Raw genomic sequence first — 72089 nt, 5'->3', positions numbered from 1 at the left:
TACAATGCCTGGCACATATTAGAGCCTTTTACGAATATTAAATGTTGAGGATTAGGTCAACCTTTGATGAGCGAATGCCAGCACTCTGCTTAAGCCCCAGAACTCCCATTTGAACCCCCAGTCATTTAAAATAGGGGCAGCCACTTGTGGTTCCTTCCAGTTGTTTTGGACAACAACTCCCATCATCCCCAACCATTGGACATGCCAGCTGGGAATGGTGGGATTTTGGAGCACACTGACATCGGGAGGACTCCATGTTGGCAATTCCTGGAAGGATTGAGCAGAAGCCACTTATACCCCTCTACAAATGTGGCTGAAGGCTAGACACAAGCTCCTAGGCTCCATATTCCAATTTGGCATTAGAAGCCATTGTCAGCATGCCATGTTATGAACATTGCTCCAGAGAGTTTTCTAAATTATCTGACGCTGAAATTCACTGCTGCGCTGGCTGTGCAGAATGGGAAATCATAACCATTTGTCTCTGTTTGCACCTCTAGATGTGATGTGAGGCTCTTCATATTCCTCAAATGAGGATGTGGGTGGCGCTGTGATCTAAACCACTGAGCCTCTTGGGCTTGCCCATCAGAAGGTTGGCGGTTCGAATCCCCGTGACGGGTTGAGCTCCCGTTGCTCTGTCCTAGCTCCTGCCAACCTAGCAGTTCAAAAGCATGCCAATGCAAGTAGATAAATAGGTACCGCTGCGGCAGGAAGGCAAACGGCATTTCTGTACACTCTGGTTTCCGTCATGGTGTTCCGTTGCACCAGAAGCAGTTTAGTCCTGCTGGCCACATGACCTGGAAAGCTGTCTGTGGGCAAACGACGGCTCCCTCGGCCTGAAAGTGAGATGAGCGCCACAACCCCATAGTCGCCTTTGACTGGACTTAACCGTCCAGGGGTCCTTTACCTTTACCTTATTCCTCAAATTCTTCGCAACTTCCATTTTCCAAGTCTGCAAATCTCAGACAGGAAGGGGAAACTGCTATCGTATTATCATGTCCTCCCCTCCATTGGTCGTTTTCCCCATGACTATTCAATCAGGTGCAATGTGACCAGTGTTTGGATTCATATTCCAGCAGTTATTTGGGGCCAAGCGTAGGTCCTTAAAGCAAGCTGATGAAGAGGCTGCTACAAAGCACTCTGTTCATTCTCTGTTCAAAACCAACAGCATCCCTCTTTAATTACAAGCCTCATCCTAACCTCAGTAATACAGATGGACCTCTTATACCACTGCGGACAAATGATTTCAAATAATAAACCCAAAAATGTGGGGAGGGGGCAGGCAGCCACAATCCATACAAGGTCATTGGCAAAGGAAGAGTGACAACGGCACTTGGCCGGTAGCATGGGGGGGGGGGGCCCACACCATAAATACAAATTTAATTCAAGGTTTTTGCCACTACCAGTCTTTCTTAGGGCAGGGTGAGGCTTGGCGGCGAATGTCTAATTGCCGGCCAGCTGCCTCTGGGGTGCCCATGATGGATGGATCAGAAGCACAGGTGCAAAAGGTGGCGTCACTAAGCCATTCCCTTTTTTGCATGCCCCGCTCATCTAAATCCCCAAGCCCACTGGGCCTTCCCGTCTCGGCTTCTGAAAAGAAGAGCCCTCCCCCCCTTTTCCGCCCCCATCCAGAGATGTGGGAATTGCTAGTCGTAAGATGGGCTTGTGACAGTAAGGTCCACGTCTGAGAGGGGGAGGGCTGGTGCGGCAGAGGGGAAAGTCTATGAATTTATTCATGGCCTGCTGCCTGCCCAAACTCAGCTCTGTGGAATGAGAATTCACCAAACTCTCATATTACTGCTTCCTTTCCCCCTGGCATCCTGGAAGGGGCGCAAGGGTCTTATTTTGTGCGTGTGTGTATGTGCATGCGCGCGCACACACACACACACACACACATGGGGGATTATAACTACTGTTGGGATATGAGACCCCCAACTACAGAAGGGCAAAAGAACAAATGAGAAATTGAGATAAACTGCTAACATGCAGAATATTTCATTAATCAATTTCTAGTTCAGCAAAAAATATAAATATATGAAATCGTACCTCTTTTAAGCAACCAACTTCTTAGCTAATTAATAATTACTAATAAAAATAATTATATATATGCTGCCCATCTGACTGGGTTGCCCCCAACCACTCTGGGTGGCTTGATTAATTGGACAAACTTTTATTTATATTTGTTACTGGATAGAGGAGAATATGTCTTAGATGAAAAGTGATTTATTGCAAGGTGCTACTAAATGCCCTGCAATTAGAGGAAAGCAGCAATAATGCGTCCTTTTAATTTTGCAAGCAGCGATCTCATTCAGAAAGAAGAGGTGGAAATCAGAGAATAATTTATTGATCTAGTACTAATAGTAAACACGGATTTCGCTGTGCCATTCCAAAGACAGAAGGCAAGAATGTAAGAAACACGACTCCCCAGGCAAGTATCTTATGACTGTTTCTCTCAGCACAACTGTAATTTACACCTTTATACTTTTGAGGCTAGAAAATGTCAACATGCACTGCATGGGGCTGCTTGGAAGACTTAAGTCTGGGCAAAATAGTGGGCTCTGTCTTCTTAAGATGGCATAGCTGCCGAGTTTTCCCTTTTCTCGCGAGGAAGCCTATTCAGCATAAGGGAAAATCCCTGTAAAAAAGGGATAACTTGCATGGGCGTAGGCAGGGGGGGCAGGAGGGGGCAGCTGCCCCCCCTAGAAGCAAAAAATTATTGTATTTTACAGACCATAACCAGCACTTTTCCCCTCCAAAAACTGAAGTGGAAAGGGCTTTGCTTTAGTGAGAGCAGCTCTCCACTTGCTGGGGGGGGGGGCGGGAACACAGCTGTAACAAAAACACATCAAATAAATAAAGCAAAGTGGCTAGCGGTACTTAAGCAGTTAAGACAATGGAGCAGAAAATCCCTTCAGGCAAGGTTTGATAGCTGACCAATTCACCCTATTGTTCTTCAGTGGTAGTTGTTAATGAGCATTCAGGGATCGCATTAAGAGTTCTATTGGCGATTTAATGAGGGTGCATTGACTAAGGTGGCTCTGCAAGGCTAAAAGGAAATGAATAAGAAAAGGGGGGGGCTGTAGCTTTTGATAGACACAGTGATGTTTATAAAAAGCAGAGGTATTCCAGTCTGCCCCTCCTCCTGCATCTGTATACTGTAAATCAGGGGTGGCCACCTCCCAAGAGACTCTGATCTACTCACAGAGTTAAAAACTGGGAGTGATCTACCCCCTTTTGGGGGGTTCAGGTCAAAGCTGTTGAGTTTTTTTAAGGAAGGGAAGCCCTGTTTTTTTGAGTTTAGGTCAAACCTGTTGAGCTTCTTTTAGGAGGAAGGGAGGCCCATTTTTGTTTAGGGCTTCAGGTCATAGTTCAGCTTTTTTTAGGGAGGAGGAAAATTTTGGGTGAGCTTTTTTTAGGGGTGCCAGTGATCTAGCAGTGATCTACCACAGACATCCAGTGATCTACTGGTAGATCACAGTCTACCTGTTGGACGTGCCTGCTGTAAATCAAGCAGAGAGAAAGCTGCTTACAAGGCTCCTGTACAGGCGTACCAGTATCTTCCTCTTGCTGCAGAGTTCCAGCATCACAGCGTCACCCAGAGGCACCCACAAATGTGAGTTATCCCTCTCTCTATTTCTTCCTTCCTTCCCTCCCTCTTCCGTCCTTAATAAAATACGGGGGGGGCAGATAAGCCCCACATAGAAAGCCCATCAACATGGGGGGGTGACTCTTTAAAATACAGTATTTACCAGTAATTGGGGGGGCGGCACCTAGGCCTCTAGGAGTTGGCTGCTATGCCTAGGACAATTCAAGAAAGCAGATTGATGCATATGCTGTGATAATATATCAATAGAATCATGGAATTGTAGTCGGAAGGGACCACAAGGGTCATCTAGTCCAACCCCCTGCAATGCAGGATCTTTTTCCCAAGGTGGGGCTTGAACCCACGACATGGTTGAAATATTATGCTGATATGCAGCAACACCTCGGAGCTGTCGTGACTGCGGCCGTGCCTTCCCTCACCCTCGTCCGCCCTGCCACCCCCTCTCGCCTGCCCGACCCTCCCGTCCTCTTACTGCATCACAGCATCACCCAGCATCACAGCATCACCCAGAGGCACCCACAAATATGAGTTATCCCTCTCTCTATTTCTTCCTTCCTTCCCTCTTCCATCCTTAATTAAATACGGGGGGGGCAGAAAAGCCCCACATAGAAAGCCCATCAACATGGGGGTGGGTGACTCTTTAAAATACAGTACAGTCGTACCTCGGGTTGCGAACACCTCGGGTTACGAACAACCCGGGTTACGAACTTTGCAAACCTGGAAGTATTTTCGCGGTGCGCGCGTGCGCAGAAGCGCCGCACGCCTTTGCGCATGCGCAAAGTGCAAAAATAGCGGAAATAGCGCTTTGCGCATGCGCAAAGCGGCGGTTCGGGCCCTTTTCGGGTTACGAACTTTTCGGGTTACGAACTGCGACCCGGAACGGATCGCGTTCGTAACCCGAGGTACCACTGTATTTACCAGTAATTGGGGGGGGAGAGATGCACCTAGGCCTCTAGGAGTTGGCTGCTATGCCTAGGAGTAGGACAATTCAAGAAAGCAGAATGATGCATATGCTATGGCTATATATCAATAGAATCATAGAATTGTAGTCGGAAGGGACCACAACGGTCATCTAGTCCAACCCCCTGCAATGCAGGAATTTTTATTCCTAAGGTGGGGCTGGAACCCACAACATGGTTGAAATATTATGCTGATATGCAGCAACGCCTTGGAGCCGTCGTGTCTGCGGCCGTGCCTTGCCTCGCCCTCGCCCGCCCTGTCACCCCCTCTCGCCTGCCCGAGCCTCCCGTCCTCTCCAGCCAAGCAGGGTAGCCGCCGATGCTGCCAGCCCCAGAAGCACAAGGTGGCCGCTGCCGCTGCCGCCGCCACAATATCATCAGGCCAGCTGGCCCTGTAGCCCCGCCCATGTTCCCACTTCGGGGCCCCGCCCCTGAACGACCATGGCTTGCCCCCCCCCTAGTTTTGATCCTGGCTACGCCCCTGATAACTTGGCAGCTATGTTAAGATGGGGAGGTTGGAGCATTGTGTGTCCCATTTGGGGAAAGGCCGTAGCTCCATGGCCTTGTATGCAGAAGGTCTGAGGTTCAATCTCTGGCATCTCCAGGTAGATTTGGGAGAAACAGAAACACATACCCCCCCCCCCCATCTTAAACCTTGGAGAGCTTCTGCCAGTCAGTGTGGATGATGCAGAAAGATGGATCAAGGGGACAGGGGGCGGGCAGGTGTGGAGGACTCCCAGGTCTTGAATGGGGTAACTGTGTCCCTGAAGGACAGGTGAGCAGTCTGGGAGTCATTTTAGACTCACAGCTGTCCATGGAGGTGCAGGTCAATTCTGTGTCCAGGGCAGCTGTCTACCAGCTGTCTTGTATGCAGGCTGAGACCCTACCTGCCTGCAGACTGTCTTGCCAGAGTGGTGCATGCTCTCTGGCTATCGATCTCTTGGACTACTGCAATGCGCTCTATGTGGGGCTACCTTTGAAGGTGACCTGGAAACTACAACTAATCCAGAATGCGGCAGCGAGACTGGTGACTGGGAGTGGCCGCCGAGACCATATAACACTGGTCCTGAAAGACCTACATTGGCTCCTAGTACGTTTCCAAGCACAATTCAAAGTGTTGATGCTGACCTTTAAAGCCCTAAACGGCCTCGTGTGGTGTAGTGGTTAAGAGTGGTGGACTCGTAATCTGGGGAGCCGGGTTCGCGTCTCCACTCCTCCACATGCAGCTGCTGGGTGACCTTGGGCTAGTCACACTTCTCTGAAGTCTCTCAGCCCCACCTACCTCACAGGGTGTCTGTTGTGGGGGAGGAAGGGAAAGGAGAATGTTAGCCGCTTTGAGACTCCTCCTCTTCCTCCTCCTCCTCCTCCTCCTCCTCCTCCTTCTTCTTCTTCTCGGTGCAGTATACCTGAAGGAGTGTCTCCACCCCCATCGTTCAGCCCAGACACTGAGATCCAGCTACAAGAGCCTTCCGCGAGGTTACAGGGAACCAGGCAGAGGGCCTCCTTGTTGGTGGCGCCCACCCTGTGGAACTCCCTCTCACCAGGTGTCAAGGAAATAAACAACTATCTGACTTTATGAAGATATCTGAAGGCAGTCATGTTTAGGGAAGTTTTTAATGTTTGATGCTTTATCGTGTTTTTAATATTCTGTTGGGAGCCGCCCAAAGTGGTCGTGGAAACCCAGCCAGATGGGCGGGGTATAAATAAATAAGTTGTTGTTTTTCTTGTTGTTGTTGTTACTATTGAGGACCGCCATCCCAAAGCCCTAAGTGGCCTGCATCCAACCCTGCACACCTGATAGTCTCCGTCTCATCACAAGCACCAAGATCAACTTGGAATCTCCTCAGCAGGATCTCATGATGGCCCCGAGAGCACACCAAAAGGTGTTATCTGATGTTGTACAAAGCATTCCCTCTGGAGACCCAACTTCAGTGCAGATCACCTGTTATGCTGACTGCAATCCCATTGAAAACACTTGCATGGAAAAGATGCCCACATGGTTCAGGCCAGGTGCAACTAAGGCTTGAGGAGGAAAAGTGGAAGAAATAGAGGGATCCCCAGGTGCAATTCTAATTGGGATGGAACCTCCATATGCGCCTGCTCATACAAGTGGATCACCACCCTGGCAATAATAATAATAATTTATTTATATCCCGTCCATCTGGCTGGGTTTCCATCTGGCAAGCACTCACAGCAGGAGATCTCAATGACAGCCAATCCACCTGCCTCAAGATGTAAATGGAGCCTCAGCATCTTGCAGACGAGAAGTATAATTTTAAAACTGTTGTTAGCTGTTACTGGCCAAGGGCAGATGGAGAGCGGAGACAATTTTAACCTATTGCTTATTCAACAAGCCAAGCCACGGGCAAACGACAGAGACTGGACAGAGGAGGAATGGTGGAGACCGCCTCCCCAGCCTGTCCCTTCCAGAGAAGAGGAAGACAGTATAGATTTACAACAGTGGTTTGCAGGAGGTCACAGCTCAGAGGCAGATGAGGGGGAAAGTTGGGAAATAATGGGGGAGAGGGAGGCAGAGCTGGGGAAGCTGATTAACACGTCATCACTAGAAAGCATTCCAGACCCACCATCTCCCAGAACCCAGTGAGCATTGAAAGTAAGAGAGCAAAGGGCTCGGAGACACATGGCCCTAAGCGGCAACCGTAAGGTGGGTGGTGCTGTTGACGAAGGAGGAAGGAGGCGAGAACGGGGGTGGAGATCTACTCAGAGCAACACCATTACTCCAAAAGGTTGCATTTTTTATATATATAATAATATTTATTACAAGAAGCTGCATTTTTAAGCCACTCTGTGAATATTGAATAAACAATACTGGTAAGAACTTTCCTTGTCTTATCCATTCCTGGCAACCTACCATGGGGGGGTTGGATCCTCAGACGCCTGTCACCAATAGCTTTTGCTGCCCAAAGCAAAGGACAAGATGGTGCCCACTTTCATTCCAAGTACAGAAGTCGTCTAGCCTGGCAGTGTAATTTTACTTCAGCATCCTCCACTGCAGCTGACGGCAACAGCTGGCTAGTTTAGGGCTACACGGCACACACAACTCCAGCACCTCCCTTGTCATGGACTTGCCAAATGCCAAGGCGCGGTGGGAGGCACCAGCTGGGGAACCCCCAGGGGAAGAAGGCTCAGAGCCAGGGGATTGGTGGTGGGATGACAAAGAGTGGTCAGAGGGAGAAGACTGGAAGGAGGAGGTGTCAGAAGCTGAAGAGGTCACAGGGTTTAGTGAGCAGGAAGAGGCTGTGGCAGACAGCAGTCCAGAAGAGGAAGCAGAGGCTGGAGAGGAGAGGGGCCAGGAGGCAGTGTGGAGGCAGGTTGCTGAAGAAGACAGGGAGTCTCCATCTTGTCCTGTGACCTGTTTCCCTCTCCCCTGATCTCTCAGAACACAGAGAGAACTGAAGATGGTGGAGCAAAGAGAGACAAGACAAAGCAGCCTCAGGTTGCTGGGGAGGAGTCTTAGAGAGCGCTGGGAAGTCCTCAAAACTGCTTCACTGGGGCAAGACCTACTGGGAAGTGTTGCTGTGATCACGCAGCTGTTTTAGGTTTCTTTGAATACAGAGTTAACTTCACTGACACACTGCTGAGGTGCTCCTGATTCCAGCTCCTGACATTACTCCTGTTTCCCCTCTCAACCCGACAGCATCCGGTGTCTGAACTGCCTGCCTCAACATGCCTAATGGTAGAGTTGTTCCTTTGTGAAAGAAATGAAAACAAATGGGAATGCCGGAGGCTCCTTACGTCTCTTAAGCAGAACGGAAAATAAGATGGGAGTCCAGCATGAATCGTTTGTCATCGCCATCCTCTGGGATTTCCCTGCCAGAACTCAGCAAGGCCACCCATAAACACACACTTGGCCTTGCAGTTATAATGCCAACACCACATGGCCAACAGTATCAAAGGCCACAGCGAGATCTAATAGGATCAATAAGGTACAATTTCCTCTATTGATCTCTGTGCAGGGGCGGGGGGGGGGACACATCAGTCATGGCCACTTTCTCTGTGCCATATTTTAGGTTACAAGCCAAGGCGGAATGAGTTCAAGAAACTGACAACATGCAGGGGTGCTTGAAGCTGTCTAGTTGCCGCTCAATCAACACTATTCTCCCCCAAATGGAAGGCAGAAAATGGGGGTCCAGAAAAAGGTGTTTTGGAGAGGGAATATTCATCTGTAAGCAGGGGAAGAACAGGAACCAATTGAATTGCTCTCCTCTGGTAAGGCCAGCAGGCAGAGTGGTGACATTTTATTGTATTTTAATCTTTGCTGGAAGCCGCCCAGAGTGAGAGACCCAGCCAGATGGGAGGGATACAAATTATAAATGGTTGTTGTTGTTGTTGTTGTTGTCAGGTATTGTAGTGCAACTGAGCCCAATGCTTCAATAGATGATGATGATAATAATAATAATAATAATAATAATAATAATAATAATAATAATATACCCCGCCCATCTGGCTGGGTTTACCCAGACACTCTGGGCAGTTCCCAACAGATTAAAAACATGATAAAACATCAAACATTAAAAACTTCCCTAAACAGGTCTGCCTTCAGATGTCTTCTAAAAGTAAGATAGTTGTTTATTGCCTTGACATCTGATGGGAGGCGTTCCACAGGGCAGGCACCACTACCAAGAAGGCCCTCTGCCTGGTTCCCTGCAACCTCACTTCTCACAGTGAGGGAACTGCCAGAAGGCCCTCTGAGCTGGACCTCAGTGTCCGGGCTGAACGATGGGGGTGGACATGCTCCTTCAGGTATACTGGGTTGAGGCCATTTAGGACTTTAAAGATCAGCACCAACACTTTGAATTGTGCTTATAAATGTACTGGGAGCCAACGTAGGTCTTTCAGGACCAGTGTTATATGGTCTCGGCAGCCACTCCCAGTCACCAGTCTCGCTGCCGCATTCTGGCTTAGTTGCAGTTTCCGAGTCACCTTCAAAGGTAGCCCCACATAGAGCGCATTGCAGTAGTCCAAGCAGGAGATAACCAGAGCATGCACCACTCTGGCGAGACAGTCTGCAGGCAGGTAGGGTCTCAGCCTGTATACCAGATGGAGCTGGTAGACAGCTGCCCTGGACACAGAATAGAAGCCTTGTGAACACTAATTTTCAACAACTCTCAATCGTTGTCTCTGTTCTTCTATCATTTGTTTGAGCTCCTTCGGGATGGAATTTTCCAATCATGTTTCGGTGTGCTTATTGAGACGGAACCCTCAAAACTGAGCTCCAGAAGCGAAGCTCAAGACTAGGTCTTGTTTCCCCGCACTGCGTGTTCAACAATCCCTCCATAACTACAGTTGATGAACAGAAGGTGGGCGGAATCAAGCAGTGGCAAGCTTTTCAGCAGGACACACTGCAGCTCCCCCAGCTGCCACCTTTCCAAACAACGTAGGAAGCAGGGAAGAGCTTGTGCAATTACAGTTGCCACCACCAAGTGAGGCTGATTCATGTGCTCCAGGTGCGAAGACACTGCCACAGCGGATAAACCCATATTGGCCTACTGCAATTTCCAATCTAGCCCAACAGCGCCCCCTAAAGTGCTTTGGATTTGATAACCCCTGCAATGAGCCCTGATAGACAAGTATGTTAGATTTTAATCCTGAATATACATTCTCAGGGTAATCCTGTTTTCACAATAGTCAACTAGCCTGAACTAGTTACTGTATTTTGTAATGCAAATCCACAACCGTTTAAGGAGGTGGAATTAACCTCTAAATAAATTTATAACTGGATATCTAGGCCACTTGCAACAGAGAGTGTGTGTCTCCCTTGCCATTGGTCTCAATCCACCTCCATTAAGATGGCAGCTTTTACTGGTCTCATGATTCACCATAAAAATGTGAGTCTTTACCCTCAGTTCTGTGCTTCTTTGAAGCATCGAAATCGGGAGTCCAAAAATGCACCTGTGCTCTTTCAAAAACTCCTGCAAGGAACTCTTAACATGCTCTGAAACCCAAGATTCTTCCTTTAAATACATGGACATTTGGCTTTATGGGTTGAAAAGAATTTCTCACCAAATTTTTGCCTACGTTTTAGACTGCACACTTGTGAAGCTGCCTCCTTATACTGTAAGGTTTTGTTAAGCTCTGTGCCTTAAGAGCTCTGACCAAGAAAATCCAAAGCTCCGTAATAATATTTCTAGGGCTGGGTTAAAGAGGAAGGGTCCTTATCAGAAGGAAATTACCCAAATACTGTAGTCAAACAGCCTAGAGGTTTTGTCAGGAGGCTCAGCCTGATTAGTGGCAGCCTAATAGGATTCATTTTGGATTCTCATTTTTTCCAATCCATATCTCCACACCAGTTTGTGGATTATTAGTTTATGGGTCCTCATGAAAATTCACCCGTTTATCTTAGTGTGAATCTCTTCTAATATGCACATTTTTGCAAAACAGTTTTCCTAATTCAGTTAGTTTTTGTATGTTATTTTCTCTAATTTAGGCACTTATGTGCCTCTTTTATCCTAACATATGCTGCACATTGCTTGGCTAGAGAACTCCCTTGCAAAATTTGTAGAAGTGTGAATCTCAAAGGATGGTTGGGTTTGGGTTTTGGTTCACATATTGCATCAGAAAGTGCGAATTAGGTAAGTTCACTTTTAAATGTGAACTGAATCACATTTCTCCCCCATCCCTACTGGTGGCGAGTTCAGTTCCACACTTGATCTTTGATCCCTGGCTCACTGGTGGCATCTAGGAACGTTGTCCCTACCATGACACCTAAGATGGACCAACGAATTGACCCTATGAGGTTGTTCTGGGAATTTGCCACAGTGCTGTCAGACTAGAAATGTCCAGAGAAAGGAATTTACTGTCCAAAATAGACTAATGAGTTAGGAAACGGCATGTCCATCAGTCCCACGTCTCTCAGCTACTCCTAGGTGTGTACCCAATGGGGTAGTTGCAGCAAGAGAGGCCCCGCTCCGAACCTCAGCTTATGTATCTTCCTCACCTGAGCTGTGTGCAAGCAGGCAGAGACTACGCCTGTATGCTACTGCTCCTCTCACTGCAGTCCTCTTCTGGTCCTGGGAGACAATGGAGCAGGAGAGATGCGGGGAAGTGGAGGAGGATTGGAAGCCTATGACTTTCCACCAGCTGGACCAATCTCTTCCTCCTCCTGCACCTATCCTTCATTCTCCAATCCTCCACCCTCCAATCCTGCTGGCTCCTGCCTAGTGTTTGAGGACCAGGACATTCAGAGGGAAACCAGAATGCATGTTTATATAGCTATTGTATGCTTCTGAAACGTGGACCACTTATAAACACCATCTCCAACTCCTCGAAAGATTCCATCAATGATGTCTCCGAAAAAATTTACACATCACCTGGGAAGACAGGTAAACTAATGCCAGTGTACTGGAAGAAGCAAAGATCATCAGTATCGAAGTGATGATTCTCCAACATCAGCTTCGTTGGACTGGTCATGTGCGGATGCCTGATTATCGTCTTCCAAAGCAACTACTCTATTCCAAACTTTAAAATGGTAAATGTAATGTTGGTGGTCAACAAAAGAAGTTCAAAGACACTCTCAAGGCAAATCTCAAAAAATATAGTATAAACACGGACAACTGGGAAACACTGGCCTGTGAGCGCTCCAATTGGAGAACAGCCTTTACCAAAGGTGTCATGAGTTTCGAAGACACTCAAACTCAGGACAAAAGGGAGAAATGCGCTAAGAGGAAGGCACGCTTGGCAAACCCTCACCGTGATCAACTCCTGCCCAGGAACCTGTGTCTGCACTGTGGAAGGACGTGTGGATTCAGAATTGGCCTCCACAGTCACTTATGGACTCACTGTTAAAACCATGTTTATGGAAGGCAATCTTACTTGGCTACAAGTGATTGCCAAAGAAAAAGCAGCCTCTCACCTCCTGGCTGTTGCAGCCCCCCACTGATCTCTTATTCCAAGTCAATCTCTAACCCCACCCCCGCTCCGAGTGCCCACACATCAGTGTCTAGCCACAACTCCTCAATGTCCAGCCATTCTTTGACACACGGAACGGATGTCTTAAACCATGTCCTTGGCCATAATGGGTTAAAAAGTGGGGGTGTTTGCTCTGTGTGCAGGGTCTTGTTGCCCAGCAAACAAAGTCCAAGGAGGCTGGAACTGAGAAAACTCCTTTCCTGAACCTGTAGAGTTCTTTCCTCCTTCTTGGTGAGCTCTTTCAAGATGCGTTCCTTTTTGCTCCTGCATTGGGCTTGCAATGACCCCAGCTGGGTTTTGCTGTCTTTTCTTGTCATGGCTGAGAGATGGATTTTAGCACAGTCTGCGAGGTAGGGAAGGGAGGAGGAGGGGGCGGCCAGGAGAGGCATTTCCCACTCTACTCCCCACCCCAAACTGACTCTTGTAGAAACATGCACGATGCTTTTTTCCTGCACTAGGACCCAGGGGATGAATCTGGCTCCTGAAGTGTGGCAGAATATATTTTTTAAAGTGTGCTTATAGGGAATCCAGTGCACTGAAAGACAGAGAAAATAAAGGCATTTGTTGTTTATGAATCTAGACGAACACAGCAACAACCTCACCACCATCTTCTTACTGGGATGCTTCTCTCCTACAGACACAAAGAAACAGGGCAGGGATGCAGGTGGCGCTGTGGTCTAAACCACTGAGACTCTTGGGCTTGCCAATCGGAAGGTCGGCGGTTCGAATCTGTGTGACGGGGTGAGCTCCCGTTGCTCTGTCCCAGCTCCTGTCAACCTAGCAGTTCAAAAGCACACCAGTGCAAGCAGATAAATCGGTACCACTGCGGAGGGAAGGTCAACGGCGTTTCTGTGTGCTCTGGCACTTGCCACTGTCCTGTTGCACCAGAAGTGGTTTAGTCATGCTGGCCACATGACTCGGAAAGCTGTCTGTGGACAAACGCCGGCTCCCTCAGCCTGAAAGCAAAATGAGCACTGCAGCCCCATAGTCACCTTTGACTGGACCTAACTGTCCTGTCCAGCGGTCCTTTACCTCTTTTCTTTTTTTTAACCTAATGCAGTGCCGGAAGCTGGCGCAGAATGCTGTGCTGTTGGAAAAAGCTCGCCGCCACCACCACTTCCAGGGTGTGTGTGTGGGTGTGTGTTTTAATCATTTTTACTTATAGAATCACAGAATCATAGAATAGAATCATAGAATCATAGAGTTGGAAGAGACCACAAGGGCCATCCACTCCAACCCCCTGCCAAGCAGGAAACACCATCAAAGCATTCTTGACATATGCTTGTCAAGCCTCTGCTTAAAGACCTCCAAAGAAGGAGTCTCCACCACACTCCTTGATTTGACAAATATAAATTTATAACAAAACCAAATACATATCCATATAGAGAGATTTCTTTGAATCTCAAGACTTCCCCCGCATCCCCTCCATGGCTACTATTGGCAATGTTTTCCACTGCATATAATTTCATAGTCTATATTTTGTATCTATCAGTATTGTCCATAGTATTTGTTACATTACAAGTGTTATTAGAATCCTGCTAATGTTTTCACCTGCTTACAGTGGTCTCCTAAACAAATTATATCCCCCCCCATTCTTTCTTAAAGTTTTTGTCTTCTTGGTTTCTGAGCTTTCTGGTCAGTTTTGCCATTTCAGTGTAGTCCATCCGCTTAGTTTGCCGTTCATCTCTGGTAGGGACTCTTTCTTCTTTCCGTCTCAGGGCTAATAACATCCGTGCTGCTGTTGTCACATACATAGTCTTTTCTGCTCCTTTGGAATATTGGTACCTACAATTCCTAATAAGAAGGCTTCTGGGTTTGTTTGTTTGTTTTACAAAAGTTATTTTAAACATTTTTTTCAGTTCATTGTATATCATTTCCCAGAAAGCCTTTATTACCTTACACAAACACCACATATGCCAAAAGGTACCTACTTTTTCCTTACATTTCCAGCAGCTACCATACTTGTACTTGTTCTATAAATTTTTGCTAGTTTACTAAGAGTCAAATACCACCACTACATCATTTTCTTGGTTCCAGGATTTGGTTCATTAAGGATTGGCTAATCTGAACCCCCATGAGCTAGCTACATTGGCCATGATTCTAACTGGTCAGATTTGGGGTAGAAATATCTACCAAAGGACTGCAGTGCTGTGCATCATAGCAGGATTGGACCCAGGTGTCCTGCCTACCAGTGTGATGTCAGTGCAAAGCCAAACAGTTTACCATTACAACTGTGTGTCTCCGTGGGACCAGAGTTGTAGGTCATCTTGTAATTGGCAAGCAGACCGTTTATTGTTTGCTATTTTGGGCGTTTAATGAGCAGCCCTGTAAAATATACCATTTGTCTGAAATCCTAGTGGCTTAAATATCAAAATAATGAAGTCATGAATTACAAATCACAAAGTCATGAATTAAAGAACAACCTAGGATTTTGGTTCTCTGTAGTGCTGATAAGAATTCAGATTTAAGCAGGGACCAAAACAGGGGATACCGTGGGTCAAGGAGAGAAAAGAAGATGAACTCTCAATATATGCACAGCAGCAGCTACCACCTCTCTAGTGGAGACATTTTGCCTTTGTGTTGTTTAATTTCCATTTGTTTTAGCACACATTGCTTAATAGTTGGGGCTGTTGTAGAACTTTCCGGCCAAGGGAGCCGGCGTTTGTCCACAGACAGCTTTCCGGGTCATGTGGCCAGCATGACTAAACCACTTCTCACTGTGACAGAAACCAGAGCGCACAGAAACGTCCCTTCTTTTGCCAATTTTGCCAAAATATGGACAACAGCTTTTCTGTCCGGATTTTCACTGTTTGAAATATTTCAACAGGCAGCCCTGTTTAGGGAAGCTTTTAATGTTTGATGGAATTTTGTATTTTAATATTTTGTTGGAAGCCGCCCAGAGTGGCTGGGGGAACCCGGCCAGATGGGCGGGGTATAAATAAGAAACTCACGAAGAGTCGGACACGACTAAACAACAACAAATTATTATTACTCACCACATAACTAAAAAGGCAATGCTGTGGTCCCATTCAATCCCATAAAGAATTGTACCTTGGGGGCTTGTGTGTGAAAGACTGTATTGGGGTAAGGTCACCTGCCCACCCTCAGTCCAGGGAACATCATGGAGAGGAGCAACATGCCTCCATGTTCAGAGTGATGCCCTGAACACTTCAGGATCCTTGCAATGTACCTGCTCTTTATCTACAAAACACGGACAACCACCCTATCCATCATAATGATGGGCATTTTGCCAGTGTCTTTATAAAGGTTAAAGCTGCTCTTCTGCAGTTTCCCCTCCTCCTCCTCTTGCAGCAGCAGCAGCAGGGAGAAGTATTTTAATCCACATATACCAGGGAGGCTAACTATTATTAACATGCACAAAGAGAAGATACCAGAGGGCACAGGGGAGGGATGTTGGAATTATTGAGCCTATGACGCTGACTTAGAGAGAGTCAGGTTGCATTTCAAGCTAGCCCAGTAGTTCTGCTCTAACTAGCAAGGGCAGCCCCTCAATGGCTTTTCCATCACCTCCTACCTGAGACCCTTTTAACTGGAAAGGGCAAGGACTGAACCTGGGGCCCCCTTTCTTCCACACGCCCTGCATATACCCTAACACTGAGCTCAGCCAAGGGCGTCTTGCCCATAGAGGCAAGTGGAGCGGGGCACCAGGGTGCCAAGTTCGCGCCGAGTTCTGGAGGGTGCCTGGGAAGAGGCGGAGGCTGGACAGTGCCTCCTGGCATCAGCTCACTGCCCTTGTCCGCCGCGCCGAAGCAGCGCCGCACCTGGAACCTCTGCCTCTTCCCCACCGGAGGAGAGGAGCCGCCCTCCAGCCGCTCCCCACCTCCTCCAACCCTGCAAAGCTGCTGGCAGTGCTGTAAAAAGGTCAGCAACTCTGGGAAATTGGGGGGGGGGTGCGCCAGAGGGATCTTTGAACCATGGCGCTGGATAGGCTTAAGACGGCCCTGAGCTCAGCTATGGTCATTTGCCAGTGAGTAACTAAACCATCCAATTAATTGTATTAAAATCCAACACAGTTTCCCGCTTTCCAGAGCATACATCCCAAACATGCAGGTAAAGGTCAAGGACCCCTGGACGGTTAAGTCCAGTCAAAGGTGACTATGGGGTTGCGGCGCTCATCTTGCCTTCAGGCCGAGGGAGCCGGCGCTTGTCCACAGACAGCTTTCTGGGTCACGTGGCCAGCATGACTAACCCGCTTCTGGCGAAACGGGAAAACCGTGACAGAAACCAGAGTGCACAGAAACACTGTTGACCTTCCCATCATGGCGGTACCTATTTATCTACTTTTTGGAACTGCTATGTTGGCAGGAGCTGGGACAGAGCAACAGGAGTTCACCCCATCGCAGCGGTACCTATTTATCTACTTGCACAGGCCTGCTTTTGAACTGCTAGGTTGGCAGGAGCTGGGGCAGAGCAACGGGAGCTCACTCCATTGTGGGGATTTGAACCGTCGGCCGTCCAATCGGCAAGCCCAAGAGGCGCAGTGGTTTAAACCACAGCGCCACCCGCGTCCCTACCGAACGCGCATACATACATTTATTTGCATGCTGCTTTTCCACAGTTCAAATCATGCTCAAGGCAGCTTGCAAAATGAAAAAGAAAAGGAAAACAAATAACTAAATTAGAGCATTAAGAAAGCTGGATAAGAATCTGGCCATGAATGTGGGCCTATGAATATTTGGGTGGTGCTTGCGTTTCTCACATTTCCTGCATGCCCAACTCTGCATGGGATCCAATCAGATTTGCTGTTAGCTCCGTACGCTCTGGTTGTGCGTCAGTCTCCCGTCTGCGATATGGGACTTATAATATGATCCATCCACTGTGAACACTGCAAGCTGTGAGCCTTGGACACGGGCAGAGGATGCTGCGAACTGCACCCCATGTTTGTGGGGAAATGAAAACACTCTCAGAAAAGCCCACCCTCGTCCGCTGCCTCTTCGGTCAAAGGAAAAGATCCCTCTGGGCGGCTAAGCTGGCTCTGGCCTTTCCTTTGGGGTCTCTGGGCACTTGCCACATGTCCCCACAACCCCCAGGCCCTTCCTGCTAATTAACATGGAGGCCTTAACACACACACCCCGCTGCCCCCGCCGCCTTTGTTTCTTTCCCTCTAATTAATTTGCTGTTGCTGCTCATTAGGATCAGCCTGCAGAGGTTGCTTTTGGGATGCAACTCTTCCACTGGCCCCTGGGCTAAGAAGGCAAGGACTGTAGCGGTTGGTCAAACAGGCCTAACCCCCCCCTCTGCCACCCCTCAAGCGCAGCATCAGACCAGAGTGGGGAGGGGAGGAGTGGGGAATAGCACTCGTCTTTAGCCAAGGTGGTGCTGAAGATCAGGGAATCGATCCTGTGACAATCCCCCAGAATATATTCTGCTCAGTTGTTGTGTGGAGGAAAGGGGGGGGCAAGTGTAATTTGCTGCACAAACATTGTTGGGCTGTGTTTCCCCCCCCCTCCCACCGCCTCTTTTAAGAATTGCATTGATCCCAGTGCATAAAACGCCCATAAATCCATCTAATATCCCGGCTTGATTGATTATTGCCCTTTGAAAGGACTGTGGTCCAGGACTGCAAATTTTGAAAATGATATTGGTAAATTACACATGGCGTCGCAAAGGTGTGGGGGGGGGCGCGTGGAATGCAAACAGGGGCAGGGGAACTCGAGCGCATGCGGCGTCCCCCAAAACCAGGGATCAATTCGACACGCGTGCATGGATGCAACCAGAGCGCCTCTGGAAAAAGACATGCAAAAAGGCAGTGCAATTGCAAGCCCAACAGAATATTGTGCCCCAAGTACAGCGTGCAGAAGAAGATATACAGTATAATGTCATCATATACTCTTGGACTCTTTCTTCAACCCGACTCACGAGTAGTTAATGGTACAAGTGAACAGTAGAATTGTTCTGCAATAATCACAAACAGGACAGGTAATATGCACACATCTCGGAAAAAGGGCAAACGGGGAGAATACAAAATGGCCTTACATACAGATTTGCATCTCCCCCAAAACAGTTACCATACGAGTTAATTTCCCCTTACATTTCCCCACAGAAAGGTATCACAGAGACATTAGAAAGGGCAGGCAGAGAAATGTATGCTGGGCAAGAAATAGAAGGGAAAATGATGCATGCTGCTAGATTCGCAGGAAAATGCGGGTTAATGCATGCAAAAATGGATCTTTCGTACTAAAGGGTAACATACAGTTTGATGGACAATGAGAAGTGTACATAAGTTAACACATGCACACAAATAACGCACATGGGCTAAAAGGCACAATTCATACGCACACTGACCTGCACATGCAAAGGTTCAGCCAGGGAAAAGTTGCAGAGTTGTTTCTCCACACAGGCAGAAATGGCACGTGAGCATACAAAGCACGCTTACAAGGAGTTTAGTGTAAGATGCAGGTTCATCTTTCATTTCAGTAAACATTCAGAGCGACGGAATTTATGGCAAATGAGAGAGAGAGAGAGGAAAATATCCCCTTTCCCACCCCAAAACCAGCCTGAACGACTCATCCGAACAACAATTTTGAGGGGAAGGTTGGCGAGGCAGAACGCAGGCTTGCATTCTCCTGCTTGTTCTTTTCTTTTCTTTTAATTGCTCAGAAAATGCAGATTTTAATCCCTTCTGAAGGAAATTCAGACTCCGGTGAACTCTGGGGGGCAAAAGTTAAATTTTGCATAAAGGAGCATTATTCTAGAAAGATTCTTAAAAAACAACACACACACACACACACACACACACACACACACACACACACAAACACCCCTCCCAGTAAAGATTGTAAAATAGCAGCCCATAAATCAAATGGCTCTTTTTGCTCTTCGGCACAGAAGAAAGTGGGAAAGTAAATGACAGATGCTGGGGGGGGGGGCTGATGCGTGTTGCTACTGAGATATATTGGACTCTTTGGGTTGTTAGCTTCTGGGCATAACAGCAGCAAAGGGGACTTCTAAGACGGCTCCGTTTTGTCACAAAGCAGGAACAAATCGGTGTTTAATAAAGTTGTGCACAGAGACATACGTGGACCCCAATATATAGACAAATACAATGTGTGTGAGAGAATGAAAAACACATAAGCACAGACGATCCTGAAAATAACATTGCCATCTTGAGCACCTTCATGAGGAATGGTGGGATCAAATGGAATAAAGAAATGATTGGTGTTCCCCCCCCCCAAAAAAAAAGTTATTGCATTTATATCACACCTTTGTCTGCAAAGAAGCTCCACACAACATACATGGTTCTCCCCATCTTCACTGAATCCCAACAACAACCCTGCGAAGTAGGTTATTTTTATTTTTTAAAAGTTTTTATTTATACTTTTCAAGTTTATACATTTCATTAGTTTTACAATCAATTTAACATTTCAAAGTTTGACTTCCACCCCTCTCTTTCTGCGGTTCCTTAAATTTATTTTCTTTAATAACTTCTGCATATCCAAATTTATTTAATTTGCTCATTTAATTATCTACTTTAAATATATACTCTTATGAAACTGCAGGTTGTTACAATAATCCTGTCAATGTTTTTATCTGTTTGCATTTTATCTTTAAATATTTAATAAGCCATTTCCATTCTTTTATAAAAAGTTTGTTATCTTGATTTCTTATTCTTCCAGTAAGTTTCACCATTTCTGCATATTCCATAAGTTTTTGTAACCATTCTTCCTTTGCTGGGACTTCTGCTTCTTTCCACTTTGGGGCAAGTAGCAGTCTTGCTGTAGTAGCATACATGAATAAATTTCTATACAATTTAGGTAGTTCTGTCCCTATCATTCCCAAAAGAAAAGCTTCTGAGTTGTTTTTTACAAAAGTTATTTTGAACATCCTTTTCAATTCATTGTATATCATTTCCCATTAAGCTTTAACCTTACTACAAGACCACCACACCCTGCAAGGTAGGTTAGGCCAAGAGGCAGTAGCTGGCCATACCTGCCAAGTTGCTGTCAGAGAAATAAGGGACCGGGCCGGAAATAGCAGACCGGAAGTAGCGCTGTCGCCATTTTGGAACTGGGCGGAGCATGCTCAGAAGTGACTTTTGATGCTGCTTTGCCCAGTTCCAAAATGGCCACCGCGCCAGAAGTCGCACTGCAGCCTTTTGGAACTGGGCAGAGCAGCATCAAAAGTCGCTTCTGAGCATGCTCCGCCCAGTTCCAAAATAGCCGCCGCGCCAGAATAAACTGGGGGGAAACAAAAATATCTGTTTTTTCAGCTAGGAACAGCTGGAAAAACGGGGATTTCCTGGGGAAAACGGGAGAGTTGGCAGCTATGTAGCTGGCCCAAGGTCACCCAGAGAGCTTCATGGCTGAGTGGGGAATCGAACCCTCATGTTACAGGTCCTAGGCCAACACAATAACCACTACATCACAGTAGTTAAATAAAATGAGCTGCTTATACTGAGTCAAGATCACTGGTCCATCTAGCTCAGAATTGTCCCCACCGACCAGCAGCACCTGTCCAGGGTTTCAGGTAGAAAGTCTCTCCCACCTGTACCTGGAGATGACAGAATTTGAACCTGGGGCTTTCCATATGGAACACTGGTGTTCTAACACTGAGCCATTGGTCTTCCCCTAACATAACACTAACATAAATGCCAATCCCAAAGAGAATACAGTGGTGCCTCGACTTACGAAGGCGATCCGTTCCGCGGCGCTCTTCGTAAGTCGAGGTCTTCGGTTGTCAAAGCGCCCGTTGTGCGCATGCGTGAAGCATGATTTCACGCTTCTGCGCATGCGTGGAATGCGCTTGTGGTGAAAAGACTTCCAGGGTTGTCGACTTCATAAGTCGAAACCTTTGTAAGTCAAAGCATTTGTATGTTGAGGTACCACTGTACACCCCGAAAAGTCCACAGCTAGAATGCCTCTTCTGCGCATGTGCGCAGCGCAATTGAGGGCTTCTGCTTGTGCGCGAAGCGTACAGATGGCTTCAGTGCACGTGCAGGCGGCAAACCCGGAAATGCCGTGTTCGTAAGCTGAAAGTCCGTAACAAGAGCGGAACACAACACAAGGTATGACTGTATAAGCCAAGCACTGATTAGAACATTGATAACCATGTTGCACACAAAGGAAATGGGTTTTCAGACCCGCATGCAGGTGCTCACCAATAGAGGGACGCGGGTGGTGCTGTGGTTTAAACCACTGAGCCTCTTGGGCTTGCCGATCAGATGGTCAGCGGTTCGAATCCCTGCGAAGGGGTGAGCTCCCGTTGCTCGGTCCCAGCTCTTGTCAACCTAGCAGTTCGAAAGCACATCAGTGCAAGTAGATAAACAGGTACCGCTGCGGCGGGAAGGTAAATGATGTTTCCAAGTGCTCTGGCACTCTTCACGGTGTCCTGCTGTGCCAGAAACAGTTTAGTCATGCTGGCTACACGACCCCGGAAAGCCGTCTGTGGACAAACACCAGCTCCCTTGGCCTGAAAAGCAAGATGAGTGCCGCAACCCCATAATTGCCTTTGACTGGACTTAACCGTTTTTGCTTACCCATGGAAGCTAGGGAACTGGCCTCATCAGCACTGAGAACCTTGCACAGATCCTGGCTTACAGGCAAGCACCTTCGAGGAGACAAAGGGATGCATCAGATATCCATAACAGCATAATCATAATCATGGAGATGTTCAGCGCAGCTTCTTGGCAAAAGGTGAAATGAATTTGGTCCTTTTCGCAAGAGATGTCTGCAATCAATCATTCTCCCGCCATGGAAGCCGGATCCAAACACTCTTGCAATCGGTGGGGCAATCGCGTCGTCTTAAATACTGTTTACATTTCTGTTTTCCCACAAGCAAGTGTGTGTTTGTGTGCATCTGCATTGTACTTACATCCTCCTCTCTCGTTCAAATCAGTGTTTTCGGCTCATGTATAAAACTCCACCTTTCCTACATACCTGTACGTGTTACAGGCAGAACTCACCTGCTCTAAGTGTGCGTGTATCTCTCAACTGATTACCTATATGCATGGAAAGAAGCAGAAGTTCCAGCAAAGGAAGAAAGGACACAAAAACGTATGGAATACTCAGAAATGGCGAAACTTACCGGAAGAATAAGAAATCAAGATAACGAACTTTTTTTATAAAAGGATGAAAATGGTTTATTGAATATTTACAGATAAATTGTAAACAGATAAGAACATTGGCAGGATTTTTGCAATAGCCTGCAGTTTCATAAGAGTATATATTTAAAGTAGATGAATAAAGGAGCAAATTAAGTTAATTTGGATATGCAGAAGATATTTAAGAAAATAAATTTAAGGAACCGCAGAAAGAGGGGGAAGGAAGTCAAGTTTTGAAACGTTAAGATGATTGTAAATAGTGAAATGTACAAACCTGAAAAGCATAAATAGGTTTTTTTTTAAATGTATCATTATATATTTACACATGTTCATGACAAATGCTATCTTCTCTTTTATATGCATACTCCTTAAATTACTCACACATCTTAATGTGCACTATTTTACCTTACACAAACATGTACCAGCAATGTCGCACACACAGAGATGCACACACTCTCTCTCCCTTCCACACCTGTCTATATCATTTCCATCAATATATACCTATAAGTTCCTAATATGCCTCTTTCTCCCCCCCCCCTCACCCTGATTCTGCTCTCTGTACCGTCTCAAAAAATCGAATCATTAGCGAAAACAGTACCCCCCCCCGGTGTGTGTGATGGGTGCTTGGGGAGAAGGGGGAATAATTGATTAATTAATGAATGTGATGGCTTGCAGCCCCTCTAGGAGATTCCTGCTGGATCTGTCAGCTGTTAATCAATCTCCGCCGAGAGAGGCAAAGGAGGCACAAAGGTAAAGCACTTAATTGCATGGGGGAAATGATACAACCCCGGCATATAAAACACATCCTTAAACATGACTCTAGATGCCAGCGGGGCTGCGGGATGCAGGCAGTGAGCCCGGTCCAGGAGATGGAATGGGTGTGAGGAGGAGGAACACAGCATCAGTCAATTCACGGCGATGCAAGTGCCCCCCAAAACAAGGCAAATGAGAGCTCCTTTTGTTCCTTACAGGGAGATGACAGTGATGTTTGTCCACATGGATCCCCACCAGCAGCACCTGAGGACGGAGGCCTCCGGCCCCCCACGTTCCTGACAATCCGCCCCTGGCTCATGCAAATGCGAGCAGAAGCCCAGGCTGCTATGGATGGGATGAGACACTTCCAGGCTCCAGGCAGATCTCGCTCAGTGGCTGAGCCTCGCCTCCTCTGTGAAGCAGCAGAGGTCGCTCTGGTTGGCTTAAAGCTACTTTTTGCATCTTGGGCAGCTCAGTCTGATCTCTTGAGTTTGTGGAAAAGGCTTTGCATGTGGTAGGGAGGGGTGCTGGGTGAACTGGTGGTTGAGAAACCTCCCTCTCTCTCTCTCTCTCTCCCTCTCTTTCTCTCTCTCCCTCTGGTTTTCCCGTTGATGGCCATATGATCTGGCACCAGGAGCCTGGAGCTGCTACACGGTCACCAGCTGAGTTCTCAAGTGGAGAAGAGAAGGGAAGGCAAATATATATACATACATATTCATGCATACACACACACACACACACACACACACACACACACACACACACACACTGACAAACACACTTGTTTTCCCCTAGCCATCTCCACCCCTAACGCTTCTCCTGCTGCTGCCGCTGCCACCGCCGTTCCCAATGAAGTGTGATTGAGCCAAAGAGTCTACTGTATACAGAAGCAAGTCTCTCGTGGAGGAAAGAGACCAGAAGGAAAGCAGCGCAGCCGAGCAACGTGGGTTTGCCTTGCCAGTCAACAAGTGCTCCTTTTGGAAAGGGAGGCCGTCGAAGTGGAGCACCGCCGTCCTCTTCCTGCTCCTCACTCCAAGGACGCTAAAGTGGGGACTTCCGTCCGGGTGGTTCTCGACTCCAGAGAAACTTCCACCATTACCTCCAAAAGCGAAGACGACTTCTTAACCCTGGCCGCCTCCAGGCTGAGCCGCAAGAAAAGGGTCATCGGGGCCGCCATTGGGGTGGCCATGGTGCTGGTCCTCCTGGTGGCCATTCCTTTGCTGGTCCACAGCTCCAAGACCACCTCGCACTACGAGATGTTGGGCAGCTGCCGCATGGTCTGCGACCCCTACACGCCCCAAACCCATGGGGCGGCTTCGGCAGAGGCAAGCCAGGAGTTGGCCGTCATCTCGCCGCCTCCCCACGTGTCCGGAGGGAAAGGAGACCCGGGGAGGAAGGGCAAGTCGGGGATCCGTGGGCCGCCGGGCCCTCCGGGGCCACCTGGGCCCAGAGGTCCAGCCGGGGAGCCGGGGAGGCCTGGCCCTCCAGGCCCACCCGGCCCAGGGCCTGGGGGATATATCCCATCTTTCTACAGCCCTAAGATTGCCTTTTATGCAGGACTGCGGAAGCCGCATGAAGGGTACGAGATCCTGCGCTTCGACGACGTGGTGACCAATGTGGGGAACTACTACGAGCCGTCAAGTGGCAAGTTCACCTGCCCTCTGCCTGGCATCTATTTCTTCACCTACCATGTACTGATGCGGGGCGGTGACGGCACCAGCATGTGGGCAGACCTGATGAAGAACGGGCAGGTAAGGTGACACACCAACCCTATGAACTTTTGCCTTCCTGGGCCATCCTCTGTGCCCCCTCTGTCTCGCTTACCACTCTGTGTGCCATGCTCTCCGACTCTCCCCGCTGTGCCTGCAAACAAAGCCTATTGCACCCTCCCATTCCAACTGCAAACAGAATGGCCGCTCCACCGATAGCCTCAACATCCTAGTTCCACTTCACCTGTAGCTCCTTTGATTTGTGTGTCCTCCTCCTCATGCCAAATGCACCTACCCACTCCCAATGCTACCTGCTCCCACACCTGGCCCCTCCCAGGCCAACTGCTAACCACACCCACTCTCATTAGCTCCTCCCAATCTTTCACACCGACTCCACCCACTCACCTTTTAAAAGTTCTTTTGCCCTCTGGCTTCTGCTCCTTGGCCACGATCAGGTACCATCTGCTATGTAGTCAAAGCCTGCATTTACTTTATGCGCGAAACCTCACTGTGTACTCAAAACACAGCGCGCAGTTTCAGTTATAGGGATCGAACAAGGGATTTGTCACAAAGACCAGGAGAACATCCCACCCGGCCTGACCCCAAGTTAGCAGGGTGTGTGTGATAATTCTTCTTAACTCCAGAGTACTTTTTAGTAAGAAATTACTTTCCTGCAAATGATGTGTGCTTACTTCTTCCCGGACAGGCTTTCTATTAATTAAACAACACAAGCATATTGGTCTTACAAAGCTCTACACATTTTATTAATCGGAGGTGCTACACTGAAAATAACCCTGTATTTATAAATAGGCATTTATATTAAGAGTTCCGGGGGGGGGGGAGGCTTAACAAATGAATATCCGGCACGTAATCCCACTGAGCTTTCTTTGACGTCCCTTTTCCCCACAAACAATACCACACAAAACACTACAATATTCGGATGTGCAATCCAGCATAACTGTCCGTTGAGTTTAAAAATCACCTTAAATTGGAAGCTGTCTTTGCGTCTAACCTGCCTCCTCTTTTCTCCTTCCTCCATGCTTTGGGGTGCTTAGCTTTTTAAAAATTTTAAAGGGAGGGTTTAATAGATGATAAAATATGAAGCAGTGCCCTGTGCAGAAAGCAATTTTGTTCATTATTCCAAAATGAGGATAGGTTCTAATTTCATAAAGGATCGGAGCAAACCTAAAGGAAAAGAGTGATTTCCACATTTTCCATATACACATCTTATGGTATCTGATATGGAACAGGGTTCTGTTTTCTTTTTAGAAATGCTGCTTGCATTGATTCAGTGCGAAACTACTTTTAAAATGCCATAACTAAACAAATATTTCCTGCCAGCTTACACAGAATTGTGAAATCTAAACTTTGTGCAACAAACATCACATCCAGTGCACGGACAAACATGCATTCTCCTAAACAAGGTGCGTCTAGTTTGTGAAGTTTAATAGGATTTGCATTGATCAGAGAGAAATTGAAGCCTACTGAATGCTTGAAAATTGCGTGAATGGACCTTATTAGTCTGTAAGACAGTCAGTAGATGTAAGATAATCTTCCGGTTTATGGAATGTTACAGTAATTGCTTATTTTATACATACACACACATTTGCTAAAGTTGTGTGCCTCCATCTAGAAATTGTACGCCAAACAGGATACATAGTATAACTGCAAGGGTATTTAAACAGCTTTTAAAATTTCCCACTGTGCATCTCTAGTAAGAAATATGGGGAAATATGTGTTTGTCTATCTAAGCTACTTAAAAGATGATACATACATGCATGTGTGAACATAGTGTAAATTTGTGCCCAATATGTATTGCTAAACACTAAATATTATTTTATCACCTAAACTACATAATCAGTATTATATTGAATACAAAAGCACATATAAACATATTAAATTCTAATTGATTATGATCATATACATCAATTTTGTGCTTTACAATTAAGATGTATTCAGTTACGTATAATTGTTGCAGGGAGTGTGTGTTGTATTTTATCCTATGCATACAGCATTGTGACTCACAATCTAGCTTCAACTCCACTTTTAGCAGTGAATAACATACAACAATTAATACCTTTATATACCTGTTATCTGCATGATATTCTATATATACTTGCAAATCCTTTCTACATGCACATTTTTCTGTACTCATAACTATAAATTATACATATATAAAAACTTGGTAACAGTTTCATTCCAGTTACATGTCCATGTGAACATAATGATTTGCTTTTACATGAACTGCATGTAAGATGTTCAAATGAAAAGAGAGCATTTTGCTACTCCATGGGGTTATATGAATTTGAAACAGAAGCAGAGCTACTTATTTTTTAAATAAACCAACTCCATGCCAAATGCAGTCCAATAACACTTCAATATCTTCTCACATGTTATAGGACTTCAAGTTCATTTCCCTTCATCTATATGTCTTTCTGTCCATCAAAAGTCCCTTTCGTCCTTTCTTCTTCAGCTAGATTTCAATAAACTCACTTCCACGACCTCTGGCACATCTTTATATTTATTAGCAAACACTTCGAAGCTGCAGGCAGGTGCAAAGTTTTCAAGAAGCACATTTTATTTAGTTGCTTTTAAAGGGGGTGTGTGCATCTGTTTACTGAATGAGCTTTCGTGAGTCCGAAAGGCAAGCTCTAGAAGCCATCTGCCAGGGGAGGACTCCCCCCCCCCCCAAAAAAATAAAAGTAAGAAACACATACACACACAACTCCGCAACTAGGACAGACACCACATTATTAAACAGGTGAAGTTACATTCAAGTCTCATTTTCAATGCTTTCCATTTACTGAAGATAAACAAGCAATTGATCTGAATTTTTTTAAACACATCCCCGTTCTCCTTCAGCAAGCCCCCACATCCCTGAACTAATGAAAGCAAACTCTCAGGAGAAGGGATCTGTCATCTCCACAGAATCAATAGGCGTATTTACATATGCTAGCCGAGTTCAGGCAAAAAAAAAAAAAGACTATAGGAGACACTAGCGTTAAATGTGAATGCAGCACGCGTTGATTGCATGTACACACACAGAGAGTGTTTTACGTCGGGAAAAGATCCTTGAATCACCAGAAATATAGCCCTGCTGTTCGAAATTCTGGACCAGCCAAACTCAGTAAGCGGCTGTTTTTACTGCCCTGCGCATTGTTTTTATAAACAAATAAATAAATAAATAAATACCACATCAGAATGTGGGGGGGGGGGCTGTTTCACCCCTTATGGGTTAGGAGTGTACACAGTGTGACTCTGGAGCAGGAAACCTCACTCCCCGTGAGGCAAACATACCAGTTGCTTTGAACCAGACAGTGAACACACACACACTCAACCTATAATGCATAGGTTTTCAACCTTTTTGTGGTCCATGGCTCACTTGACACAACTATCTTCTCTCTGCGGCGCCCCTGTGGGGCTCAGGAGCCCAGTTATGCCACCCTCTGCCTGCAGGGCCGGCAGCACCTCGCTGCTTTTGGACACCCTCTTTTGTGAAATGTTCCCTCAGCCTCCTCTCCCTCCTCCTTGGGAGTCCTCTGGGCAGTTGCAGCAGCTGCTCCTGGTATCTGAGCTGCCCCAAAGAGAAGTGCCTCCTCAACACTGCCCCACAGGGGCCTAGGAAGCACTCCCTGGCCAGCGCCAGAGGCACCATTCGCCCAGGGAGCTTGTAGCCAGGGCTGCTGCTGCGATAAACAGCTGTGGCCTTCGGGAGGCAGAGATGCAAGAGGGCATCAGAGGAGGAAGAGAAGGAAAGAGGGACAGGGGGTGGTGTTTCCCGCGGCACCCCGACCATCACTCAAGGCACCCCAGGGTGCCACAGCACCCTGGTTGAAAACCACTGCTGTAATGTATAGAGTAGCCTCAGGTCATCTCGGAGCGCAAGTCAGAATTGACCCCAGAGCCAGGGAGCTAAGCTGTTGTCCATGCGCCCACTATGGGTTTGTTGTCTCCACACTTTTAAGAAAGCCCAGCGCTGACCGTTTCCTATTCCATTGCTTTTCCAAACTACTTTCCAACTATAACAGATATTTGACAGTTTCCTCAGAGAAGTGATTGAAATGATCTATTTTAAGTTTTGGCGGGAGGGGTGGGGAGATTCTGCAGCCCAATTAATCTCACCCCACTTCCCTCCCTGCAGAAATATATTAGGGAGAGTGCCAATCGCCCTCTCGGCCTGTTCATTGATTTCAGTCACTGATTTCAGCACAGTCAGTTTCACCCAGGCCTTCAATAATTTCAACATTAATATCACGGTTCCGTCTCCCTTGCAAAAATAATAAAAATAAAAAAATCAATTAATTTCTAGCAATATTTGTATATCCAAAGTGCCACTAAGGATAAATTTGGAGTTTTTTCCCTGATTGGTGTTAGGGGAAAAAATTATAATGGCATGGCTCTATTGATCTGAATGCCAATTTACATCAAGGCAAATCTCCACCTCCACCTCACCCGCAAGTGATACAAGAAAACATCTAAAGACCTAAGTAATGCTGATCGTGATTTATGCTTTTTTACACCCCCCCTTTCTTCCCTCCCACCAGCTTAGAATAAAGATTTTCCCTCCTTAAAATCGCAAAAAACTAACACCCTGTAATAAGAAAATGAACGCTGAGATGGAAGGGTTAATACGTGGTGGTTTTTTCCAGGGTGCTTTTAAATAGATTTCGACACCTTCACAATTTGTGCTTGGTGAAGAGGAACAATTGCCTGTTTATTAAATAATAAATAGCGGGGAGGATAGAAACTGACATGGCAACTGGTAATATTGGTTCAGTCAATTCGTCCCTGGAGACCTGTTTGCAGTCAATTTGTCAGCAAGAACCTCTCTCTTTTTTTATTTGAGTTTTAATACCAAAATGCCTCCTGTCAATGGAGATCAGGGGCGAGCAATACCCCTGTCTTTACCTCTGATCCCGGACTAATAAAACAGCCCCTTTTTTCCCCCCTTCCCCGTCGCTACTCTTCCTCCTACTCTTTTCTAAATTTATGTAGCTTTTTTAAAAAAATAAAAAAGCCAGGGCATTAAAATAGAAAAATCACTGTAAGATTTATGTATAACTGTGGCAATAAATCTAGCAGCAACGTAAGCACGAGCAAGGAGGGGGCTACACTGCTGTAATCTTGAGAGATGCAACAAGGTGCATCCGAGAGCTGACTGTCTGAAAGACGGGGGGGGGGGCGACAAACCGCTCTCTTCAATTGTTCTTGGACCCCATCTCCCATCAGCTCCAAGCGTGATGACGGATGGTTCGTCGGGGACGATGGGAGCTGGAACCCAGCACCAGGGCACCACATTGGCCACCCCGACCCGAAACGTTCTTGCGCAGGTGCCAAGCCACATTCGATCGGCCCTTTTCCTTGTGCGGCTCCCCGAGCTCAGTTGCAGTCTATCCCACTCATAGCGCAAAGCCAACTAGGGCTTAAACGTCAAGCAGGGTTTGTTGTAATTAAGTCCCCAAACGTTTGTTGCAGCTTGAGCCTGTAATAGCTTGTAAATACGAAGATGGCGTGCGCACACAAAACCTGCTTTTGAACATAGGCACAAGAATGTGTTTTTCTCCCTGCTGCTCCAAGAAGCCAGGCCTTCTTGGTAGTGGTCCCAGCCCAGTGGAATGCCCTCCCATCAGATGTCAAGGAAATAAACTACCTGACTTTTAGAAGACATCTGAAGGTCGCCCTGTTAAGGGAAGTTTTTAATGTTTGATGTTTTATCGTGTTTTTAATATTCTGTTGGGAGCCGCCCAGAGTGGCTAGGGAAACCCAGCCACATGGGCAGGGTATAAATCATAATAATTATTACTACTAATATCTGGAGCAAGGGGGCCAAGGTTTCAAAGGCTAGAGGGAATGGCATGGCACCTAGGCAAGCTGGGGCCCTATTCTGGGTTCTCGCCAGAAATTATGGGGGATTTGCAGGAGAGCTCCAGCTTTACCTGCAGAAGGTGCAATCCCTGGAACCCCAGGAATGGCTTGCAGCAGTGGGGGTGAGGGTGGGGTGGGGATTCCTGTCTGAAACCCTGGAGAGCTACTAAAAAGAACCTGCTGGATCAGGCTGGTGGCCCATCAAGTCAGCATCCTGTTCTCAAAGTGGCCAGCCAGATGTTTAGAGGAAGCCCGTAAGCAGTCCCTGAGAACTGCCAGCCAGTGAAGAAAATACATTGTACTGAGCCACATGGACCAATGGTCTGGCGTTGTGTTCATGTTATCTAGGGACGCGGGTGGCGCTGTGGTCTATACCACTGAGCCCCCTAGATTTGCTGATTAGAAGGTTGGCAGTTCAAATCCTCACGATGGGGTGAGCTCCCTTTGCTCTGTCCCAGCTCCTGCCAACCTAGCAGTTATAAAGCACACCAGTGCAAGTAGATAAATAGGTACCGCTGGAGCGGGAAGGTAAACGGCGTTTCCGTGTGCTCTGGCACTTGCCACTGTTCCGTTGCACCAGAAGCAGTTTAGGCATGCTGGCCACATGACCCAGATAGCTGTCTATGGTCAAACACCGGCTCCCTCGCCTGAAAGCGAGATGAGTGCCGCACCCCATAGTTGCCTTTGACTGAACGTAACTGTCCAAGGGTCCTTTACCTTTTTCTTTTTTACCTTTTTCATGTTAGCTATTAAAAATAATAATAATAATGCAGCTATTGAAAACTAGCATTTTTCCAGCCCACCCCTCTAACTCTCACTGCCCGTTTCATCCTTCCTCAGTACAAACATAAATACTTAGACTGCTTTTATGTCTCATCTTTTTGTCCAAGGAGTTTGAGGTTCTGCCCCTCTTTTAATCCCCACACCCAACCTTGTGAGATAGGTTAAGCCGAGAGGCATTGACTGGCCCAAGGTCAGCCAGTAAGCTTCGTGGCCAGGTGGAGATTCGAACCCTGCACTCCCAGGTCTTAGTTGGACCCTCTAACCATTGGACCATACACTAACGTCCGAAAGGAGCTCCCTAGGAGATAAGAGGCACGGAAATGAGACTAGTAGACTTCGGGGCAGCATAGGATTTGGAATTCCCATGCCCTTGGCAGGGCGTAAAAAATGAAACACACACACACAGCATTTTGGAAAGGGCCAGGCTGTTATTCCTTCTTGAAACTGTTTGATCTGGGAGACACAGGGCAGCGGCTCCTTGTAGTAAGACCCTGGAGCGTTCCCAAGTAGATCAAACTGGTTCTTGCCTTTCCTGGCCAGTCGCTCTCAATATCCATCACTTAGTCAGTCCCAAATCCCACATCAGGGGGACATGTTCTTGGCTTCTATCCTTCCCTGAGCGTTATGTATGTGTTTTTAGGCTACACACACACACACCCCGAGACTCGCTTACAGAGTCTACGCATAACACTTCCAGAATGGCTCAAGTAAGTAAAATTTAGCAGGCATTAGGCGATGTCAGGAGTGGTTTAAATCTTAAATAATCAGGGCAGAGGTAAGGCTCAAACCTTCCTGGAAATTATAACCTCTGCCCTGCAAATATTTACTCCTATTTCAAGATGTGTGGGTCGGAAAGGAGACAAGTCTGAGCCCTCTGCAGATGCCTCGACAAACGGTCTTCTTTCGCTTGGCTCCAAGGACAGATAGAGGCTCATATTAAACCCCTAGATCTTCTTTCCAATGCCATAATTCTATGCAGTTTTCCAAGGGAGATTTTGTTGCTCTGAGTTAAGCAAATGAAACATCTTTCCCTTGCAGAGTCACAGAAAGCTTGCACATTGGGGTGGGGGTGGGTTTTGAGACGCCCTTCTTGTCTCAGCAGAGTTCTCCGAGATCCCCACCCATGGCAATTGGCAGGCATCCACATTGACAGAACTAATTGGCAAGCGGAGGGGAAAGACGGAAATTAAACAGGCCAGGGAGAGAATCACCCACCCACGGGCCCTTCAGAGTAGGTCCCCTGCCCGGGTCATGGATGTCATAGAATTGGAGTGTGTGTGTCAGTGACTTGCCCAGCTGTGTCAACCGTGTGGGTAAACACAGAAGAGTCCACTGTAATTCAATAATCACTTGGCAACTAGGATTTATTTTTAAAGAAAAGTGCAAAAATAAAATTGTACAAGGAGATGTGGGAGCATTTTTTTAAAAAGTCTTTAAGAAGCCATGAAGACTGTTCTTGCACCTCAAAGGCACTGCTGTTTAAGAACTCACAGGGAAATATATAAGTATGGTCGCCACCTGCCCCACGAGCTTCTGTGCCATTTGGAATGTTCTAACACCGCAAAGCAGAGCTTTCCAAGCCATGTGTCGCGACATGTTAGTATGTCGGTTGCAGTGTGTCAATGTGTCATGCGAACGCTCCTTCCGGGGCTGGAAAGTGGTTAGTTTAACCTCCGCTTTGCTAGTAAAACTGAATTGCCGTGCCGCACGAAATGAAGCATGTCTAAAAAATGCGTCGCCAACATGAAAAGTTTGGAAAGCTCTGCTGCGATGGAACATGCAAAGCCAAGACTACCGGGAAAAGCTTGATCTGTTCTGCCTTCTTTTTGATGAGTGGCCTTGAAGGCAGAGACACTTGTCAGAAATAGGGTGTGAAAAGCTGGCAATTCTGTCCATCACCCCCTCCCCCCAAAACCCTGTATCCCACCCTTTCACCAGTAAGCTCAGGATGGCATTCAGATAAGATCCCCACCCATCCACCGCATGTTATCCTCACATCCACCAAACGAGAAACAGGACATGACCAAGGTCACCCAGGGAGTATAATAATAAAATAACAATAATAATTTATTATTTGTACCCCGCCCATCTGGCTGGGTTTCCCCAGTCACTCTGGGCAGCTCCCAACAGAATATTAAAAATGCAATCAAACATCAAACATTAAAAACTTCCCTAAACAGGGCTGCCTTCAGATGTCTTCTAAAAGTCACATAGTTGTTTATTTCCTTGACATGTTCCACAGGGTGGGCCCACCACCGAGAAGGCCCTCTGCCTGGTTCCCTGTAACTTCGCTTCTCACAGTGAGGGAACAGCCAGTAGACCCTTGGAGCTGGACCTCAGCGTCCGGGGCTGAACGACGGGGGTGGAGAGCATCATTGCTGAGTACCCAGCTCTTGGGAATCCAGGTCTAGTGCTCCGACTGCAACCCTGCTGCACCATCTCTCAGTATTCTAGGTCGTAATCTTGGTGGTGTATCTTTCATAATAATGGAATTCATAATGGATTCTGTATTTTAGAAGATTTCTGTATTTTAGAATTTCTGTTTTTTTGGAAGCCGCCCAGAGTGGCTGGGGGAACCCGGCCAGATGGGCGGGGTATAAATAATAAATTATTATTATTATTATTATTATTATTATTATTTCATAATCAGAGGTATTAGCTCCATGTGCTTGAGCAGTGTGGTGCAGTGGGCACAGGCGTAGGTTTGGATATGGGAAACCAAAGCAGAATCAAATCCCTCCTCTTGGTGAAGTTTATTTGGGCAAGTCATTCCCTTGCAGGGTTGTTATGAGAATACATGGGGGAAGGACATTCAAGTGTTTTGTCCACGGGAAAGCTTCCTTAAAATAATAAGGAACAGTGCAGTAGAGTAAAAAGCAGGAACAAGCCACTAGAGGTGTTCCAGTATGGGGACAGCATTGTCACAAACAAATAACAATGTCAGGTGACATCTGCGGCTTAGTGCACCAATTTTATGCCACCAGAGATAATGTTATGGAATGATATACAGTGGTACCTCGGTTTACAAACACAATTGGTTCCGGAAGTCTGTACTTAACCTGAAGTGAACTTTCCCATTGAAAGTAATGGAAAGTGGATTAATCTGTTTCAGACGGGTCCACAGAGTACTTAAACTGAAAATATTCAAACCGAGGCGTACTTAAACCGAGGTATGACTGTATAACATTTAAACCTTGCCGTTATCAATTTACTCTTCTGGAACACCACTTCTGATATTTGGTGGTGCCTAAATGCCTTTGGATCATTCACAGAGAAGATACACACAACCACGATGCACACACTCACACCCCCAGTATGTGTGTGTGTGTTTGTGTGTGTATAATAATGGGGCAGAAGGCGCTTGTTAATAATGGCATGTTTCAGCAATACTAGGAGCTTCTTCCCAAAGGGCTTCAGCCTTGCTTTGTGGACCAAAAAATCCGAGCTGCAAAAACCGAGGTACGGAAAAAGAAGTGGGGAGAATCACTGAAGCCTGCATAGTTACCGGTTCTCTGTCAGGACTGCAAAGAATAGATTTGCTCTGCCTTGGCTGCCCAGAACCACCCTTTCATATCTCATTGCCGCCTCCAGTTTTGTGACCCTGTGCCTTACTTCCTTTGTAATGCTAGAGCAAAAATGAGGACTCTGTACATACCATACAGTTAAAGCACAATTAAAGCACCCACCTACCCTAGAAGGGACCCAGGTGGCGCTGTGGTTAAACCACAGAGCCTAGGGCTTGCTGATCAGAAGGTCGGCAGTTCAAATCCCTGTGACGGGGTGAGCTCCCGTTGCTTGGTCCCAGCTCCTGCCAACATGGGTGTACCCAGCATGGGGCAGGAGGGGGCAGCTGCCCCTCCCTAGAGAAGCAAAAAGGGGGGGGAGCTCCTGCGCAGCAAAAAAAAAAAACAGCCGGCAGCGGAGTGCAGAGTTGCAGTGTTCATCCTCAGTGTGGACCATTCCCTGGGACAGGGAAGGATTGCTGGGTCACCTCTGTTGGTTTTTGCATCGTAAAGGTTCCCTCTAAGTCCCTTTCTAGCCAGCAGCTAAATCACTCTAATCCTAGTTACATTGTTTTGCTTTTGTTATTGTTGCTTGATTATTTTACTCTCATAGCTGCTAGTTTATGCTCGCCTTGCATAAAGAGTAAATAATGCTCTATAATAATCAGTAGTAGTAATAGTAGTAGTAAGAATGATGATGATAATAATAATAATAATAATAATAATAAATATTTAATATAGAAAATAAATAAATAAAATTCTATCAATAATAAATTATATTCTTCAAATCTCCAGTAAATTGTCGAGATTACTAAATGACCTTTGGCCTAATTACTTGACCTAATCTTAGAGCTGTACCACAGTGAAGATAGCCTGCTTTGCATGCAGAAGGTCCCTGGCATCTCTAGGTAGGATTGGGAATCTTCTTTATGAAACTTGTAGGTTCAATCCCCATATGGGAGAGCCGCATATTATTGCATTACAGGGGGTTGGACTAGATGACCACTAGGACCCCCTCGATCTCTGAGGTACTTTCTGGGCAGAATAGTAGTGCTATTAACGCCAAGGTTGCAGGTTCTATCGCCATATGAGAAAGTTGCATATTATTGCGTTACAGGAGGTTGGACTAGATGACCCCCAGGGTCCCATCAAAACTTTGAGGTACTATTCCTGGGTTGACAGGATAATAGTGCTGATAACCCCTATGATGCAGGTTCAATCCCCATTTGGGCAAGCTGCATATTATTGGTTGGCAGGATAGTAGTGCTGATAAAGCGAAATTTTTGCAGGCCCAATCCCCATATGGGATAGGTGCATGTTCTTGCATTACAGGGGGTGGGACTAGATGACCACCAGGAGCAGATGTAGCTTGGGGGTCGCTTAACACCATAATCTTCAACATTTTCTGAGGGAAAGAGGGGCACCCTACCATACTCTCCTCCGGTGAGAGTACTCCTTAATTTTCCTACATCTTTAAAAGATGTGGTTATTGAATTCAGTTTTGTTCCCGGTGAAGAGTTTGTGTAGCACTGTAGTCTGCTTTAACCAGTGTACATGGTGGCAGGACTGTATATGCATTACTATACCACACAACTGCCGGTTTGTTTAGTCCAGGTACATAAAAAGGCCGCACCAAACAGACCTCAACATTTTCTTCAAACCCAAGAAAAATGATATTAGTATAAGACATGTAATTAGAATAGAAATTTTAAAAAATTCAAGCAAATAATTGTAATAACTACTGTATAACTACCGTAATAAAACACTGCTATAATTATATATAATAAATTTTTGGTTTCATTTGCCTTTTCCGTGCTGAAATGTCAAAACCTGGATGACCATGGCTTGCCCCCCCCCCCCTAGATTTGTTCCTGGGTACGCCCATGCCTGCCAACCTAGCAGTTCGAAAGCACGTCAAAATGCAAGTAGATAAATAGGGACCGCTACAGCGGGAAGGTAAACGGCGTTTCCATGTGCTGCTCTGGTTTGCCAGAAGCGGCTTTGTCGTGCTGGCCACATGACCTGGAAGCTGTACGCCGGCTCCCTCGGCCAATAATGCGAGATGAGCGCGCAACCCCAGAGTCGGTCACGACTGGACCTAATGGTCAGGGGTCCCTTTACCTTTACATTTACCCTAGAGAATCCTAGGAACTGTAGTTCACCCCATCACAGAGCTACAATCCCCAGCTCCCTTAAACTAGAATTCCCAGGATTCTTTTCTTTTGTTGATTAAATGGTGTGTACACAGCTAAAGATGCAAGCTCTGGATCGTGCAGAATCGCATTGCTTACTGCTTCCTGAAGATCAGGTGTGGCCTTCAAACCCACTTCAGCTTTGGGCTTCTAATTAATTCTCGAGAGAAGATGCACTTCGGCTTCCTTAACTCACTCACTGAACCCTTTCAGGGTCACAGCTGGAGTTGTGGCCCTCCAGAGGTTGTTAGACTACAACTCCCATCAGCCCCAGCCAGCGTGGTCAATGGTCAGGGGTTGTAGCCCAGCAACACCTGCAGGGCCCCAGATTCCCCGTCCCTTCCATATGCCAAATTGCCTGACAGGAGATGGTGGCAGCAAAAACTATTTCTACAGTTGCCATGTGTCCTCTTTTTCCAGGACACGTCCTCTTTTTTCAGGGGTAAAATTTCCGTCTGGGTGGATTTTTAAAAAAAATTGCCAAAATGTTTCTTGCTATATTTTCTGGATAAGACATAGACATAACTGGTTGCTGAAGACTTTCCTCTTCTCTTCTCCTGCCCCCCTCAGCAATATATCACAGCTTCTAGCCTGCATATAGTAGGGATATTTCAAATGAGAGCCGTCATAGCTCTTTTTGCTCTTCAAAATATGGCAACCCTAGCTATTTCTATTATGTTTATATTTTCGTCCCCTGCCCTCTGCCTTCGATACCCCCCCCCACAAATAAATATATGTCTAATTCTGATTGAAATCTGCCCCTTGAAGCTGCAGTCCCAATTCCACAGCCGTCACTCGGTGTGTGTGAGAAAACGCTAGAGGAATTATGGTCAGTTCATCAACAGACAGCAATTCCTTCCGACTTCTCTCCAGAGTCATTTTTAAAACACATCTACATTCCCGGGCACCATGCTGCTCTCCGACACACTGTCATAAACACCCTCATCGAATGAAGCCCTGCCAGCTCAGGCTGTGATCCTGTCAGCTCATCCAAGTTTAGCTGCCTCACTAGTTGGACAGGAGGCCACTGAGGAGAACTCTGGTGGATCAGCAGGGGGCGCTATCCCCTGTCAGTGGCCAGCAGCCCAGGTATATAGGTAAAGGTAAAAGATAAAGGACCCCTGGACGGTTAAGTCCAGTCAAAGGCGACTATGGGGTTGCGGTGCTCATCTCACTTTCAGGCTGAGGGAGCTGGCGTTTGTCCACAGACAGCTTTCCAGGTCATGTGGCCAGCATGACTAAACCGCTTCTGGCGCAATGGGACACCGTGACAGAAACCAGAGCGCACGGAAATGCCATTTACCTTCCCGACGCAGCGGTACCTATTTATCTACTTGCACTGGTGTGCTTTTGAACTGCTAGGTTGGCAGGAGCTGGGACAGAGCAACAGGAGCTCAGCCCATCGCGGGGATTTGAACCACCAACCTTCCCATCGGCAAGCCCAAGAGGCTCAGTGGTTTAGACCACAGTGCCGTCCACTCCCACAGCCCGGGTGTATACCATGCAGCTAAGAGCCCCTCGGTCAGGGCTGATTCCCTGGGGCTCCTTGACAATTTTACATATAAAACAGTGTTTGAAACTCCCATTGTTCTAGGCGCATTTTGCGACAGGGAATTTCATTAGCGTGAGCGGTTTCTGAGCTCTGGGTGCAGTACTGCGGCTGAGATTTCAGATTTAAACTGCAGAGTGGAAGGAAGGGAGGACGTTTTTCTGCCTCCCCACTTCCAGCTACTCTCTGAAGACTGGAGAAGAGACCCTCTTAAGGATATTAGGGGCGGTGGGCAGGGGAAGGACTAGACCAGGGGTCCCCAGACTTACCGAGCGGCGGGCCGGTGCCCGCCGCGCCGACCGCGCGGTGGGCCGGACGGCAGGGGAGTGCGCGCGCAGCGGGCCGGAGGGCGGGGGAGTGCGCGCCCGTGCGCATGCGCACACGCACACGGGCGGAAAAAAACCGGCGAAAATCGCTTGTGCGCATGCGTATGGGCCTCCCCCGACCCGGAAGTGCACCAGAAATTATCTCTTCCGGGTCGGGAGAGGCCCGTACGCATGCGCACAAAGGATTTTCGGCGATTTTTTGCCGATTTTTTAGATCGCCGCTGCGCCGCGCGCCGTGAGAGCGGGCGGCGGCAGCGGGCGGCGGGGGTCGTCGCGGGCCGGATTGGAAGGCCGATTGGGCCGCATCCGGCCCGGGGGCCGTAGTTTGGGGACCCCTGGACTAGACCATGTTAAAAATGAACATAAGATTTTAGCTGCAGCTCCTTCATTTTCAGCTTTGCATTCTTGTTATAAAAAAGCACGCCTAGACATTCCGTTGTTGAGCCCATAACCTAGGTCTAAGGTGCCATAGAGCTCTGAGCTTTCATATCTCAGTTTCTAACTGATATACAAGCCTTACCTCCTCTAACACCTTTGGATTGTTCAGAAGTGATCCCATACCCGCTCTGTGTCAGAGAAGCCATTCAAGGGCAGTAGATCCTACACCAAGTTCAGCTCTAATGTTCAGAGAGAGCAAACATCTCCTTACACACAAGTGTCCTGCTGGCCCCAACTCCTATCACCCGAGCAAAACCATGACATGCTTCATTTGCACTGGCAACAATGTGCAATGAAAGTGAGACCTCCGACAAAACGTTGCAGTGAACCTCACCTGACAGGAGGGCGACAAGCCAGTCAGCCATGCTGTCCTCTGGAAGAACATCCCACCTCACTCTTCAATTCCAGTCCCCATTTTCTTTTTTTCTTTTCCAACTATCAGTCAACATTCTGTGTCTACAAGGGAGCATGCTCAGTCCTCATAAGGCTATTTTTCTCTGGGCAGCTTCCAATGTATATAGAAACATAAAGGTAAAGGTAAAGGGGCCCCTGACCATTAGGTCCAGTCGTGACCGACTCTGGGGTTGCACGCTCATCTCGCATTATTGGCCGAGGGAGCCGGCGTATAGCTTCCAGATCATGTGGCCAGCATGACAAAGCCGCTTCTGGCAAACCAGAGGAGCACATGGAAACGCCGTTTACCTTCCCGCTGTAGCGGTTCCTATTTATCTACTTGCATTTTTTACGTGCTTTCGAACTGCTACGTTGGCAGGAGCTGGGACCAAGCAACGGGAGCTCACCCCGTTACAGGGATTCGAACCGCCGACCTTCTGATCAGCAAGCCCTAGGCTCAGTGGTTTAACCACAGCGCCACCTGGGTCCCTCATTATTATAGAAACATAATAAAACATTAAACATTTAAAAAACCTTCCCTATCCAGGATTGCCTTCAAGGGGGGGGGGGGGATAACTCCATACCTTCCGACATTTCTCTGCTGAAAATAGGGACGTCCTAAGGAAATGTGGGACATTCCAAGATAAGATGAGAAACTGAGATGGAATCTCTAAATCAGACCCATCCCTGGAAAATAGGGACACTTGAAGGGGTCTGGGGTTGACCCCTTTGGTTGGTGGGGTTTTAATTTAATTTTACTAGAACTCTGCAAACCTTGAGCCTCCTGGAATCTAGCCAATGCCTCCCTCTTAATTTTTTCTTGGGGTCTCCATTTTGACACAGTTTCTGCTGGCCCTCAACATACACCTGATTTTGCTATTAGAGGAAGTTGTACTTTGTCAGCTCCGTTCCATTCTCCTCTGTGACCGCCTCCAGTCTCCCCACACCTCACTTACAAATATGGCTCTGATGTGTGTTTTATCCCCCATGGTTGCATGCACACCCCCACAGCCATTTGTCTTTCTGGGTCATGTGGCCAGCAGGACTAAACCGCTTCTGGCGCAACAGGACACCGTGACAGAAGTCAGAGCGCATGGAAATGCCATTTACCTTCCTGCCGGAGTGGTACCTATTTATCTACTTGCACTGGCGTGCTTTCAAACTGCTAGGTTGGCAGAAGCTGGGACAGAGCAACAGGAGCTCATCCCGTCACAGGGATTTGAACCGCCGACCTTCTGATCGGCAAGCCCAAGAGGCTCAGTGGTTTAGACCACAGCACCACCCGCGTCCCATTCAATAGCCACCTAAGGGTGTCAGTTGGAAAACAATAACACAAAATTGGCACCAGGAGGGAAGGAATGGAAATGGCTTGTTTGAGTCCCTTACCGTTTTCTGGAGGAGTTTCTAGTCAGTTGGCTAGAACCCGGGTGAGGACGCCTTGCAATATTTCCTACTTGTCTCTATCCTGTTTGCAGCTTGGATCTTTCCAAGTGACAAAGATTGAAAAGTCCATTCCGGGGGTGGCGGCAGAAATAGCCCCATTCCCCCAGATTTCTGGTTAGGTGGTAAAATGATCCGCAGCGCATGGGAGAATTCTGTGGATGACTGGTTTCTGGTGTGGTTGCGAGTCCTCCATCAACAGACACCATTTGGTCATTGGTCAACCATATTTACTGTATTTTGCATGCAACAGAGTTTAGTAGCTGGCAACAGTTATAGGAGCAGCAACAGGTAGGCTCTGGTTAGCAGTGGGCCAATAGCAGGTGGCCAATATAGCCCCCAGCAGAAGATGTTCTTACGATGGCAGGCTTGAAAGACAGGGCCTTATCAGTGGCTGCCCTGTTTCTGCAGAAATCCCTCTGCCAAGATGTAAGATTGACTCCCTCTCTATTCTCTTTGAAGCAGGTCCAGAAGACGTTTTCAATTTCCATCTGCTTTTAATTAGGAGGGTAGGTTATGGCCCTGCCAGATATTAATTTTATTGCGTATTCGTGATACTTCGTTGTCATAGCCCCCTGTGCAGCCATGGCAGAGGTCGGTGGAGGGAGAAGCCAGCCAACCAGCCCAGTCTCAGGGAGGGGGGAGTACTTGCCTAGAGGCAGAGTTCGTATACAAGATCCAGTCCAGTCCTAAGTTCAGGAGTATCCATGTAGTCAGACGATCCAGGGGTCAAGAAAGCCAAGGGTCCAAGTTCACAAGAAGGAAGAAGCAGCAAGGTCTGGCCAGGAACTATGACTGGAAACCCCGATTAAGAAAGCTGGAGCCAGCTGGTTCTCATCAGGAGCAAGAAGACTGATCAGCAGCAGGTGGAGTCACTCCGTCTTCTGCTCCTTCAGGCTGCTGCTCAGCAGCTGAAGTCTCATGATAGTATAAAGAGCAGTAATACTTGATCCCGCTTTTGATACGTTTTGCGTGTGCACAAGCCTTGGGGCCGCCAAACTTCTATGTTTCCAATGGGTGCCTGTTCTGCAGCTTCCTGCTAAAATCATGTACAGTGGTACCTTGGCTCTCAAACTTAATCCGCTCCAGAAGTCTGTTCCAAAACCAAGGCGTGCTTTCCCATAGAAAGTAATGCAAAACAGAATAATCTGTTCCAAACTTTTAAGAACAACCCCTAAAACAGCAATTTAACATGAATTTTTCTATCTAACGAGACCATTGATCTATAAAATGAAAGCAATAGTCAATGTACTGTACTATAAAATAAATAAGAGAGTATTGTAGATAAAAAAAAATTAACTTTTTTTTTCTTAAACCCTGATGATAGTCATTGTATGGATGGGGGCCTTTTATCCATTTCCGCAGTCACACAATCAATCAATCAATCAGGTAGGTAGCCGTGTTTGTCTGATGCAGTCAAAATATATTTAAAAAATAAAAAAAATTGTCCAGTAGCACCTTAGAGACCAACTAAGCTTGTTCTTGGTATAAGCTTTCATGTGCATGCACACTTCTTCAGATTCTTCAGGTATCTGAAGAAGTGTGCATGCACACGAACAAACTTAGTTGGTCTCTAAGGTGCTACTGGACACTTTTTTTAAAAAAAAAATCTATATATTTCTATCAATCAATCAGTAGCTGAACTGGGTTCCACACAGTAAAAAAAAAAAAAACCAAATTAACTGAAAAAGCCTCCAAAACAAAAACGCAAATGAAATAGCAAAAAGAAAAGCACCAAACCTAATCCGTTCCGGAAGTCCGTTTGACTTCCAAAATGTTCGAAAACCAAGGCGCAGCTTCTGATCAGTGCAGACACCCCAGAAAACAATAGCCAACAGCCGCATTGGACGTTCGGCTTCCAAAAAACATTCGAAAACCAGAACACTTACTTCTGGGTTTTCGGCGTTTGAGAACCAAGGCATTTGAGAACCAAGGCACCACTGTATCTTTTTGTAACACAAACATTTGGGGGCGGGGGTTGTCCTGCTTTTATGCTATAGGGAAGAAGGGGTGAGTGAAGACCTACATCAGGAACAAGGAGGGGGAACACAGATCTACATTGGGATCTGCTGCACCTATGGATTCTGCCACCTGAGGCAGTACCCACACCTTGACTCCTGGGTAGGCCCCAGCCCTGTACCCCTCAGTCATTACTCCCCAGCCCTAGACTACTTTTTCCTGTTTGGGGCATGCACACAGGTATCTCTGTGCCATTTTTCTGCACACCATTTTTATTTTAAAAAAATTATCATCGGAAGTAGGCAAGAGCCGACATTACTAGCGTTAGTTATGTTTCGCAGTGGGCATATTCAGTGCCAGGTTTACGTACAGTGGTACCTCAGGTTACAGGCACCTCAGGTTACAAACACTTTGGGTTACAGACTTCACTAACCCAGAAGTAGTACCTCAGGTTAAGAATTTTACCTCAGAATGAGAGCAGAAATCGCGCAGTGGCGGCAGCGAGAGGCCCCATTAGCTAAAGTGGTACCTCAGGTTAAGGACAGTTTCAGGTTAAGTTCCTAACCAGAGGTACCACTGTATAAGCCAAACAAGCTATAGCTTGTTTAGCTATAGCAGGCATCCCCAAACTTCGGCCCTCCAGATGTTTTGGACTACAATTCCCATCATGCCTGACCACTGGTCCTGTTAGCTAGGGATCATGGGAGTTGTAGGCCAAAACATCTAGAGGGCTGCAGTTTGTGGATGCCTGAGCTATAGCTTGTTTTAAAGCTATTTAAGGAAAAAAACTGGATGTATGTATAAGATAAAAAAACAAATACAGTGGTACCTCGGTTTACAAACACAATTGGTTCCGGAAGTCTGTACTGAACCTGAAGCGTACTTAACCTGAAGTGAACTTTAAAGTTCCATTGAAAGTAATGGAAAGTGGATTAATCTGTTCCAGACGGGTCCGCGGAGTACTCAACTTGAAGCGTACTTTAACCCAAGGTATGAGTATAATTGGTTCCGGAAGTCCGTACTTAACCTGAAGCGAACTTTCCCATTGAAAGTAATGGAAAGTGGATTAATCCGTTCCAGATGGGTCCGCGGAGTACTTAAACTGAAAATACTCAAACCGAGGCGTACTTAAACCGAGGTATGACTGTAAAATAAAACCTCCATACAGCAACAGTGTTTGGTGTTGTGTAGACTCCTATGATGTAAGTCATGGGCCCCACCTGCTAGCCTGCTCCTTAAAATATCTCTGGTTTGCTCATTTCTATATATAGGGTGCCTACATTCTGCATGGACTGCTTGCATGGCAACATGTGCAAATGGCTTTAGATACCTATTAGGTCCATAAATTACCATATAGGATATATTCAACACAAAAAACAGCGACAATTTGTTGTTGACAAAGGACAGCTGGACATATAAAAGGCCCCATTACCTTCCTTAGGGCCTCATCAAACCTAAATCCGGCCCTGGGCATAATGGAGGCTTGTGCTTTGGGGGGAGGGGTGTTGTGTGGCTATCAATTTCCATTCTTGAAAAATTAATAATGCAGGGATATGCAAGACTGATATTTAGCTAAACTGAAATCTTAATCAAAAGGTATCGTGCAAGGCTTCCTGATCAAAAAAATAAGCCCTAATGTACAGTATGTACTGCGATTATAGGCTCCAATTGTTGAGACAATTGCTCTTCCAAACTACCGTGTTTACTCAAATGTAAATGTGCCATCGAATCTAATACGCACCTTAAATTCCACAACATAATTTGGCCAAAAAGGGTGAGCATTGGCTTCGAGTAAATACGTTAAGTTGCTAAAATTCCAGTGTGCTTTCAGCATGCGGCAGTCGGTGGAAATGGGCATGTTCGGATCTTTTAGGCCACCAGAAACAAAATGGTGAGACTGTGATTGAGTGAGGAGCAAATTGTAGTGGGGAATATAGTGTTAGAGGCTACCCACCAAAACATCACCACTTAGGGCTGCCCTGACTTCCCTCAAAGAATTCTGGGCGCCGTGATTTGTTAAGGGTACTCATGTGTTTCAAATGGGCATTGAATGCACTTTAAATGTATGGTTTGGCTCTTCCCCTAGTTTAGGAGCTGAATGAAGTCAGGGAGGACATGACAGAATTGTATAAATTTATGCACGGTGTAGACCAGGCATCCCCAAACTTCGGCCCTCCAGATGTTTTGGACTACAATTCCCATCTTCCCCTACCACTGGTCCTGTTAGCTAGGGATCATGGGAGTTGTAGGCCAAAACATCTGGAGGGCCAAGTTTGGGGATGCCTGGTGTAGACGAAGAAAAAGGAGGAGGAGGAGGAGGAGGAGGAGGAGGAGGAGGAGGAGGAGGAGGAGGAGGAGGAGGAGAAGGAGAAGGAGAAGGAGAAGGAGAAGGAGAAGGAGAAGGAGAAGAAGAAGAAGAAGAAGAAGAAGAAGAAGAAGAAGAAGAAGAAGAAGAAGAAGAAGAAGAAGAAGAAGAAGAAGAAGATCTCCACTGGTTTTTAATCTGGAGGGTTGAAGGAGCCGTTTGCTCTCCCAGTGCTGGGAAGAAAAGTGTCGGTGCTTTTTATATTGTGGTCTTAAACACACTTAAGCGTCAAGAAGAATAAACAAAAGATTTACCCCTGGAGGGTTGTTGGGGATTTTTAGTCAATTTCGTAAAGACTACAGAACAGAGAGCAAATTCCCCAAGCAGAATTTGAACCAGCAACCTCAGGACACAGCAGATTCCCCATTAAATCCTGTCCCTTGCCCAATGGCAGGTGCCCTATGTTTATAGCCCCAGCATAAGCCCCACATGACAGGTTTATCCCTCTCTTTGGCAATACGGGCAGTATTTCATCTCCCTTGGTGACAGCTTGATCCATGTAAGATCTCACTCTATTGTCAGAGATTTGTTTAGAGAGGCCTGGTGCTGGTCTATTTTGATCTGTCTATCTAAGGAATTTATTACCTGGGCCCTGTCCCTGTAGCCTGTGAATTCCTCACATTGTCGCGCACACACGCAAATGCACACTGCATGAGGTGAGGTACACAATACAGGCCTCTCCCTGAAAACTGTAGCACTGAAGGATTAAAGGAGTTGCCTGTCATGGGACTGATTGTACAACCAACCTTACTGTATGCTTGTGAAACATGGGCCACTTATAAACACCATCTCCAACTCCTCAAAAGATTCCATCAACGGTGTCTCCGAAACATTTTACACATCACCTGCGAAGACAGGCGAACTAATGCCAGTGTACTGGAAGAAGCAAAGATCACCAGTGTCGAAGCAATGATTCTTCAAAATCAACTTCGTTGGACTGGTCATGTTGTGTGGATGCCTGATTATCATCTTCCAAAGCAACTACTCTATTCCGAACTTAAAAATGGTAAGCGTAATGCTAGTGGTCAACGAAAGAGGTTTAAAGACTCTCTCAAGGCAAATCTTAAAAAATGTAGTATCAACACTGACAAACTGGGAACACTGGTCTGCGAGCGCTCCAGTTGGAGAACAGCCTTTACCAAAGGTGTTGTGGACTTTGAAGACGCTTGAACTCAGGGCGAAAGGGAGAAACACACTAAGAGGAAGGCACGCTTTGGAAACCCTCACCATGATCAACTCCCGCCCAGAAACCTATGTCCCCACTGTGGAAGGACATGTGGATCCAGAATTGGCCTCCACAGTCACTTACAGACTCACTATTAAGCCTGTGTTCATGGAAGACAATCTTCCTCGGCTACAAGTGATTGCCAAAGAAGAAGGATGCAGAAGAATGGTGGAGGAACCAGCTGAGGAAGCACCAAGGGAAGAAGACTCAGAGAACGGGCAGTGGCGGTGGGATGGCAATGGGTGGTCAGAGGGAGAAGACTGGGAAGAGGGAACAGGTCTTAGTGAGCTGGGAGAGTCGGTGGCAGAGAGAAGTCCAGAATCAGAGGCAGAAGCTGAAGCAAGCAAGTCGCAGGAGGGAAGCCAAAAGACAGAGATGAGTCAGGCTGGTGAAAGCAGTTCCCATGGCCATGGGTGCCATGCATGGCCCTGGCACCAAAATTTGTGGATGCCTGGCCCCTTCATGGGGAATTTTGTGGGTGCTCAGGCACCCAGGGCCCTAGGGAGTTGGCACCTATAGCTGGTGAAGAGTTACAGGTGTCTCCCATTCCTGCTTCGACAGGCTTCCCTCCCTCTTGGCATGTGTGTAACCGGGGGGGGGCAGCTGACCCTCTCCCCTGATCAAGTAGAACAATAGAAATACTTAACTAACTAACTGACCAATCATGTTGGTTCTACCCCCCCCCCAACAAAAGTCCTGCCTCCCCAACAAAAATCCTGGCTACGCCCATGTGGTCTCCCAGAACCAGGAGAGGGTTGAAATGGGCAGAGCAGCAGCATGGTGCACGCAGGCACAGTCTCCAATTGCTTGGAAGAAGCTTTGGAGAATAGGTGACTTAGAGGTCGTAGGGTGGCAGAGACTTTCTGTCTCAGCAACTGAATCATGGGGCAAAGACTACCAGGGATGAGCTGCTCTGCTCATTAGGCCTAACATTCAGCCAAGCCTGTGAATGTTGTGCTTTTGCTAATAACAAAAAGTTCGCTCCAGCTTTGAAGGTATCATTTACAGCCAGCTCACTCTTTGATATTGCCCAAGTTGAGGCTGGGAATTTGTGGCATGGCAGGCGGCGGGGGGGGAACGGGACCATTCCATTCTTTCAAGTTCTAAAGGTTAAAGAGGTAATCCTATACAGGCTACTTTAAAGCAAGTGCCACTACTAAAGACTGATTTTCTAGATCCATTTCAATCGGGGTTTAGGCCCAGTTTTGGCCAGAAGCTGCTTGAGTCGCCCTATATGAAGACAGGGAAAGGTGTTAATTCTCCTCGACCTTCTCCTCGACCTCTTAGCAGCTTTCAGTACCATCAACCAAGTTATACTTCTGGAGCAGCTGTCCTAGTGAGTGGCACTGCTTAGCAGTGGTCCTATTGGATTGTTGTTTGGGAAGTGTTCTTCTGGTCGTGGGTGGTCCCCTAATCCAGATGGATAGAAGATTGCCTGCTCTTGATTGCACAACTTGGAGTACAGTGGTGCCTCGCTTAACGAATGCCCTGCTTAACAAAATTTCCGCTTAACGAAAGGATTTTTCGAGCGGAGGTTGCCTCGCTAGACGAATTCGTTTTATGAAAAATTCATCTAGTGAATCGCGGTTTCCCATAGGAATGCATTGAAATTAAATAAATGCGTTCCTACGGGCAAAAATTTTTTTTGAAAAAATTCAATGCATTCCTATAGGATTCACTAGACGAATTTTTCGTTATAAGAAAAGACCCGTGGAACGAATTAAATTCGGCTAGCGAGGCACCACTGTACATAACTTGGGTTTTTTTTCTGGATCATTTTATGTTGCTTGAGGCTCAGGTGGTGAGTGGAGCACAGTGCCTTTCATCAGCTTCGGCTGGTGGCCCAGCTACGCCCACAACTGGACAGGGATGGCCTACCATCTGTTGTCTATGCTCCGGCAACCTCTAGGTTAGATTACTTAGGGTTGCCATAACGTCTGGGATTTCCCAGATAAAGCCGGTATTCAGCCCTCGTAAACAGCGTCTGGGCGGAAATCACTGAAATGTCCAGGGAAATCCGAATGTATGACAGCTCGAACAACTTCTGTGTCCAGATTTTTGCTTTTTGAAATATGGCAACCCTAGATTACTGCAATGGCGTTATAAGTAGGGCTGCCTCTGAAGATGGTTCGGAAACTTTAGCCGGTGCAGAATTTGGTAGCCAGGTTGCTCACCAGGGCAAGACGGTTTGAGCATACAGTGGTACCTCAGGTTAAGAACTCAGTTCGTTCTGGCGGTCCATTCTTAACCTGAAACTGTTCTTAACCTGAAGTACCACTTTAGCTAAAGGGGCATCGTGCTGCCGCCACGCCGCCACCATGCAATATCTGTTCTCATCCTGAAGCAAAGTTCTTAACCCGAGGTACTATTTCTGGGTTAGCGGAGTCTGTAACCTGAAGCGTCTGTAACCTGAAGCACCTGTAACCTGTGGTACTACTGTATTACACTAATCCTGGTCTGACTGCGCTGGTTGCCTTTTTCTTTCTGGGCACAATTCAAAGTGCTGGTTTTGTCTTATAAAGCCTAAAATGGCTCAGGACTGCAATACCTTAAAGGTATTGCTATACCCCATATGAACTGACCCAGACCCTGTGATCATCATCTGAGGCCCTTCTTCATGCGAAGTCTCAAGGCTGGCAACATGAGAACGGGCCTTTTCTGTGGTGGCTTCTTGTTTGTGGCATGTTCTCCCCAGGGTGGCTCGCCTGGTGCCTTCCTTGCATATCTTTAGGCATCAGGAGAAAATGTTTCCCTTTAACCAGACCTTTGGCTTTGGATGATTAACAGTCTATGTCCTTTTGAATGTGTTTGTGGGAGGTCTTGGTTTGGTCTTGTTTTTACTATGTACTTTGTGTCCTTATTTTGTATTTTTATGTTGTGAACCACCCTGTGATCTTTGGGTGAAGGTCAGTATACAAATTAAACGAATCAATTAAACTAAGAATAAACAAACATACACAGGTTCCGGAAACAGTAGGAATGACCCCAGAGAAGTACCACTCCTTTGAGATGGTCAGCGCCTCCTGCACTGAGCTGACAAGTTTATGCAGACCTAGCACCTACCGTATCAGCTTTTGGGATCAGCACCCTGAATCGTTATGTGTGAAAGGTACTCTGAAAAGCACCCCCAACTTCATACGGTGCTAATGCATTTTGGGAAAGGAGAAGTGGCATCTTGATTGGACAATATTTGCCTTCTTCTTCCCTGCCAAGCTTGGTTCACTTGCCCAAATAATCTGGAACTTTTTTTTTGCACTGCAAGAACTTCCCCACAATGTCTATTTGCGTGATGAAAATCACTTTGAGCACGATTATCTATGTGGCATATATAACTAAAATGACTGGGACACAGATTGTGCAGCTTGTTTGGTGTAGAGGAGATTATCTTGCACCAAAAAGAGGAGGCTAGTTTAACCAGGCATGTAGGCTTGTGCATATTATATTATATTATATTATATTATATTATATTATATTATATTATATTATTATATTGTTTAATAGATTACTGTGTTTTATTTTTCTGTTGGAAGCCGCCCAGAGTGGCTGGGGAAACCCAGCCAGATGGGTGGGATATAAATAATAATAATAATAATAATAATATATTATTATTATTATTATTATTATTATTATTATTATTATTATTATATTCCAGTGACCAAATTATATTATGCTACGTTGTCTCTGCCCAGCCTAATTGTCCCTTGGGCTGGACGGATGGATGAAAACTGCTGATTAGCCCTTGCTAACTCTGGACACAAGCAATTTGCATCTTCTTCACTTCAGTGGCTCCCTCGAACAAAAAGAACCTTCTTTGTTTTCTAATTACTGTGACCCCGTTTCCAGTAGGGATCAGACATGGGGGGCTTCAAGGGGTTGGGGGCCAGAGGAGATGGGGGGTTGATTTAAAGTAGCACGGCCATGCCGGATGTCTAGAGAACCCGAGCCACTGTTTTTCTTTTGCTGGGATGGATGGGGGGGGGAATCAATGATTTCAGAAATAACACAGTTTTTAAAATTATGTTTTAAAATATAATTTAGGTCTGAAATGTTTGCTGTTAAAGTTAAGTGCCCTTTTAAAAAAGTGGTTTAATATGAAATCTGACTTAAAATATAAACCAGCATGTTTCAGTCTATATGCGACTTTGAATACAACCCCACCCTGCATTTATAATCCTCTAGAAAAACGCTGATTTAATGAATCATACTTTTCTATGTATGGTCTGGTCCATGGGGTCACGAAGAGTCGGACAAGACTAAACGACTAAACAACAACTTTTCTATGTAAAAGGGGGGGAGTGTGACTTTTGAGGTGAAGCATTATAAAAATTAGACACACAATAGGCCGTTTTGGCAAATTGTGGATATTTATGACTCATCTGAGCAGCAGAGACATTTAGGGGATAATCAACTGCTGTCCTAAACACAGTAGGATGTGACTCGTATTAAAATCAAGAGAACTTACTTCTGAATAAACCGGCATAATTGGATTGGAAATTAAGCAATGTTATGTTCTATTGACTTCAGTGTTGAAGTATTAGGCTGATGTTTTACTCTCCCGTCTCCTGAAGAAACACTATTCTAACCCAATATTCTTGGTTCTGGATGGTACTGGGAATTTAGCCAGTGAGTAAATGGTCTTGTTTAGTGCCTTTGCATAAGCACACGGAAAGCCAGACAGAAACTCTATACCTTCACACCTGCCCACTTTGTCTCTAAGCAGAAAAGTGCAGTGCAAAAAAAGGTGCGTGGTTACTGTTCAAAGGTTTTGGATAACGCTCCTAGTTTCCCTAAAGGCTCTACTGTAAACCGGTTATGCTTTGGTTGTCACACACAGCACCAATGCATCCACATCCACAGTCAGGAAATACATGGATCACGCAACAGGGAAAATTCGTTTCATTGTGATTTAGAATCACCTTGATTTAAATCAATCCAACATGCCCTTGATCACAGATGCGAATGTCGGCATGCAGTAGGAGATCAACAGAATTCTAGCAGTGGTGCGCACGGAGCGACGCGTTCATTCTTTTATTTATGTAGCCATTCATATCCCCTCTGGATTCCACCTTCTGCCCTTCACAGGTGACTAATCCGTTTCTGTGTCTGTCTATTCCATTTCATTTTTCAACAAACTCCAGCCCAAGGTTGTTGTATTTTTGGATGAAGATAAGCCCAAAGAAAGGTTAAAAACTACCACAACAGCCTCCACCTTGGATTTTTTTTTTAAAAAAAAATGCTATCAGATGTTGAGGCCAGCATTATGACTTTTATACATCATTGCAAACTTATAACACAAAGCATAAAAGCCACTACAGAGTCAGGAGTGCCAACTGGGCCCTGCAACCGTGAATACCAGGAGCTGTGGGTGCCATGCAGCGTGCAGAGCCTGCCACCGAAATTTATGGGTGCCCGGTCTCTTCATGGGGAATTTTGTGGGTGCTCAGGCACCCAGGTCCCCAGGGTGGGTTTGGCTTCCTCCATTCGCTCGTATTATCATCTCCCCCAGAGCAAAAACATGGGTTTGACCTTTCACAAATTTGCACTATCAAGGTTTGTACGCAAATGGGATCGGGACAGGAGGCTGGTGGTGATCAGCTGGAAGCAAGAGTGAGATATCCAGGTGAATAATAATCAAAATAATAATCATAATAATAAATTTATTCTTTATACCTTGCCCATCTGGCTGAGTTCTCCCAGCCATTCTGGGCTGCTTCCAACAAAACATTAAAATACAGAAATCCATCAAACATTAAAAGCTTCCCTAAACAGGGCTGCCTTAAGATGCCTTCTAAAGGCCTGGCAACTGTGGTTCTCTTTGACCTCTGGTGGGAGGGCATTCCACAGGGTGGGTGCCACTACCGAGAAGGCCCTCTGCCTGGTTCCCTGTAACTTGGCTTCTCGTAGCGAGGCAACCGCCAGAAGGCCCTTGGCGCTGGACCTCAGTGTCCAGGTAGAACAATGGGGGTGGAGACGCTCCTTCAGGTTCTTGCTGGCTTCAGGGGGTGACTGCTCTGGATGGGAATAAGGGGCATGTATCTGCACATGTCCCCTTCATGGATCAAAGACCCTGATGTTGGGAAAGATTGAGGGCACTAGGAGGAGGGGAGGACAGAGGACGAGATGGTTGGACAGTGTTCTCGAAGCTACGAACATGAGTTTGACCAAACTGCGGGAGGCAGTGGAAGACAGGAGTGCCTGGCGTGCTATGGTCCATGGGGTCACGAAGAGTCGGACACGACTAAACGACTAAACAACAACAACATCTGCACATGTACACATACGCTCAGAAGGCTGAGAATTTAGGTGGGCATTCAAGGTCTGTGCATGTCCCGGTCTGTGTTTGAATGCAGATGTGAGGGCCGGATTTAGGTTTGATGAGGCCCTGAGCTACTGAAGTTAATGGGGCCCTTTATATGTCCAGCTGTCCTTTGTCAACAACAAGTTGTCGCTGGGGTTTTTTTGTGTTGAATATAAGCTATGTGGTAATTTATGGACCTAATAGGTATCTAAAGCCATTTGCACATGTTGCCATGCAAGCAGTCCATGCAGAATGTAGGCACCCTATATATAGAAATGAGCAAACCAGAGATATTTTAGGGAGCAGGCGGGGCCCATGATTTACATCATAGGAGCCTACACAACACCAAACACTGTTGCTGTATGGAGGTTTTATTTTATTTGGATTTTTTTTATCTTATATTTTGGAAATGTACATCCAGTTTTTTTTCCTTTAATTTTTTTTGGGGGGGGGGGCAAGAGAGTGGGGCCCTAAGCTATAGCTTGTTTAGTTTACATGTCAATCCGGCACTGAGTGTAGCTGGTTGGCCAAGCAGAATTCAGCTGCGTTGTATGGGGTGGGTGGGGGTGGAATGGCTAAGCAGCATATGCTCTGTTACCAAATTGATTAATAATGCAAATTTAATTAAGCAGAATTAATACAACATGTGTTAATTACATTTCAACAAAGAAAAATCGCTGGTGCTGCCTGCGTTGTATGTCCCGCCCAGACCTATCAGATTTCTTCAAGTTTATCTTCTTGACCTTTTGCCCGGGGGGGGGGAGGGCTCTCAGTCAAGAGAATCAGGCCCGTCATGTTCTGTACAACCAACATGGTTTAACTATGCAGTAAAGAATTTGGGTCATTCATACTCCAATCCACCCTCGTGGATAATCTCAGGGTTGTGGGTTCAAGCTCCACGTTGGGCATAAAGATTCCAACAATGAAGGGGGTTGTGCTAGATGACCTTTGTGGTCCTTTTCAACTCTATACTTTTGTCCTTCTTCCCACATGACTCTTATATTGCTACGTCCTTGCATCACCCTCACAGCCCTTCTGCACATACAGTGGTACCTCTGGTTACGAACTTAATTCGTTCCGGAGGTCCGTTCTTAACCTGAAACCGTTCTTAACCTGAGGTACCACCTTAGCTAATGGGGCCTCCTGCTGCCGCTGCGCCCCCGGCGCACGATTTCTGTTCTCATCCTGAGGTAAAGTTCTTGACCCGAGGTACTACTTCCGGGTTAGCGGAGTCTGTAACCCGAGGTGTTTGTAATCCAAAGTACCACTGTACAGTGCAGCACCCCTCCTCAATGCCTGCCACTCCTACACTGTTCCTGTCTAATTGTCTTCTCTGTTTGCTAATTTGATTATTTATTTGAAGTTCTTTATATGCCACTGTTCAGAAACCAGACCCTCCAGGTGTCCCTGTATTTTCCAGAGACATCCCTGATTTAGAGAAGTCATCCCGGTTTCTGATTTGATCCTGGAATGTCCTGCTTTTCTTTCGGACATCCCTATTTTCATTGGAGAAATGTTGGAGGGTATGGAGGTATCCAACCCCCGAGCTGTCTGAAGGCAATCCTGTATAGGATTTATTATGTTTTATTATGGTTTTTATCTATGTTGGAAGCTGCCCAGAGTGGCTGGGGCAACCCAGTAAGATGTGTGTGGGGTATAAATAGTAAAATTATCACAGGCCAGTCTTTCCCAGTTTGTGGTGTCGATACTACATTTTGAAAGATTTGCCTTGAGAGAGTCTTTAAACCTCTTTTGCTGACCACCAGCATTATGCTTTTCATTTTTAAGTTCGGAATAGAGTAGTTGGTTTGGAAGACGATAATCAGGCATCCACACAACATGACCAGTCCAACGAAGTTGATTTTGAAGAATCATTGCTTCGACACTGGTGATATTTGCTTCTTCCAGTACCCTGGCATTAGTTCGCATGTCTTCCCAAGTGATGTGTAAAAATTTTCAGACACCGTTGATGGAATCTTTTGAGGAGTTGGAGATGGTGTTTATAAGTGGCCCATGTTTCACAGGTGTACAGTAAGGTTTGTCTATCACACTGAGATGACTACCTAGCTACAATACAAAGGCTATTGTTCATTCATCATTCACTCAACAGTGACAAGAATTGCACCCATGTCCAAAAAAACACAAGACACCTGACGTTTTCCTGGAATCCAGGGGTAAAAGAACCGATGCCTGGGAAGGATAGAGTTAAAACCTCACTGGGGTTTTTCCTTCTTGTCTGTTTTTTTGTGGAATATAAGGAGCCTCAAAGCAACGTTTTCTTCCTGGCGCAAAATTTCATGGACTTTGAACAAGTCTCCTCTTAATTGCCTTTTCACTTAAGTAAACAGTCCTGGTCATTTTAATCTTTCTTCATGCTTTATTTATAAGTCAGATTGATTCTCAGAATCCAGCAGGCCAGCTCACATGAGCCGGGGGGGACAACTGCTCACAACCGCTAGTTGCTGAATGAAGGCTTCATGTGTGCAAAGAAAGCTGCAAGTCGGCAGTGCATCACTTTAAACATTAAGGTAGCACAGAAAGAGGATTCAGGAATGGGTCAGAAAGTTAAGAACCCTCGGGTCCCCGATGCTGTTGGCCAGATATGCTTTGGCCAAATACGCCTTCCCAAAACGGATCCCAAAACAATATTCTTCAAGGCAGCAGTTTAAAGCTTGCCTCCTCCGTCTTCTCCAGGACATGGTTTGACTGCCTGGAAAATAGATGGATGGCATTCCTGGGTTCCATAACAGAAGGAGGAGAGGGTATAAATGTAAGAAAATAAAATAGTAAAACAAGCAGCCCTGAAGCAGATGCCTTAACAGACATGCAAATAGCTTGATTGTGTGGATGCTTAAGTCAGAAGCGGGTCCCATTGGGGTGAATAGACTTCTAGATGTGCAGGGTGTTTGCACGCGTTGAAGCAAGGCGGTTAGATGTTTCTTTGGTTTTTGCTTAAACCAATTGGAACATGCATTGGCCAGAATTACGTAATAGTTAATCTGGCCTCCTGCAATCATATTCCACTGATGTGAAGATGCACCAAATAAAATAAAATAAAAGCTTCCTTAGAATTGCAGGCTACTGAGGCAAAAGGACATTAGGTGAAAGATCTCAGGGCCATATTTCTCAGATGCCTTTTGCGTACCTGGGATAGGGTTTTGAAATAATGGCCATTTAGGATGTACAGGCAGATGCCTGAACTAGCCCCAGCTCATATCGGTGAATTGCTGCTACCCATCGAAAGCCTACAATTATTCGCTGCTTCTCCTTGTTTAATAGCTGTTTGGTATGCTCAGAGCTGCGTTTGTCACATGGGTCTGTGACCGCACCACACAAGTACAGGATTTTTTGCACCTGGAACCGAATCCAGCATCTCAAACGTGTCTGAGTTGGGTCTGTTTGAGTTGTGTGTGTGTGTGTGTTTTTTTTAAGAGCCTGTATGGATGAGGAGATAAGCTTCAAAAGAAGCAAGCACCGGCTGCCTTGTAACATTTCAGAACATTTGAGGACAGGCTGTCATGCTCAGCACCATATCGCTCTCTGCACTGCTCATGTAGCCAACTGTTTCAGTAGGAGTTTTAAAGAAGTTTTTCTGTTTTCAGGAATAATTTTAACCAGTGCTATTCTTCTAGAAAAATAGATGCTTGGAACTCACCATGAACGCCTTCCTTGTTCTCTTATAATGGCAATGGCGCCCTCCTGAGAGGTGCCAGAACTGAGTTCCGGTGAGTTCTGACTGGGGGGAAAAAATCCCTGATTTTAACTAGTGCCTTAGCCATTATATGGATCATGATAAGGATCTGGCTGGCTGGGCCAAAAGGGTTCTCTACCTCTGATGTAGACAATATTGAGCTCAATGGACCAGTGTTCTGACCACACTTGAGAGCCAGTGTGGTGTAGTGGTTAAGAGCAGTAGACTCGTAATCTGGGGAACCGGGTTCGCGTCTCCGCTCCTCCACATGCAGCTGCTGGGTGACCTTGGGCTAGTCACACTTCTCTGAAGTCTCTCAGCCTCACTCACCTCACAGAGTGTTTGTTGTGGGGGAGGAAGGAAAAGGAGAATGTTAGCCACTTTGAGACTCCTTCGGGTAGTGATAAAGCGGGATATCAAATCCAAACTCTTCTTCTTCTTCTTCTTCTTCTTCTTCTTCTTCTTCTTCTTCTTCTTCTTCTTCTTCTTCTTCTTCTTCTTCTATAAGGCATTTTCCATCACAGAGCATGTGGCGCTCCAGATGTTTCTAGATAACCACTCCCATCATCCTTAACAATTAGCCACGCTGGGCTTCCGGGTTCAGCGCCAGCGCCGATCGGCGGGGTTTTGTCTCATCTCCGAGACGGCCCGTCCCTGCTAGGAGTGGGGAGGGCAGCGAGAGCGACGCTGCGCCCCTTAGAACCTCGGGAAGGGCGTCCCGGGGGCAAATTTGCTCGGCACAGCCCCAATCCGGACTCCCCAACCCTTCGGCTAGCTCTAATAAGAGCTCCGGAGCGAGGAGGGTAGAAGTCGCGGGGGCCATTTTGAGCGGCAACGTTATTCTAGCAGGGAGAAGCTTCAAGCCGAAGGCGGAGAGCGCTGGATTCTTCCGAAAATAAAACGATTGGAAACAAGATTGTAAGTAACCTCACGATTTGGATTATAAAACAATTTGGATCTGGGAGAGAGGGGAGAAAAGAGGAAGCCACCCCCCCCACGGCAATAAAAGAGACAGTAAATAGAAACCCGAAGCCGTAAACAGAAGATTTGCAATTCAAAAGGATCCCTCAAAGGCATCAAAGAGAATCTCCCCTTTGATGCAGGGTGAAAGGGGAGAGAGACTGTGGTTGTGAGTGCCCTGCAGCAAGAGGTAAAGACTAAGAAAAACCTTTCTTTTCCTCGGGAGCCGGCAGCCCAGACAACCCAGTGAGTTGATCAGGATTTATAAGTCAATTTTTATTTCACTTTGTATTTCTGGACTTTGTGGAATTTCTTTTTTGGTTTAAATGTTTGTGAAATGTGAGTTCGAACTTTATTGTTAATAAGACTTGAAGAATGCAGCCAGTTTGTTAAAATGGAGTCGAGAAAATAAACTGTGATCATATTCCACCCCACGTGACAAGTTTTGACCTTGGCAGGATTGAACTATGTCAACAAAAAAGTGTTCCCCTGAGTTCCAGCGGTCTGTTTTGACCTTAATGTGGGAAACAAGAATAGAACTATATCAAGAGGAGACACGACGGCAAGAGTTACAGCAACAATTTCAGATGGTGATGGCAGAATATGATTTTTTAGAAGATGAAGCTTTTGACACTGAAAAAGATGAATGTGAGAATGACAATGATGGTGACTGTGATTTGGAAGGAAAAGATGAAGATGAGGACTGTGATGATTCAACACAAAATGAAACACACCACGAAAAAAATGATGACTTTACTCTACAAAAAGTTGGATGGAGTGCCCTGCCTTTGAGGAGGGCACGATTGGTATTACTGGAACTCCAGAACGCCCACAGGGAAGAAGGAAAAAATATGCAGAGAAGAGAAGAAATTCAGGGGTCCTGTATGGTGGCCTGGATGGCAAAAGACTGTAAACAGGGGGTGGGGTGAAGGGAAAGTGATGTTGTGATTATAAGGATGGATTAACAGGTTTATAACTGGTCTGCTGATTATGGAATTTGCTGGATTGGGGGGGTGGAGCCGGTAATCGGGGATGTAAGGTTAAATTGAGAATAGTTATAGTTTTAAAAGTGAATGGATTTTGGAAAAATGTGAAAATATGGAGGCTTATAGAGGGAGTAAAAATTAGGCACGGGAAGATAAAATGGGAGTTTGATTTTTCAGTGATTTGAATATTAGATGAAAATGTTAACAATTGATTTATAAGTTGTATAAGATACAAAGGTGTATTTTTATAAAGTAAGAAACTGTTGCAGATGATAAAAAAGGGATGAAAACCGGGGAGGGGGGGGGGAGGGGAAGCCCACAAAATATGGTTTTACAATTATGAATGTAAGAAAAAAATTTCTGTTTTGTATTGTTTTTTTCTCTTTTTTTGCCCTTTCTTTTTTCTCTTTTTTCCTATTTCTATTTTTCTCTTCTTTTTTTTTTTGGTATGACAATAGATGGTTGGATGGATGGCCTCCTGCGTACTGCCCTGGTTTGCTGGAGCTCCCTGGTGGCAGGGGGGGGCTTTGGGGTCAGGGGAGGGGGAGGAGGACAGAAATCCAAGCATAAAATGGACCATCTCTGACTGTTCACATACATGGGATACTTCTGTGGCAGGGGAGGACCCATGTGGGTGGGTAGGAAGGAGGTGGAAAAGGTGTTTATGTATGTACCTTTTTTTTGTATTTTGTAAAATTAATAAAAAGTATGTTGAAAAAAAAAAACAATTAGCCACGCTGGCTGGGGCTGATGGGAGCTGGAGTCTCAGCACTCTGGTCAAGAGAAATGAGCTAAGGCAGCAATAACAGTTAAGCTGCTAATAGCTGCATCTCTGAACACCTAGCCTCCAGACCAGAGGCGAAGTAGCAGAAAAAGTTGTGGTTAAGCCAGATGTGAAAAGTTGAAGCTTGTAAGGGAAGTATATCCGCAGAAGAAACAAAAGGCCATTCATTGTACACAGGTTGTACACTGACAATAAAGGTATTATTATTATTATTATTATTATTATTATTATTATTATTATTATTAGCAAGGAAGTCCAAAGGGCTTAGCAGAGACAGAGATGTAACAGAAATTCTCCCCAGTGAATATAGGGATATCCCAAGAAGAGAGGGACATTTTGGGATCAAATCAGAAAGCAAGAATGCTTCTGTAAATCTGGGACTGTCCCTGGAAAATAGGGACACTTGGAGGGTTTGTGAAGGTAAAAAGGTAAAGGTAACGGACCCCTAGATAGCTTGTTGTTGTTTAGTCATTTAGTCGTGTCCGACTCTTCGTGACCCCATGGACCAGAGGACACCTAGATGGCTAAGTCCAGTCAAAGGTGATTATGGGGTTGCATCGCTCATCTCGCTCTCAGGCCGAGGGAACCGGCGTTTGTCCACAGACAGCTTTCCAGGTCATATGGCCTGCATGACTAAACCGCTTCTAGTGCATCAGGACGCCATGACGGAAACCACAGCGCATGGAAACGCTGTTTACCTTCCCATCACGGCGGTACCTATTTATCTACTTTTTTGAACTGCTATGTTGGCAGGAGCTGGGACAGAGCAACGGGAGTTCACCCCATCGCAGGGATTCGAGCCGCCAACCTTCTGATCGCCAAGCCCAAGAGGCTCAGTAATTTAGACCACAGTGCCACCCGCGTCCCTAGGGTTTGTGAAAGCATGTGTAACCTGTCATCGGGGTCTCTTGACCGCACCGTGAGGTGGACGACACACCATTTTTGTGCATGAATAAATTCCGTTTTGCTTTGCTACCCGTGGCCTGGTAATTTGGTTTTGGCTGCGCGATGAACCTTCGTGGTAGAGTCCCATAGCACTGCCCGCCCCTTGCTAACCTCTCTCTCCTCTCTCCCAGGTCCGGGCCAGTGCCATAGCTCAGGATGCTGACCAGAACTACGATTATGCCAGCAACAGCGTGATCCTACACCTGGATGTCGGCGATGAAGTTTTCATCAAGCTGGACGGAGGGAAAGTGCACGGAGGGAACACCAACAAGTACAGCACGTTCTCTGGCTTCATCATCTACCCAGACTGAGCCCCGCCGGCTCCGGTTTCCCCTCCTCCTTTTTTTTGCCAACCCAAACCCTTTCCCCCGCTCTGGATCAGCTTTTGTTCCCCCTTGGCTTTACCAACTCCCTGGACCCAGAAGGTCCTTCCAGCAAGGTCCGGCCAATAAGGACTGAAACGGAAACTTTGGGGGAGGAGGCCCTCATCCTTGGGTTCATACAACGTGAAGAGGGGGTGGGAGGATTAAGGGATTTTTGGTGCATGGGGAAATCAGGGAGGGGGTGGATACAGGGTAACATAATGTCATGGTGGGTGGGCCCTGGTCAGTGGAAGCAAAGCCTTCTACAGGTGGCCATGTCCAGGATCGGAGTATGAAGGGAAGGGCGGCGGATGGGGAACGAGGCTGAGACCTGCTGCAGATTGGCTCTGTAAGTCCATTTCTTTACCATCCCCTTAGATGTAAGGTACAAATATTCGAAGAGGGGATGGTTTCATTAATGCGGTCCAGTCCCCTCACCGACTTTTCACAGGAAATGTTTTCTTGATTGCATTTATATCTCGCCCTTCTTCCAATGAGCTCAGGGCAGGCTTATATGATTCTTCCTTCCCTCATTTTGCCCTCACAACAACCTTGCGAGGGACTGGGCCCAGAGCCTGTTCCACGGTCCACCCAGTGAACTTCATGGTCAAGTGGGGATTTGAACTCGGGTTTCTCCTATCATGGTCCAAACACTCTATTACACCCACTGCTGACTCAAGATGCCTCATATATATTAGTTGGTCAATTGTGGAGGTGGGATTCATTATCTGTATAAATCATAATGTATCCAGTGGGGGGGGGATGGGGAGGTCTTCTGCAGGAACAGGGGGCAGCTACAGCTGGATTTAATTTCCCCTTTCTCCATACCAGTGTTCCCCCAACATGCCAGCAAGACCATAATATATACAGAGGGGGATACATCTTTTGCTCTGGTGACGTTGCATGCCAGCAGCAAGAAAGGGTTAGGCTTTTTTTTTTTAAGCGTGTGTTGTGCAAGGTTCACTGTTTTAAGCCTGCTCTGTTTAAGAAATGGGAGACAAAACCATCCGAATAAAATCTCCACCCCCCCCCTTCTATATCAAACAGGTGCCCTGAAGACTCTTGTTGTACAACTGGGGGAGGGGGGTCGAGCCCCAATTTCTCCTACCTTTGTACATTAACCCACAGGTCTGTCTGGGCAGCTGCCCATCTGACGATCTTTTGTTGACCTGCATGAAGATATATAGGTATTTATCCATGTTATAGACCTTAAGCTGGGACAAAGGGGGGTCTCTGCACCTTTGTATGTAAATATCTCGCCGCAGCCGCCCTGAACTGGGGATGATGGCGACTACAACAGCCTGTGTCATCATAAAACTTTGTGCTGCAAATGACGATTCCCACATGCACACCGCAACAGTGCAGGGACATGTTGAAATGACTGGCAGCAGGTCCCAGAGACAGTTCCTGGCTCAACATTGCTACCAGAGGCTATTAAGGGGTTTGATGGATGGCAGGATCTGTTGTGTGCCAAAAGACCACCGCAGACATCCCGAGATGCACAAACCACTGCAAGATAGGTGACCAGAATACCGTATATTGTGTTTTCCCATTCATGAGCTGCCGTTGCAACACCTGCTGCATAAAACCATACCTCCCCGCAAGATTGTACACCGCTAAAACACGTATTGTCGTAATCAGATTTTGAGTGTGTGCTATTTACCCCCCAAAATTCACCTACGCTCCAAATAGTGCGGCAGTGCTGTGAGCAAATTGCAGTGCCTGACTTTGCCCTTTTTTCAAAACTCTCTGGATCACGCTCCAAGCGCATCGTTAGGATAGCGCAAAAGCCTTGGTTTGAACACAACAGATACCGTATCAAACAGCCATGTGACCTGAGAGGGCCAGCTCCGCCACGCATAAGCAGAGTGAAGTGACCTGATTCATTTGGCATCATGAAGGTCAGGGATGCAGGGAGATGGATGCAAGAATGGGTGTCCAAATTGTTTGTGGGAGAACACCACTGTTTTGACTCTCCTTCAGGAAGCTCTGCAACCTAACTTCTGCAGAGCTTAATCTATTGAAACATAAACATGGCTACCAACCAAAAATGAATGCAACCACATCTTTCCTCCAAAACAGGCCCACTTGTGCATGCCTAATCCATCAGCTTGCACACACAATTTTAAATGGTTTTTTTTATTTAAAAAAAAATACAGTGGAACCTTGGTTTTTGAATGTAATCTGTTCCGGAAGACCGTTCGACTTCCAAAATGTTTGAAAACCGAAGTATGCATTTCTGGAAGCAATTATGTCCAGAAAACTCAATACGGAAGCCACGTGGCACATTTGGCTTCTGAAAAGCATTTGAAAACGGAAGCATTATCTGGGTTTTCAGTGTTCGAAAACCGAAACGTTCAACTTCCGTGACGCTTGAAAACTGAGGTACCACTGTATAAATTTACTTCCTGCCCTTCTGGTGCCTACACATCATGCAGGGTGGCAATTCAAATCAACCATAAAATAACATTTAAAAAAAAAACAACCTCACACACACACAATATAACAAAAGGAGACAGAAGATTAAAACAAAAATCATTGCATAAAAATATATGCATCCAAATCACACTTAACGGTCTTGCCTTTCTCATGCATCCAGGTTCAGATGAGGAAGGAAGACAGGCAGACAGGCAGATGACACGAGCTCCCTCTATAGGTTTGCTTAGCAACAGGTCCCATCTCCTAAAGACGGACCTTTTCATTCTGCCCACCTTATGTAGCTCTGCAAACTTCTTTTCCATGTATGTGAACATTTGCGCATGTAACTGTGCTCGGGCATTGAGATGCGCACCAATGCCTTTTCACCTCTTATGTGTACATGCATTTGCTGGCCTGCACATCTATCAGGATTGCCAAATTAAGCTCTAGTGTCCGGCATCCCCAAGCCCTACCATAAACATCCACGTGAATGCCAGAATGGGTGTAAGTTTACATGTGCAAGGTTTTGGAGCCAGGAGACAGAAAGAGAGAAGAATTATCAGAGCCAACGTCGGGTCAGGCCAGAATCTTGTATTTATTATTCAAATTTCGTATTCCTGAAAAAAATAACCAGTGGCTTCTCTGATATTTTTCCAGCCCTATTAAATACGCAGAGGTGTGCCTGCCATTGTCTGCATTTGTGTGTGTGTGTGTGTGCACATTTGAATTTGAGAGTGCACAGCTCTCGGCTGAAAGCTTGGAGTGAAACAGAGGGGAATCTGTGAAACTGAGACCATATGTGAACCTCCACAAATTGCACATCAAAACATACATGTGGTAAAAGAAAGCAACAGCCATGTGCGCAAATTTAGTTGTGCACAACTGTGTACATTATTATTTATTAGCACCTAAAATGTATATAAAATTATAACTTACAAATATATATATATATACACACACACACACAAACATGTGAGCGCGCATGTATTAGTGCGCAAACATGCCGTGCATGATTTATCTGTACATTGATCTGACTGAGATTCATATCCCATCCTTCTTCCGACTCCCCCCTGCCTCTTTCATTCCTCGTCCTTCCAGGGACAGAAAAAGAAATCCTCGGCTTCTGTTGCTGGTAGCTGCAGGCCGGACCCCTGGTCTGCAGCCTTGCTATTTTGCACAGTCCCCCCACTGCATGTGTGCCCTTTCATTAGCTATTTTTTCAAATCCGTAGAGGGATCTGGACAGTGCCTCGTACATACTATAGACAGAAAGCTGCCAGAGAGGCCCCAGGGCATGGCTGTGAACTCAGCATCGGGGTGGTTCTGCTGCCAGGAAGGCGAATGCCTCTGGGACCACTCAACTCTGTGTCTTTAAATGAGCAGAATCTGTGTTTTATCTGTTAATAAAGATACTCTGGTTTTTGACGCACATCTTGTCTTTTGGTGGTGTCCGTTCAGGGAACAATCGCATTAGCTGAATGCAAATATTTACATTTTAGCAAGTACTAAAAGCATTCATTTATCATGCACATACACAGTCCCAGAAGCATTTGCATGCATATAGATGCACATGAGCAAAACCCTATGTAGAAAACACGTGTGTGTGTGTGTGTGTGTGTGTGTGTGTATCTGCACACACTTGTGGGTTTTTTCCTCCAGGCTACAGAATGCTCCTTTTTTTTCTTCAGCCTCTTTACACCACCACAGAAATCTCAAATAAAAACAAGCTCAGAAAATGCATAGGATTTTATTACTGGGTTTGAAATTCAGTTCCTTGATATCTTTTTTGAAAAAAACAAAACCCCACAAGTTTGCTGCTACGCATTTAAAGAGTGATATCAACATAAAATAAATGCCTTTGAGTCTCCCCCCCTTCGAAGTGGATGTGTACAAGTAACAAGTACACATATTTCTTATTACCTTCCTCAACAATCCACACACACCGGGACTTCCTCTCTCAATGTATGATCTAAAGAAGTAGAACGAAGTGGCGGAGGAGACTGTACCACTTCAAACTGTAGCTGGCGGTGGGGGAATGAGGGATTTTAATGCTCCCTCATGTTTAAACAGAACCTGGGTCAGGGAGAGGGACCCGGCACAGCAGGGAGACGTGCCCTACCCCCAGCCCTCTCCACCGAGAGGCTTGTGTTTGTGTGTGATGGAGAGGTCACTTAAAACTGCTTTCTCCCACCTGCACTCTTGTTTCCTTCTGCTTGTTATTCCAGATACATGGGGCCTAGGGACGCGGGTGGCGCTGTGGTCTAAACCATTGAGCCTCTTGGGCTTGCCGATCAGGTCGGCGGTTTGAATCCCCGTGACGGAGTGAGCTCCCGTCGCTCTGTCCCAGCTCCTGCCAACTTAGCAGTTTGAAAGCACACCAGTGCAAGTAGATAAATAGGTACCGCTCTGGCGGGAAGGTAAGCGGCGTTTCCGTGCACTCTGGTTTCCATCGCAGTGTCCCATTGTGCCAGAAGTGGTTTAGTCATGCTGGCCACATGACCCAGAAAGCTGTCTGCGGACAAATGCCCACTCCTGAAAGTGAGATGAGCACCGCAAGCCCATAGTTGCCTTTGACTGGATGTAACCGTCCAGGGTTCATCTTTACCTTTTTACATGGGGCCGCAAGTGTTTGAAAATTCAGTCTCAGATTCCAGAAGGGCAGCTGGGTTGAAGCAGGGGTGGCTAACCTATGGCCTTCCAAATGTTGCTGAACTATAACTTCCATCACCCCTGACCACCGACCAAGCCTGCCGGGGCTGATGGAAGCTGTAGTTCAGCAACATTTGTAGGAGAACATTTTGGTCACCCCTAGGGCTGTCGTATGTCCAAGATTTCAAAGGTGGAATTGGAAGGCGGACCTATGGAAATTCTGTTTTTTCCCTAAGCATATGGAACTTATGGGGAAATCTGGTACTCTCTAGATGTTGCTGGACTCCAACTTCCATCAGCCCTAGGTGGCATGATGGGAGTTGTAGTCTGATAGGGCTGCCAAAAGTCCGGATTTTCCTGGACGTTGCTGGGATTTCAAAGGTGGAATTGACGTCTGGGGGGATTTCCGAAAGGCACCGCATTGTCCTGGATCTTAGGCAAGTCAATAGAAAATCACGGTTCTTTGGCGTTTTTGCAGTAAAGAAAATTGAAAAATGCTCAACAACCCTGAGGTTTGTCTTTTAAAAGCTTAACCACTTTTGGTTGTTTCTTTTTGAAATATGGCACCCCTAGTCACCCCGGTCTTAAAGAAAACATGTTGTGGCCTGGATTTGAATGGGCCAGTGCCCATTTTGTCAGATGCATAAAGCGGTCCCCTATGTACGTAGGTGCATGTGTTCATTGAGAAGGTATGAATCAATGGCATAAAGCATGTAGGTTGCAGTCAATTCCCTGAAAAAGCCCCCCCCCCACTTTCTCTCAATTCCTTCGTGGCTCATATCATATCATCACATCACCCTACCCTATATTAACAAATGCCCCGGGGATGCTTAGCATCCTCGGCTGACATCTTCTCATGACAGAGAGTGCATCCCCTGAACTTTCCCCTGAATTTCATCCACAGTTGCTCTCCTCTATCCCTTCGCTTCCCCCTCCCCCCCAAAAAACCTCCATTCACCTCACCCATGAGCTACCAATATTGCTAAAAGAAATTCATGGGAGTGACTTTGTGCGAAGGGCCGATACAAAGGCACGTATCTTCCCACCCATCGCACGAGGCGATGGGACGACTGAACATGCAACGCACAAGACCTGCCCCGGGTGGGGTAGGAGCTCACACATTTTATTCTGCATGGATCGCATGCGCTGCACCATGCGTATTTCAATGCGTCAAGGCGCGTGCTCCAAGCAACGTCTGCTCCCACATTTTTGGCATCAGAGCACTGCAAATGCGCATGGCGTTATTCACACACCTGGTGATGGAATGTGTTTTTTTTGCGCATGCAGTTGTGTGTGGCATGCCGGCACTTGCGCACGCGATGGTGCTGAGACGCCCTCCACTCTCGCCGCTGCACCGTTTCCTATGTGTGGCTGGAGCCATGTGCAGGAAGGGATCTGCACCCAGCGGGGGCAGCTCTTCCCTGGACCCATCTGTGTTAAGTCCGTTCTCCCCCTCCCCACATCCCACCCACCCCCCATGCTCCATATCTGTTGCAACCAATGGCTCCACGCTGGCCCCTGTCACCACACTGACAGCTGATGAGAGGCGCTTTTGCCGTAATGAGCTCCCCAGCCCTGCTGAGGTGGGAAGCTGGGGATTTGAAACTTCCTGACGGATCAGATTGGTGAAACGGCAGCGATGAGAAGGAGCCAAGGGCCAAGGAATCGTATGGTGCCTTCTGGGACGAATAATTCAGCAGAACTCATCAATACGGGGGGAAAGGAGGGGGGAGAAGTAGGAGAGAGAATTCCCTCCAGTCCTGACCTATACCCCTCCCCCTCCCCACTCATCACATCATCTTGCCTCCACCCCCCCTAATAGCTTATTCCCATCTCATGGGCAGAATTTGCAATAGACAAACCACCCGCCGAGAAAGAGGGAGCTGCAATGACAAGAGGCTGCAGAAATGAAAGATGGACTTTCAGGAGCATTTGTGCATGCAGAAGATGCCCTTTCAGGTTATATGGACAGGTCATATGGAGGACCGAGAAAGGGGTTATAAGGGGTGGGGGTGGGAACTGCTCCTTTTCCCTTATAGAGTCCTTGAGTGGGTTCCCCATCGGTAGGAGAAAATAACAGAGCCCAACCAGAGTATATTGAGAAGCAAAGCAGCTAGTAAGTCTGATCTTTATTAAACTGTTGCAACAGGGCCCCCACTCACCACACACGGGAGGAACGCAGAACAATGGTGCGCAAGCCCTTATATAGACTTTTGAAATTGCCCATGCTGTAGCCGAAGACCACCCCAAAACATCATACATACATCACAGGAGGAGGCGGTCTACAGCAGAAATCCTACCTGCCAGGATACCTGATAATGGTCACTGATTGCATTACCTGGGCAGCCTGGCCATTCTTTTGTGATGGTTTACTTTCGTTCCTGAGTCCAGGTCACAGGCTCACCCTATTCACGCACAAATACGCCCTTAAAATGGGATTTGTAAGTAAAAAGACAGTGGTAAGGCTTTCCCCATTTCCTCCTTTACTACAGAGGAATATTTGAGGCCAATTTGGGAGAGTCAAAATGGCTTCAGGATTGCTTTCCCATACTATTTCAGACACATGGTGTATATACCGTACTTATGTGTGTGTTTGCCTTGTATGTTTATGAACATTTATTTTATTTTTGAGATCTTAGAATTCTTATAACACCAATAATGTAGGGTTGCCATATTCCCAAAAGTATAAATCCAGGCAAATCAATTTGTTGAGCTTTTTTGGGAGAACGTCATCCCTCCCCCTCCCCCGACTTTTATGGTTTGGCCTGGGACCTGGACTCAGGAACGAAAGTATTAACCATCACAAAAGAATGGCCAGGCTGCCCAGGTAATGCAATCAGTGACCATTATCAGGTATCCTGGCAGACAGGATTTCTGCTGTAGACTGCCTCCTCTGCTGTAGACCGCCTCCTTCTGTGATGTATGTATGATGTTTCAGGGGGGTGGTCTTGGGCTACAGCATGGGCAATTTCAGAAGTCTATATAAGGGGTTGCGCACCATTGTTCTGGGTTCTCTCCTCCCTTCTGCATGTGGTGAGTGGAGACTCTGCTGCAACAGTTTAATAAAAACCAGCCGCTTTGCTTCTCAATATTCTCTGGTTGGCCTCTGTTATTTTCTCCTACCAATGGGGAACCCACTTAAGGACTCTATACAGGCTCTTGGATACCCAATAAGGGAAAAGGAGCAGTTTTTTTCTTCTTATAACACTGGCAGTGACATGAATTTACAAGCAGTGACATGAGTAGACACACACACACATTTATGCCACGAGCAGCAATATCTAATTCATACCACTTTCAGCTATCAGTTGGAGGGGGCAGTATCGATCATACGAAACTGCTGTATATGCTTTCAGAGCATCCGTCCTTCCATAGCAAACAGTTTTCTGGGCCTTTCTGAGTTTTGCTTTACTGGAAATACAGAAGGTCTCAGGTTCATAGCTGATGCCCTTCCAATCGCCTGTCTTCAGCCTAATAACCTACAGATAATAGCTTGTAGGGGTTTTACAACATATTAACAAGCGCTATACACCATGCATGCTTACCACAGACCAGTCTCATAAAAATGGTTTTCCCCCCACCCTTTTTTTAAATGGCAGTTGCCAAGGTCAAGGAATATACAGCCGTAACAGGATAAGATGCCTTAACTCCAACAGGTCTGGTCTGAGGAGTACATTAGCAATAAAAGGGTAGAATACTGCACTCTCGCTGTCTCTCTTTCCCAAGTTAATCTTCCAGCGGCTACAAAAAGGAGACTATTAAATGGACACCTTAGAGGGGGACAGATACAAAATCCACTTCAATTCTGAATAAAAGTTTAGAACAGGCCATGAAGCAACTTGGTGGTATTTTAAGGCTGCCAATGTACCCCTTTACTTGGGAATAAGTGGGTGGCGCTGAGGGTTAAACCACAGAGCCTAGGGCTTGCTGATCAGAAGGTCGGCGGTTTGAATCCCTGCAACGGGGTGAGCTCCCGTTGTTCGGTCCCAGCTCCTGCCCACCTAGCAGTTCGAAAGCACATCAAAGTGCAAGTAGATAAATAGGGACCGTTCCAGCGGGAAGGTAAACGGCGTTTCCGTGCGCTGCTCTGGTTCGCCAGAAGCAGCTTTGTCATGCTGGCCACATGACCCGGAAGCTGTCTGCAGACAAACACCGGCTCCCTCGGCCTATAGAGCGAGATGAGCGCCACAACCCCAGAGTCGGACACAACTGGATCTGATGGTCAGGGGCCCCTTTACCTTTTAAGTCCCAATCAACTCAGCATGTTTCGGGGAGGGGCATGAATAAGATATAGCTATAAATTTTCATACGCCAGGGATGGGGAACGTGGGGTGCCACCAGATGTTGTCAGACAGATGTTCCATTTTTCAAAAAGCAAAAACCAGTTGCTGAGCTTTTGTAAGTTCCTAAGCTGAAACACTGAGATTTTTCAATTAACTTGCCCGAGATCCAGGACAGAGCGCCTTTTGGAAATTCCATTCTGCCTTTGATATCCCAGTAACATCCAGGAAAATCCAGACTTTTGGCAGCCCTGTCAGAATATATAATAATAATAATAATACATTATTTCCACCTCGCCCAGCCAGAATTTCACAAAAATCTGACGTTATCCAATTCACTCAAAAATGGTGCCAAACTGTTGCAAAGACTCCCCTGATACGTTTTGCGGTGCATACAGAAGGGTTTTTATCATAGGCAGAAAAATCAGGCCTCAACAACTTGACCTGCGGAAAAACATTTTTTAAAAAAAATCCCTGACCCACGGATCAGAATTTCACGAAAATTCTGAAGTTATCCAATTCACTCAAAAATGGTGCCAAACTGTTGCAAAGACTCCCCTGATACATTTGGTGGTGGAAACAGAAGGGTTTTTATCAAAGGCAAAAAAATCAGGCCTCGACAACTTGACCTGCGGAAAAACATTAAAAAAAAATCCCTGACCCGCGGGTCAGAATTTCACCAAAAATCTGAAGTCTTTGCAACAGTGGGGTCTTTGCAACAGTTTGGCACCATTTTTGAGTGAATTGGATAACGTCGGATTTTTGGTGAAATCAGGGATTATTTTTTTAAAAAAAATGTTTTTCCGCAGGTTAACTGTTTTTTTTTATCATTCCCCAAATATCAGGCCTAAACAACTTAACCTGCAGAAAGACATTTGTTTGAAAAAAGGCCGGTTTCCCCAGCCACTCTGAGTGGCTTCCAACAAAAGATTAAAAATACATTAAAACATCAGTCATTAAAAACTTTTATTAACAGGGCTGCCTTCAGATGTCTTCTAAATGTCATATAGTTTTTTATTTCTTTGACATCTGATGGGAGGGCGTTCCACAGGCCGGGTGCCACTACCAAGAAGGCCCTCTGACTGGTTCCCTGTAACTTCACTTCTCGCAGTGAGGGAACTACCAGAAGGCCCTCAGTGCTGGACCTCAGTGTCCGGGTTGAGTGAGGGAGGTGGAGACACTCCTTCAGGTATACTGGGCCAAGGCCGTTTAGGTCTTTAAAGGTCAGCACCAACACTTTGAATTGTGCTCGGAAACATACTGAGAGCCAATGTAGGTCTTTCAAGACCAGTGTTATGTGGTCTCGGTGGCTGTTCCCTGTCACCAGTCTAGCTGGTGAATACTACGCATTCTGGAGTAGTTGTAGTTTCCGAGTCACCTTCAAAGGTAGCCCCACGTAGAGCGCATTGCAGTAGTCCAAGCAGGAGATAACTAGAGCCCCACTCTGATGAGACAGTCCACAGGCAGGTAGGGGTCTCAACCTGTGTACAGGGGTGTACCCAGGATCAAAACTGGGGGGCAAGGGGAGGGGCCACAAAGTGAGGAAATGGACGGGGCTACGGAGCCCAGGTGGAGCGCACACCCGTGGGTGAGAGCGGCGCTGCTGGTGGGGCTGGTGGGCAGAGGCGGAGGCGGAGCACAGCCCAGCGGAGTGTGAGTTTGGCGTTC

At 46.4% G+C, this 72089-nt stretch overlaps 1 protein-coding gene across 1 annotated transcript; it reads left to right on the top strand.

Moving 5' to 3' along the window:
* The first annotated feature begins 24489 nt into the window (after positions 1–24489).
* On the top strand, positions 24490–61024 carry C1QL4 (complement C1q like 4). The gene is made up of 2 exons (XM_035107948.1): positions 24490–25053; positions 60845–61024. Exons 1-2 carry the CDS (start codon positions 24490–24492, stop codon positions 61022–61024), a joined length of 744 nt encoding a protein of 247 aa, XP_034963839.1.
* Positions 61025–72089: the final 11065 nt, after the last annotated feature.

This window comes from Zootoca vivipara, chromosome 2 (assembly GCF_963506605.1).
Source record: "Zootoca vivipara chromosome 2, rZooViv1.1, whole genome shotgun sequence".
Classification (NCBI taxonomy): Eukaryota; Metazoa; Chordata; class Lepidosauria; order Squamata; family Lacertidae; genus Zootoca; species Zootoca vivipara.
Note: the sequence above shows the minus strand (reverse complement) of the source record. Positions and strands in the feature narration are given on the sequence as shown.

Excerpts from the sequence above, each read along its gene's own strand:
- C1QL4 (XM_035107948.1), top strand. The coding sequence starts at position 24,490 with ATGGTGCTGGTCCTCCTGGTGGCCATTCCTTTGCTGGTCCACAGCTCC. Across the intron at positions 25,054-60,844 it reads ACCTGATGAAGAACGGGCAG|GTCCGGGCCAGTGCCATAGC; the intron begins GTAAGGTGACAC and ends CCTCTCTCCCAG.